At 43.9% G+C, this 72,089-nt stretch overlaps 2 protein-coding genes across 2 annotated transcripts; both read right to left on the bottom strand.

Annotated features, from left to right (window-relative positions):
- Positions 1-38,406: 38,406 nt before the first annotated feature.
- Positions 38,407-45,674, bottom strand: LOC142204270 (olfactory receptor 5A2-like). The gene is made up of 2 exons (XM_075275578.1): positions 45,621-45,674; positions 38,407-39,312 (listed from the first exon to the last, which is right to left on the bottom strand). The coding sequence occupies exons 1-2, from the start codon at positions 45,672-45,674 to the stop codon at positions 38,407-38,409; spliced, it is 960 nt and encodes a 319-aa protein (XP_075131679.1).
- A 5-nt stretch (positions 45,675-45,679) lies between these two features.
- Positions 45,680-47,428, bottom strand: LOC142204271 (olfactory receptor 11L1-like). The gene is made up of 2 exons (XM_075275580.1): positions 47,291-47,428; positions 45,680-46,579 (listed from the first exon to the last, which is right to left on the bottom strand). The coding sequence occupies exons 1-2, from the start codon at positions 47,426-47,428 to the stop codon at positions 45,680-45,682; spliced, it is 1,038 nt and encodes a 345-aa protein (XP_075131681.1).
- Positions 47,429-72,089: the final 24,661 nt, after the last annotated feature.

Raw genomic sequence — 72,089 nt, forward strand, 5'->3', positions numbered from 1 at the left:
ACTTTGGCGAGGGGGTGCCATCAAGGTGTCCCAGACCTTAGACAGTGTGCCCCTCGTTTGTGTGGACCGGTGAGAACTTGGTTGCCTACTGGAGGAACTGCCCTCCCTGCCGCCAACGTCACATGCTGGAAACATCTCCATCATATTCTGCACCAATTGCCTGTGGCAAGCATTGATGCGATTGGCCCTCCCCTCTACCGGAATAAAAGACGAGATGTTGTTTTTATACCGGGGGTCAAGGATAGCAAAGATCCAGTACTGGTTGTCCTCCATGATTTTGACAATACGCTTGTCGGTTGTAAAGCACCCCAACATGAACTCAGCCATGTCTGCCACAGTGTTAGTTGGCATGACTCCTCTGGCCCCACCGGAAAGTTCAATCTCCATTTCCTCCTCATCCTCCATGTCTACCCATCCGCGCTGCAACAATGGGACGATTCGAAGTTGCCCGGAAGCCTCCTGTATCACCATCACATCATCGGACAACTCTTCTTCCTCCTCCTCCTCCTCCTCCTCCTCCTCCTCCATTAAACGCAGTGAAGCGGACAGATGTGTGGACCTACTCTCCAGCTGTGACGGATCGGATGCTATCCCTAACTCCTCTGTGTGATCTGAGTTATCCCTGATGTCAATCAGGGATTCTCTCAGAACACACAAGAGCGGGATTGTAAGGCTCACCATCGCATCCTCAGAGCTCACCCTCCTTGTGGACTCCTCAAAGACCCGTAGGATGTCACAAAGGTCTCTCATCCATGGCCACTCATGGATGTGAAACTGAGGCAGCTGACTTTGTGGCACCCTAGGGTTTTGTAGCTGGTATTCCATCAAAGGTCTCTGCTGCTCAACCACTCTATTCAACATCTGAAACGTTGAGTTCCAGCGTGTGGGGACGTCGCACAAAAGCCGGTGTTGTGGCACATGCAGGCGTTGCTGGAGAGATTTTAAGCTAGCAGCGGCTACTGTCGACTTGCGAAAGTGGGCGCACATGCGCCGCACTTTCACCAGTAGCTCTGGAACATTGGGGTAGCTCTTTAGGAAACGTTGCACCACTAGGTTGAAGACGTGGGCCAGGCATGGAACATGTTGGAGTCCGGCAAGCTCCAGAGCTGCTACCAGGTTCCGGCCGTTATCACAAACGACCATGCCTGGGCCCAGGTGCAGCGGCTCAAACCATATTGCCGTCTCATCGAGGAGGGCATCCCTCACCTCGGAGGCAGTGTGCTGTCTGTCCCCCAAGCTGATCAGCTTCAGCACAGCCTGCTGACGTCTACCAACGCCAGTGCTGCAACGTTTCCAACTCGTAGCTGGGGTCAATCTAACAGCGGAGGAGGAGGCGGTGGCGGAGGAGGAGGCGGTGGCGGAGGAGGAGGCGGTAGAGGAGGAGGAGGAGGGGGGTGTTCTTCTCGTGTCCCTGCCAGGAATGTTAGGCGGGGAGACGAGGTACACCGGGCCAGTTTGGGAAGCAGTCCCAGCCTCAACTACATTCACCCAGTGTGCCGTCAGTGAAATGTAGCGTCCCTGTCCGCATGCACTTGTCCACGCGTCGGTGGTCAAGTGGACCTTTGTGCAAAGCGCGGAACTAAGGGCCCGCCTGATGTTGAGTGACACGTGCTGGTGCAAGGCGGGGACGGCACACCGGGAGAAGTAGTGACGGCTAGGGACGGCATAGCGAGGTGCCGCAGTTGCCATCAGGTCCAGGAAGGCGGGAGTTTCAACAAGCCGGAACGCCAACATCTCCTGGGCCAGCAGTTTAGCGATGTTGGCGTTCAAGGCTTGCGCGTGTGGGTGGTTAGCAGTGTATTTCTGCCGCCGCTCCAATGTCTGAGAGATGGTGGGTTGTTGTAAAGAAACGCCTGATGGTGCCTTTGATGGTGCAGGAGAAGGAGATAAGACAGGACCAGGGGAGGATGAGGTAGAAGTCAACAAAGTGGCGGAGGCAGATGAAGTGGTGTCCTGGCTCGTCCTCTGGAGTGCATCGCCAGCACAGTCAGCAGTGGCAGTGGCAGAGGCAGTGGCAGAGGCAGTGGCAGTGGCGTGAACGGCAGGCGGCCTTTGTCCTGCCGTTGCTGCCTGCCACTGATTCCAGTGCTTGGATTCCAAATGACGGCGCATTGAAGTGGTGGACAGGTTGCTCTTCTCAGAGCCCCTAATCAATTTCGAGAGGCAAATTGTGCAGACAACACTATATCTGTCCTCGGCGCATTCCTTGAAAAAACTCCACACCTTCGAGAAACGTGCCCTCGAGGTGGGAGTTTTTCGGGGCTGGGTACGAACTGGAACATCTTGGGAGATTCCGGGTGTGGCCTGGCTTCGCCTAAGCTGCTGACCTCTGCCTCTGCCTCTAGCTACCCTTTTTGGTGCTGCACCTGCCTCAACATCCACACTACTTTCCCCGCTTGACATCCCCCCTGTCCAGGTCGGGTCAGTGTCCTCATCATCCACCACTTCCTCTTCCAACTCCTGTCTCATCTCCTCCTCCCGCACAATGCGCCGGTCAACTGGATGCCCTGACGGCAACTGCGTCACATCATCGTCGATGAGGGTGGGTTGCTGGTCATCCACCACCAAATCGAACGGAGATGGAGGAGACTCTAGTGTTTGAGCATCTGGACACAGATGCTCCTCTGTTAGGTTCGTGGAATCGTGACGTGGAGAGGCAGGTTGAGGGACAATGAAAGGAGCGGAGAACAGCTCTGGGGAGCAGGGACAGTTTGGGTTATTGTTCTGTAAAGCTTCGGAATTTTGGGAGGAAGGAAGACAAGACTGTTGGGTAATAGGAGGAGAGGAGGCAGAGTCTGACTGGCTGCTGGACAATGTGCTGTAAGCGTTCTCTGACAGCCATTGCAAGACCTGTTCCTGGTTCTCGGGCCTACTAAGGTTTGTACCCTGCAGTTTAGTTAATGTGGCAAGCAACCCTGGCACTGTGGAGTGGCGCAATGCTTGCTGCCCCACAGGAGTAGGCACGGGACGCCCTGTGGCTTCACTGCTACCTTGCTCCCCAGAACCATTCCCCCGACCTCGCCCACGGCCTCGTCCACGTCCCTTTCCGGGAGCCTTGCGCATTTTGAATTCCTAGTTAGAAATTGGCACTGTATACCAGTAGTAAAAATTGTGGGTGCACGTAACCCCAATATATTCTTTGAATTCCCAGTCAGACACTGGCACTATATGGCAGTAGCAAGAAATGAGGGTATTTGTATTCCCAATATACTCTTTGAATTCCCAGTCAGACAATGGCACTGTATACCAGTAGTAAAAATTGTGGGTGCACGTAACCCCAATATATTCTTTGAATTCCCAGTCAGAAACTGGCACTATATGGCAGTAGCAAGAAATGAGGGTATTTGTATTCCCAATATACTCTTTGAATTCCCAGTCAGACAATGGCACTGTATACCAGTAGTAAAAATTGTGGGTGCACGTAACCCCAATATATTCTTTGAATTCCCAGTCAGAAACTGGCACTATATGGCAGTAGCAAGAAATGAGGGTATTTGTATTCCCAATATACTCTTTGAATTCCCAGTCAGACAATGGCACTGTATACCAGTAGTAAAAATTGTGGGTGCACGTAACCCCAATATATTCTTTGAATTACCAGTCAGAAACTGGCACTATATGGCAGTAGCAAGAAATGAGGGTATTTATAACCCCAATATATTCTTTGAATTCCCAGTCAGACAATGGCACTGTATACCAGTAGTAAAAATTGTGGGTGCACGTAACCCCAATATATTCTTTGAATTACCAGTCAGACACTGGCACTATATGGCAGTAGCAAGAAATGAGGGTATTTGTATTCCCAATATACTCTTTGAATTCCCAGTCAGACAATGGCACTGTATACCAGTAGTAAAAATTGTGGGTGCACGTAACCCCAATATATTCTTTGAATTCCCAGTCAGAAACTGGCACTATATGGCAGTAGCAAGAAATGAGGGTATTTGTATTCCCAATATACTCTTTGAATTCCCAGTCAGACAATGGCACTGTATACCAGTAGTAAAAATTGTGGGTGCACGTAACCCCAATATATTCTTTGAATTCTCAGTCAGAAACTGGCACTATATGGCAGTAGCAAGAAATGAGGGTATTTGTATTCCCAATATACTCTTTGAATTCCCAGTCAGACAATGGCACTGTATACCAGTAGTAAAAATTGTGGGTGCACGTAACCCCAATATATTCTTTGAATTACCAGTCAGAAACTGGCACTATATGGCAGTAGCAAGAAATGAGGGTATTTATAACCCCAATATATTCTTTGAATTCCCAGTCAGACAATGGCACTGTATACCAGTAGTAAAAATTGTGGGTGCACGTAACCCCAATATATTCTTTGAATTACCAGTCAGAAACTGGCACTATATGGCAGTAGCAAGAAATGAGGGTATTTATAACCCCAATATATTCTTTGAATTCCCAGTCAGACAATGGCACTGTATACCAGTAGTAAAAATTGTGGGTGCACGTAACCCCAATATATTCTTTGAATTCCCAGTCAGACACTGGCACTATATGGCAGTAGCAAGAAATGAGGGTATTTGTATTCCCAATATATTCTTTGAATTCCCAGTCAGACAATGGCACTGTATACCAGTAGTAAAAATTGTGGGTGTATATAGCCCCAATTCTATTGCTAGGGGACTTGCAGGGTATTTCTGGGGTGAAGTGGGGGGGGGGCACACCGTTGGAACGGGTATCGGGGTATATATCGGGTATACGGGAATACACTGACAGTGTATTCCATTCAGGATCCTGGGAAAGCTGGGTTGCGGCGATTGAGCCCGTCAGTGCCACGTTACACTGACAAGCTTCTCCCTGGAATTTAGCTCTTATAAGAGCTGTTGGTTGTCTTCTCCTTCCTATCCTAGCCTGTCCCTGCCTACCCAGAATCTAAGCCCTAGCTAGCTGGACGGAAACCTCCGTCCTCGGTGAATTGCAAGCTCAGAATGACGCGAAGCTGGGCGTCGCTGTTCTTTTAAATTAGAGGTCACATGTTTTCGGCAGCCAATGGGTTTTGCCTACTTTTCTCAACGTCACCGGTGTCGTAGTTCCTGTCCCACCTACCCTGCGCTGTTATTGGAGCAAAAAAGGCGCCAGGGAAGGTGGGAGGGGAATCGAGTAATGGCGCACTTTACCACGCGGTGTTCGATTCGATTCGAACATGCCGAACAGCCTAATATCCGATCGAACATGAGTTCGATAGAACACTGTTCGCTCATCTCTAATTATTATTATTACCTCATTGCCCCTGCCTCCCAGGATAGAAGAGTGTGGGCGGGTACTGGGAGGGGAGACGTCAAGTCTCCCCTCCCAGTACCCACCCACACTCTCCTAAGCCACATGCCCCGCCTTTTTCCTAGCTCTTTAACACTAACCTGGGAGGTGGAGGCAGTGAGGTGAAGAAGAACGAGAACACCGGCACCGGACCAGCCATCTCTGCAGGTAAGTAGTTACTAGAGATGTTAGATAGTCTCCCATTAGAATGAATGGATGCAGCCGGCGGCAGGGGGTTAAGGCTGTGTGCCGGCTGCTTCCATTCATTCCTATAGAACCACAGCGGAACCTTCACACTGAGTATACACTCCATACTCAGTGTGAAGGCTAACACTGTTAGCTTTTCCCACAATGCTTGGCCAGTAGCAAAGCATTGTGGGAAATAATCACCAATCTCTATCCCACCTAACAAGATCGTGTTCGGAATTCCGATCGCGATCGTGAAATTTTCTCGATCGCCGATCGGAATCTGATCTTTTCCGAACATGATCGCTCAACCCTACTGTTGAACAAAACATTGCCGGGCCCATCACACTCCTCGTAACTTTGTGTCTCCATCTATGGAGCTTTATTAGGAATATTTTCTTGCAGTGTAAGATGTAGACTTTCTTTACATAATTTTGGGACATGTCTGACGATGTGATCATTTTTTTTCAAATTTTAAAGAGACACAAAACAGAATTTTTTTTTCGCTTTGGCAGTTTTTTTTTTTATATTTTGTGGCCATTTTTAGGTGCAGGGAAATATAAATGTTTATTTTGTATATTTTATATGAGTTCTAGGGAAAAGTGGAGATTTAAAATTCTATTCATTAAAAAAAGTTAAAAAATATGACTTTTTTTTCAGGGAGGACTCTGATTGTGGAGGCTACGGCTGAATATACATGATGGGAAATAGTGGAGGGAAATCTCCAAGAAGAAAAAACTAAATAGAGCGCACGTCCCAGTCTTATACATTGATCTCGTGCTTATCAGCAATCTACAATACTGAACGTGAGGTTCTTAGTAACAGATTGATCTAGGTCTATAAGCCCACCAGCCACGTCACGGCCACCTCTATATAGTGGGCTCCTACTCTACTGGGTGAACCTCATGTTCAATCTTGTAGATGTTGCTGAGGAGCACAAGAGCAATGTATAAGATTGGGACGTGCGGCCATGTTTTTCTTTCTTCTTACAGATTTTATAACATAGAGGAGACCTGACTGTTATGATGCTTAGAAGGTGAGCGGGCGACATTTTTATAGACCGATCGTCTATTGTACTATTATGGAAGAAATATTAGGAAATATTCAGCGTTTTGGACTGTCTTGAGGTGACAGAGAAGGGTGGAACCTAAATGTGCAGAGAGTTCAGACCATTTACTGTGAGAACATAGATGCACAATGGAGGAGACCCAGAAAGAGGGACTGAGAAGAGAGAGATGGAGTTATTTATATGAAGCCTAGCTACCAAAATAATTCTCAGTTATGTGCAGCGCCGCACCTCCCATGAGGCGACCTGAAGCGAGCGCTTCAGGCGGCGCTATGCCAGGGCCTCAGGGAGGGCGGCATTTTTGCTAACCTAAGCCAGTCCAGGACAAGCTGTCCTGGACTGGCTTAGCACGGAGCAGTGGTTTGGGGAGGCCACTGGAGCAGCGCTGCTCCAGCAGCCTCCCCGCACGCTCAGGCAGAGCGCAGGCAGTCTCCGGGCCTGCTCTCTGCCGGCGAACGGCGCTAAGCCACGCCCCCTCCGCTAAGCCACACCCCAGCTCCGCCCCCTCCCCCGGTGGGGGGGCGGCTTTCTGCACTTCGCCTCGGGCGGCGAAAGAGGCAGGTTCACCCCTGGTTATGTGTTAGACTAAGGTGACTGAAGAAACCATTTCCTTAATTCTCAGAGCCAGACATAACATTAGGATCATCCTGCACCCCTCGACCATGGCCAGTATTGAAGACAATGCCTCTCCTGGGTATCTAATCCTGCTGCATTAAATATCAATCATTATGGGAAGTTATACATTGTGTCTTATCTGTGCGCGGACGGTTATAGAGCAGGTAGAGATGAGCAGATTGTACAGGGTGGGCCATTTATACGGATACACCTAAATAAAATAGGAATGGTTAGTGATATCAACTGCCATTTTTAAAACCTTTAAAAAAAAAAAAAAAAAAAACTTTATTAGTAGAGATGAGTGAACGCCGTTCGAATATCATGGCGTTCAATGTATTTGTTCACAATCAAATACCAGGCCGCATACGCAGTAAAAATTTGTGTCCCCTCCCACCTTCCCTGGCGCGTTTTTTGTACCAATAACTGTGCAGAGGAGGTGGGACGGGAACTACGACAACGGAGGCAGTGAAAAAAATTGAAAAAACCCATTGGCTGTCGAAAACATGTGACCTCCCATTCATAAGAACGGCCGCTGCCCTATTCACAATTTTTGCGGTCAGAGATAGGGAGAGAAACATATCTGCTGAGGGCTAGATAGGGATTAGCTTCAGATAGGCAGGGAAGAACTAAAGTAGAAAACCAACAGCTCTTCTCAGAGCTATACACTGTAGGGACATCAGTCCAGCTTTCCCCGGACGGTGAAAAACAGGGATACACAACAGATACAACTTCATATATAGCATAGAAACAGCTTTCATTGTTGGCTGTCCGAATAGCCAGAATCCACAGCAATTACAAGTTCATATAGCTGGAAAAGGCCTTGAATTTTTTTTTTTTTTTTTTTGAGGGGGGGGGCTGAAACATAGCAGCAATCCACAGCAGTGACGAGTTCATATATAGCTTGAAAAAACTTTGAATATTGGGGGAGCCTGAAACATAGCATCAATCCACAGCAGTTACAAGTGCATATAGCTGGAAAAAAAACTTGAATTTTGTTATTTTGTGAAAAATTGCAGCAATCCACTGCAGTTACTTCTTGCTATATACATACAAAGCAGCTTTTCAGGCTGTGTAACCCCAAAACACGGATCAATTAGGTGAGGCTATGTACGCTCAATCCAGATATCCAGGGTGTGTACCCCCAAAACCTAGGTGGGAGACACCGAAATTGAGTCCAGTTATGTCCGCTCAATACAGTTGTTCACAGTGTGTAACCCCAAAACCTAGGTGGGAGAGACAGAATTTCAGTCAGGCTATTTCCGGTCAATCCAGATATCTAGGGTGTGTAACCCAAAAACCTAGACAGCACGCTGACTCCGAGGTAAGGGATGCCATCCTTGCTGAGATGGCAATGTGTTTTTCCCTGCTACACCTGGGGCCAGAAATTTTTTTCTTGAATGATAATGGCAGGAACCTGGTTGATGGAACCCTAAGTTGATGAGCTTCAGCATGCCCTGCTGACATCTCCCCATGTCAGTGTTACAGTGTTTACCGCTTGTAGCTAGGGTGAAGGTTGCAGCGAAGTAGGCTTTCAGTTAACTTCTGCCATGAATTTTGGCCTGGGAGAGGAGATAGGCCACCCCAGTTTGCACCCCGGGCCCAGACTCCACCACATTCACCCTGCCTGTCATTAAAGATAAGCAGCATCCCTGACCACAGGCGCTTGTCCATGTGTCGGTGGTCAAGTGGACCTTGCAGCAAAGCGCAGAGCTCTGGGCCCGACTGATGTTATGGGACACATGCAGGTGCAAGGCAGGGACAGCACACCAAGAGAAGTAGTAACAGCTAGGCCCAGCATAGGGAGGTGCCCCAGCTGCCATCTGGTGACGGAAGGCCTGGGTGTCCAGAAGCATAAACGCCAACATCTCCAGGACCAGCAGTTTTAAGATGAGGCCATTAAACGATTGGGCATGTGGGTGGCTTGTGCTGTACTTCTGCCTGCAATGAAACGGCTGGGAGATGGGGAGTGGCTGGGATGAGGCGCATGATGGTGCAGGCCATGCTGGAAGCTATGGTAGCTGCCTACATTTGGTTGCTCCAGGGTTCTCTTACAGCAAATTGCCAGGGGAACTCAGATGAACAGCACTGAGGCCACCTCCTCTGAGATCCCAAGGGAACTTGACAGGAGTAGTGTATTGCAGAAAAAAATGAGTAAGTGTAGGGCAAAGAGGGATCAGAGAGGACAGAGCTGGGGTCGGCCAGGTACTCCCACGACATGCACCTATACTTGTCCCTCCTGGTGACAAGGCCCCTCAGTGGTGGTAATTTGGCAAGGGGGGCCATTAACATGTCCCAGACCTAGGAATAAGTCTTGCAACAGGGTAGAGTTTTGAATACCCTTGCCTCTACACACCATTTCTGTTGATTTAGCTTCCCTACACATCTACACTGCTTTCACCCCTAGACATCACCCCAGTTTATGCTTCTGTTTCTAGACACCTTTTTTGTTGATTAGTTTGCCTGCACATCTACACTGTTTTCGCCCCTAGACATCACCCCTGTTCATGTCGGGTCGGTGGCCTCATCGTCCACCAACTCCTCTTCCAATTGTTCACTGTCCCCTTACTGAAAACCGCACATAACCACAGCTCGGGCCTGGTCTGCGTTGTACCCTGCACCCTGCTTAATGCAGCTGCCATATCCGGAGTTGTGATGAGCGCATGCTAATTCTTTGTGTCCAGTGGAAAGGACGGGATAGGATTTCACATAAGTCTGCCACCCATGGAAACTCATGGTGCAGGATCTGCGGGAGCTGACTCTGAAGAACCCTTGGGTTTTGGACATGGTACTCCATCAAAGGTCTCTGCTGCTCACACACTCTACTCAACATGTGGTACGTTGAGTTCCAGCATGTGGGGACATCGCACAACAGCCAGTGTTCTGGCAGATGGAGGTGTTGCTGGAGTGTTTTGAGGCTAGCAGCGGCTCCTGTACACTAGCAAAAGTGGGCACACAAGCACCGCACTTTCACCAGTAGCTTGTGCACATTGGGGTATGTTTTTAAAAAACGTTGCACCACTAAGTTAGAAGTGGGCCAGGCATGGAACGTGTTGGAGACTGGCCCCAGGTGTAGCAGGGAAAAACACATTTCCATCTTAACTAGGATGGCATCCCTGAACTCGGAGGCAGTGTGCTGTCTGTCCCCCAAGCTGATGAGCTTCAGTGCGGCCTGCTTCAGTGCGGCCTGCTGACATCTCCCCACGCCAGTAGCTGGGGTCGATTCAACGGCGGAGGAGGAGGAGGAGGAGGAGGGTGGTGTTTCAGCACTCCTGCCAGGAATATTGGGTGGGGGAGACAAAGCAGGCCACCAGTTAGCAACCCGGTCCCAGCCTCAACTACATTCATCCAGGCACACGTTAAGGGCCATAAAAGTGAATTTTGGAAGGTCTTACCACATCACACACACACACTTCCACAATGACAGCTCAGGGTGGGGACTGAAGGATTTCCCATTGCCTATTCCATCTGTGGTTGTCATGGGCAACGTGATTTAAAGGGGTGCTTGTTAATGTTTGTTGAGCTTAAATTGTGGTTTGTGTCCATCCATTTGGGGAGTAAAGAAAGATTATGAATGATAATCTGTTTTCCCTTAGCCCAAACAGCAGCACAACTGGGGTATTCCTGCCCCTATGAGCAGGTGGAATTATTAATTACCTAACAGCTTTGGCCCCTATAAGAGGCCGGAAGACCTGCTCCTCCCTTGTGTTAGTAGTAAGTATAGCATACAGAAAGCAGTTTATAAATGATAATACACACAGTATAGATAGTACAAACAGTACGTCATAGAGAGGGAGCCTTGTGCTGCTGTTTGGGCTAAGGGAAAACAGATTAGCATTCATAATCTTTCTTTCCCCCTACGCCCAACAGCAGCACAACTGGAGATTTAGCAAGTATCGCTTCCCCTAGGGTGGGCCATCCTGGCAGGCTGATGCCAAGACGGAGCGCCCGAATTCTGTAGAATCTGCCGTACGTCAGTCTAGTCTGTAATGATTGGCAAAGGTCAGCTGCAAAGTCCAAGAGGCTGCTGCGCATATCTGCTCCAAAGAAAGAAACCATGTCTCCGCCCATGATGTCGCCACTGCTCGGGTGGCATGGGCCCGAATAAACTCTGGAACAGGAAGCTGTTGAGCCCATAGGGAACAGCTAATGGCTTTTCTGATCCATCTTGACAGGGTTGCCTTTGATGCTTTAGAGCCTCTATTGTGGCCAAACACTAGAAGATTCTCTGACCTTCGAAATGGTGCTGTACGATCCAGGTAAATACGTAGTGCTCTTACCAGATCCAGTGTGTGTAGCCTCTCCTCCTGCTCCAAAGCGGGAGAGGGAAAGAAGGCCGGCAAGGCAATTACCTGATTGTTATTCTGAAGGGTAGGTACCTTTGGCAAGAATCCTGGGACAAACCTCAGCTGCACTCTGTCTGGAAAGAAGGTTGTGAAAGGTTTGGAGGCCGCTACGGCCTGTAACTAGCCAACACTCTTGGCAGAGGTTATTGCCAGCAGGAAGGTCACTTTAAATGACAGGTACTTCCAGTCCACTTCAGATAAGGGTTTGAAGGGGGGGCGTACAGAGCTCATGTAGAACCTCGCCACCCCCCTAAGGAACTGCTTGACTAGAGGATCCAGGAAAGCAGATAGAGCTGACACTTGGACCTTGAGGGTGGCAGGTGCTAGTACTCTTTCCAGGCCGTTCTGTAAGAACTCTAGGGCTGCATCTCTGTCTGGATCACGCTGGTTGCCTGTACACCAATCTCGGAATATCCGGGCGATCCTCTGGTAGCTCTGATTAGTTGACTCTGCTCTTGAATGAGCTAAAGTACTTAGCACTCCCTGGGACAATCCTCTGTCTGCGCGTATGGCGTGGTTAACCTCCAGGCAGTGAGGTTGAATTTGTCTAGGCCCTGGCAAGGCCGACTGTTCAGTGACACCAGGTTTTGAACTGGCGGAAGCCTCCAGTAGTTCCCCCGGCTCATAAGGATGAGGTCGGTGAACCATGCCCTTTTTGGCCAGAACGGCATGATCACTATTGCCGAAGTCTGGTCCTGCCTGAGTTTCGCCAATACCTTCGGAATCATCGGAATGGGAGGGAAAACGTCTGCCAGTTTGAATCTCCATGGTATTGACAGGGCATCCACCGCCAAAGGGTTGTCTTCCCGGTACAGGGAGCAAAACCTTTCTACTTTGACGTTGTATTGGGTGGCCATCAGATCCACCTCGGGGATACCCCACATCACAGTAAGGTGGTGGAAGATGTCTTGATGTAAAGACCATTCGCCTGCAGTTGTGTGGCCTCTGCTGAGCTGATCCGCTAGGATGTTCAGTTGGCCCTGGATGTATACCACGGCCAGCTGGGAGAGGTTTTGTTCTACCCAGGAGAAGATTTGGTTGGTGCCTTGTAGGAGCGAGGGAGACCTGGTTCCTCCTTGCTTGTTGATGTAGCGGACTGCCGTCAGATTGTCCGACCTTACCTTGACCGCTTTCCTCTGCAGAACTGGAAGAGAGCCCGATGAACTGCCGTAAGCTTGCGCCAGTTGGATGAGCGCGTCCTCTCCCGCTGATTCCACGTACTTTGTACCGGGGTCTCCCACAGATGTGCTCCCCAGCCTGTGAGGGAGGCATCTGTTGTCAACAAGGTCCAGGCGTACTAGACCAGGGACTTCCCATCTCGCAGATGGGTCCACCAGGGCAGGGCTAGCCGAGTGCTGATGGTTAACTGGATAGGCTTCTGTAATCCTGTAAGACTGCAGTTCCAGACTCTCAAGATCTCGTTCTGCAGTGGGCGTATGTGCCATACGGACCAGGGAACTGCCTCTATGGTGGCGGACATCAATCCTAGGACCTTCATGGCCGTTCTGATGGTAACCCTCCGGGTTATGGATAAGTGATGAACCGCTCGAGCAATCTTCCCTTTGCGAGAGGAGGGTAGAGAGATCATCATATTGAGAGAGTCTAGAATGAATCCCAGGAACTGAACTTGAGTTGATGGCACCATCACTGACTTATGCCAGTTTAACAGCCACCCCAGCTTGCTTAATAGAGCTACAACGGCCTGCACCTGCGTGGTAAGAACCTCCCTTGAGTGGGCCTTGAGAAGCCAGTCGTCCAGATACAAGACTATAAATATGCCTTGAAGGCGTAGGGCAGTGCTGATCGGTTTATTACCTTTGTAAAGGTGTGTGTGGGGGGGGGGGGCGGAGGATATGCCGAATGGGAGGGCAGTGAACTGGAAGTGCGCCCCTTTCCCTTCTATGCATACGGCAATCCTTAGGAACTTTCGGTGTGCCGGAAAGATGGGTACGTGGAGATAGGCGTCCTTCAGGTCTAGGGTGACGAAGTGACGAAGTGAAGTAAGAATGGCAGCACTGACCTGATGGTTTCCATGTGAAAGCGCACCTTGCAAATGAAACGGTTCAGGTATCTGAGATCGATGATCATCCGCCACTCGCCTGATGTCTTGGGAACCAAGAAGACTGGAGAATAGACGCCTGTGCCTTGATCTGCGCGAGGTACCACCTCCAGCGCAGCTTTGTCCACGTACTCCTGAATCGACTTCTCTAGATGAAGTTGTTTGGTGCCCTGAAGAGGGCGGGTTCTTACCATCTTCTCTGGCGGCTGGGAAATAAAATTTATTTTATAACCCTGCTGGATCGTCTGTGTGACCCAGGGGTCCCGAATATGTTGGCACCAGGCGGCCACATAGACATAGTGGGAAAGATGGCCGCCCACCACGGGGGGGGGGGGGATGAAAGGGAAGGGAGGGGGGGGGGAGGAAAGGGAAGGGAGAGGTGGGGAAATTAGAAAGAGACCCGCTAATGGTCACGAGAGGAGCCCCGATCTCTTCCTCTGCTGGAACGGCTCTGACCTTTGGACCCTCTTCTCGAGGTACCCCGCCCCTGAAAGGAGGATCTTCGTCCTTCAAAGGGCTGTGGGAGGTTCTTCCCCTTTGAGTCGGCCAACCCCTCCATAATGCGGTCGAGCTCCCTACCGAACAGCCGACCAGGTTCAAAGGAGAGACTGCATAGACTGCTCTTGGAGGTGATGTCGGCCCTCCAGGGCTTCAGCCACAAGGGTCGTCGAGCAACCATAGAGAGTGCCATTGTTTTAGCGGCCAATCTTGTTTGGGTGGCTTCGGTCAAATGATCCACTAGCAGGGTAATGTCGACATCGCTGTCAGGAGGTCGACCCGGTGCACACCGGAGTCAATGTCCTTTGATAGAGACGCTAACTCTGCCCGCAGGCCCATTACTACCTCATTGGCAGAAATGCCTAGGGAGGCCTGGGCAGAGGAGGCTGAGTAAATACGCCTCAAGGATCTCTCAACGCGCCGATCCATCGGGTCTCTCAGGCTCGATCTGTCCTCCGTAGGGAGCATCGTGCGCCAGACAACTTGGCCACCGCTACATCCACTTTAGGCGGGGGCTCCCACGACTTCAGCTGGGCCTCAGCGACGGGAAATAGCTGAAACGTCTGGAAGGAGCGAAGGGTTTATGTGGCCGCCTCCATTCCCCTTCCATCAAGCGGACCATGTCCAAGCTAGGTTTGAAGGCTTTGGTCTTACGACTTGAGCCTTCCCCGCCGTCATGGTCATAATTCTGAGTGTTCTTAACACTCTAGAGATCTTCTCTAGGGGGAAGATCTCCTTTTCAATCTCCTCAGAATCATCCTTTGACGATTCCACATCCTTGAAGCGTAGGTTCTCTAAAGGTGGAAGCAACAACTCACATGGCTCCAGGTGCGGTCTTTTGGCCAAGTGGGATACCGAATCCTCCATCCTTTTCATGGAGTCTTGGACGAATTCCTTCACTCAGGAAACCATCTCGTGCATGGGGGTCGCTTCAGAAGAGGGTGCTCTACATCCCTGGCAGAAGCGGAACTCCGAATCATCAGGGAGCGGGATTCTGCACTTGGCACACGCCAAGTGCCTTCTCTTGGATGCCGCCTTCCTCCGTGGAGGTATCACAGAGGAGGATGATGATGACATTCTGAAGGAGACAATAAGCAAATAAAGACTGCTCCCATAGTTAGAGACTCCCCTCCTGACCCTCTCCACCAAACCTTAATAATGGATGATAAAAGATCTCTTTCACCAGGAACACACAAAGGCAGGAGCTTCTCCGTGCTTGCTTATAACCGGAGCAACAAGCAATGAGTGATAGACGGAGGGGGAATATATAGGCCAGGGGGAGGGGCCTCCAGAGGCTCCGCCTACCTAGCTTCTACTTGGCGTTTGAGCTGGGGGAAACCCGGGGGCACCCCAATACGGAAGGGGAGAAATATGTCCCTAAAATAGGCCTCCAACTCACAAGGAGCGCGGCGCACAGCGCATGCGCGGGGGCGCCACGCACAGCTGGACCCAGGAACCAGAAAAAAGTTTCCTAGGTCAGAAAGGTTCCTTCTCTCTCCAGACCTAACCCGCCACTCCCAGGGGGAGGACAGCAGTGGCAGAGGGAGGGAGCGAGGAAGGAGGGAACACTCCTAGCCACCCGATGAAGCGGAGAGAGGCCGGAGCGCTTCCTCCTCCAGCCCGGAGAGAGCCAGCCTGGAATAGAAAAAGACATGATCTTCAGCTGAAAGGTACCAGAGGGGGGAGAAGAGCAGACCCCTATAGGAAGTCAGAAGCCCTGCTCCCCCCTACCACCTGTCCTGTCCCACAGGACAGAAAAAAACACAAGGGAGGAGCAGGTCTTCTAGCCTCCTATAGGGGCCAAAGCTGTTAGGTAATTAAAAATTCCACCTGTCCTAACAGCTCATAGGGGCAGGAATACCCCAGTTGTGCTGCTGTTGGGCGTAGGGGGTGTTGGTGGAATCATAATACCCCAGAGATATGCTGTCTGTAAAGGAAAATTAATTAACAGGCCAAGATCGGCTACAGACGATCTTTGACCTGGAGAATCACACAGACACGTGGTGGTGGTGTATCAAAATGGATTCTGAGTTATTGTTACAGAGAGTCAATATTTATACAGACAAAAGCAGGTTGGACTTATGACATACCATAACATACCAGGATTGGATGTGGAATGGTAGCCTCTATCCATTGGCTAAAGCATTACATTCCACCAGGAAGCTAACCCCCACCCCAGTCATTGTATATGTGTATCTCAAGGCTCCAGAGATAATTAGAGATCAAAGGCCTGGTGTCACTTCTTGGATCTAACTTTCAGGGTTCTATAGACATCCTGTGTTACACACTCTTGACACAAAGGTGCAACTCTGAAGTCAATCAGCTAGATAAGGATTCATTAGCATTCCATTTCCTGGTAGCCCATAGCATCTCCATGTTAATTAGTCTAACCAATTCCTTTTTGAGACAACCCACTTATCTTTGCTAGAGAAAGAGTTATGAAAAAAATACAAGATAGAAGATATGATTCTAACAGGGGAAAGAAGGTTTCCATGTATTTTCCCACTTTGATAGAGGTTTTTTTGAATGTGGAAAGTGTGTAGTTGTTAGGCTGTGATAGTGGGGTAATAGAGGGACTTTGGTGTGTTAGATGCCTCCAGACATGCTTCCCCTGCTGTCCCAGTTGCATTTTAGAGGTGTTGGCATCATTTTCTGGGGTGTGATAGTGAACTTGGTGACCCTCCTGAGTGGAATGGTGGGATCCCCTGAAACAAAGCATTTTCTCCCATAGACTATAATGGGGTTTGATATTCGTTCGAAAAGGCGAATATTGGGATGCTATTCATAACGAATAACAAACATCGAATATCTTACTGTTCGCTCATCACTAGAAAACATTTTTGATTCATACTAACAAATAGAGATGAGCGAACACTAAAATGTCCGAGGTTCAAAATCCGATTCGAACAGCCGCACACTGTATGACTGTTCGAACGGATTTCAAACCCCATTATAGTCTATGGGGGGGAATGCTCGTTTCAGGGCTATGCAAAATTCGATAAAATCATACTTACCAAGTCCACGAGTGACGGTCGGGCTGGATTCTGTTTGAAGTCTTCTCACGGCGCAGGGTCCCCACGTCTTCTTCCGGGTGGAATTCACTCTGCCTAGGCATCCGGCCTAGGCAGAGCCGACTGTGCATGCGCGGGCATGCACGTGCATACATGCGCATGCGCAGTTGGCGCTGCTCAGGTGTCAGGCCTGAGCAGAGCCGACTGCGCATGCGCATGTATGCACGTGCATGCCCACGCATGCGCAGTCGGCTTTGCCTAGGCCGGATGCCTAGGCAGAGTGAATTCCACCCGGAAGAAGATGCGGGGATGCAGCGTGGAGAAGACTTCAGAAAGGTAAGAGAAGAACCAGCATTGATGGGCAGAATGTATAGCATGTATGCCCATCAACACTGGTTCTGCATCGAACCTTAAACTTCGAACAGCTAGTAGTGTTTGATCGAGTATGAGTATTTCGAATACCGTATTATTCGATCGAACACCTACTCGGTCGAGTACTACTCGCTCATCTCTACTAATAAACACAGAATATTTTGTCAACTGGAATTTGTCAGTTTTGATATGTTCTGTAGATAAGAACAAGCTCTCAGACATGTCTGTTATGTTCTATATTTACGGATTATTTCATATGAAGCTTTATTAATGTCTTTATTTCTAAAACTATATATTATGGGGTTAACCATAGGGGTAAATACAGTATACAGCAGAGATACAAGTTTACTAATGGTCCAGGTTTCCTCTCTACTTGGGACACAATACACACTGAATATGGTCCAGTAGAATATGGAGACCACAATGAGGTGGGAGCTACAGGTGGAGAAGGCTTTCTGTCTACCAGTACTGGATGGAATCCTTAAGATAACAGCAGTGATATTGACATAAGAATAAATTATTATTACAATTGGTGTAAAAACAAATGGTATGCTTAGTAGGAAGACCGCTACTTGGAAAAAGAAGACGTCTGAACAAGAAATATTGAGCAAAGGCAAAAAATCACAAAAAAAATGGTCAATGATATTTGGTCCACAGAATGATAACAGTGATATTATTATTGCTGCAATCAAAGCAATGGAAAAGGCTAAGAGCCACGAGGCAATGGCCAACTTCATACAATGGACAGTGGTCATGATGGTGGAGTAACGGAGGGGATTACAGATGGCCACATACCTATCATAAGACATCACTGAGAGGAGAAGACACTCAAAAACATCTGAGGAAGAGAAAACAACATATTGAGTGATACAGGCAAGAAAGGTAATGGTCCCCCCGTTATTCAGAAGTATAGGGAAGGTGTTGGGGACAATATCTGTGGATAACAAGATGTCACTGACGGAGAGTTGTGAGATGAAGAAGTACATTGGAGTCTGGAGGATCTTACTGGTGGACACCAGGGTGAGGATCAGGAGGTTCCCACATATTGTCCCAAAGTAAACCACCAGGAGAAGACAGAACAGGAAGATTCTTAAACTTTTTCTAACTTGGAATCCTAAAAGGAAAAACTGAATGAAAGAAAACAATTTGTTCTCCTTTATTTAAAACACAAAAAAAATAATGGAAAAGTAAAAATTAGAGCAAAACATGTTTAGATGTGCGCTGAGACAAAAAACAAGTAAGAGTAATACAATATACAAAATGGTCTATCCTTAGAATTAATGGAGTTCAACTGGACCCTGTGCCAATTGGCACATGGAAGGCAGGACATGCCCCACATTGTTTGCACAGACATGACAACTCATCCTTGGGCTTCTTGTACATTCAATTTATGTCCCCATCATTTCCATACCATAAATAAAAAAAATAAAAATACATAACATTTCATAGTTTTTTTGCATTGTATTTCCATTTTTCTGTGTTGGCGTGCATATATAATTTTGCTGTCTTTTTTGCCCGGTAATTTTTTCCTATTACGATCACTACAGCACCCATTGGACAAACCATCGCCAGATTTGGCTTCAGGTACCATCTTTATGCTGATGATGGTGATCCCCTCACCAACCGCACTTCAGCCTGTCCATTCTCATCTTGTGAACCTGTTACAGAAGAGGAAGTCTCCCAACTACTTTCTTCATCTCGCCCTACAACCTGCAGCAGTGACCCCTTCCCCTCACACCTTCTCCAATCTCTGTCGCCTCCTGTCACTACGTACCTTACTAAAATATTTAACCTCTCTCTCTCTTCTGGAATCTTCCCATCCTCCTTCAAGCATGCTGTTATAACTCCGCTATTGAAAAAACCCTCCCTGGACCCATCCTGTGCCGCTAACTATCGACCCGTCACTAACCTCCCCTTCATCTCTAAATTCTTGGAATGCCTGGTCTATTCTCGTTTAATCCGCTATCTCTCTGCTAACTCTCTTCTTGACCCCTTACAATCTGGTTTCCGCGCTCTGCACTCTACTGAAACGGCTCTCACAAAAGTCTCCAATGATCTCCTAATGGCTAAATCCAATGGTGACTTCTCTCTTCTTATTCTTCTGGACCCCTCTGTAGCTTTTGACACTGTTGACCATCATCTCCTCCTCACTATGCTCCGCGCAGTCGGCCTCAATGACACTGTGCTCTCCTGGTTCTCCTCTTATCTCTCAGACCGCACTTCCAGTGTATCATTCGCGGGCTCTGTTTCCTCCCCTCTTTCCCTTGCTGTTGGGGTTCCTCAGGGCTCGGTCCTAGGTCCCCTGCTCTTTTCTCTCTACACAGCCCCCATTGGACAAACCATCGCCAGATTTGGCTTCAGGTACCATCTTTATGCTGATGACCCCAATTATACACATCTTCCCGTGACATCACCCCTGCACTCATACAGAACACCAGTGACTGTCTCTCTGCTGTCTCTAATATCATGTCCTCACTCTATCTGAAACTAAATCTCTCTAAGACTGAACTACTACTGTTTCCACCATCTAATAGATCTGTCCCTGATATATCCATTGCAGTCTCAGGCCTTACTATAACTCCTAGGCAGCAGGCCCGCTGCCTCGGGGTCATGTTTGACGCAGACCTTTCCTTCACCCCTCATGTTGAATCACTCACACGTTCATGTCACCTCCACCTCAAAAACATCTTCAGAATACACCCTTTCCTCATCAGAGATACACTAAAGACACTTATTGTCTCTCTGATTCATTCTCGCCTTGACTACTGTAACTCCTTACTAATCCGTCTTCCCCTCACTAAACTCTCCCCTCTACAATCTATTCTGAATGCAGCGGCCAGGCTCATCTATCAGGCTAGACGCTACAGCGAGGCCTCCGGTCTGTGCCGGTCACTACAGCGAGGCCTCCGGTCTGTGCCAGTCCCTACATTGGCCCTACATTTCCTCCCTCATCTCCGTCTACCGCCCAACCTGTGTTCTTTGTTCAATCAATGACCTAACACTTCCATCCTCTATTATCAGAACCTCCCACGCTCTTATACAAGACTTTTCCCGAGCTGCACCACTTCTCTGGAATGCTCTACCCTGGACAATCAGATTAACTCCCAATTTCTACAGTTTCAAACGCAAACTAAGGGTGCATGCACACTACGTAACGCCGGGCGTGTATGAGAGCCGTACACGCCGGCGTTACAGCAGGGCTGCCGAACACTTCCCATTCACTTCAATGGGATCGCTCGTAAACGCCGCTGTTACGAGCGCTCCCATTGAGCTCTCATACACACCCGGCGTTACTCAGTGTGCATGCACCCTAAAGACGCATCTTATCAGACAGGCCTATCACAATGTCTAACGTAAACCCTTAACCCTTCTCTGTCCCCGCCCCCACATTACCCCACATGATATGAGGCCATTTCAGGGTAACTTTATAGGTCCAAGCTCCATCCACATGTTAAAGGACACGACTGGTGACGGCTCCTACAGTTTTATGTTTGTGTAATGACAGTCACCTCTATTACAGAATTGTCTGACCTCTGTATAAGCAATTCAGCCCCTGCTACCTCTTGTGTCACCCCCTCTACCTCATAGATTGTAAGCTCTTGTGAGCAGGGCCCTCAGTCCCATTGTGTGAAATGACTTTCTTTGTAATGTATCTTTCTGTCTGTATCTGAACCCTACAAATTGTACAGCGCTGCCGAATATGTTGGCGCTACAGAAATAAAATGTATTATTATTATTATTATTATTATTATTATTATTATTATTAGACAGTGCCTGAAAAAGTGCCAGAGCCAGAGTACTATGGGCTTTGGAGAAAAACAAAAAGCCAAAGAATCAGAGAATGGCAAAAATAAATAAAGCCAAGAGGGAAAAATAAAAAAGCTATAAAAACAGTACATTGTAATGTGCTGTGTGTACGGACAGGAACCATAAGAATATTGGCCGGACGTCCCCCGCCCGCTGTACTTACATCTGAGAAATTTGCACTTTGGCAGAGAACTCTTAACTCCAATGAAAATGAATTTTCCTCAGAATTTTTGCTGCAATTTATATTAGTCTTGGTCTCAGAAAAATTTCCGAAGGTGTCCAATGTCCATGACAGAGGCATATTTCACATGTGTTCAGACTGTGCAGACAGTATTTGTGGATATATACTATAAGCCATGAGATGACTACCGGTATATATACACAGCAGACAGGCCGGGGACTTCTGGGGACCATCACTATGGGATCTCATTAACATTCTTACCTTAAACGTCTCCAGTGTTTTAGCCTATTCTCAAAAATACAAAAATAAAAATGTGAGTAAATCAGGTTTCTATGATGAGCCTTATAGCTCTGATTATAGTTTAATGCAGCAAATCTGTGAAGAAAACTTTTAATGGGCCTCACAAAAGTCCATACCTACAAAATTCTGATCTTCTGGCCAGGCCCAGCAACCTAGTCCAAACCTTAATCCCCTTCCCTAGTTAGTTTTTGTGAAATTAATCAGGAGAAAAAAGAGAGGAAATTACAAGCCCTAATACTTCCATACTTGACCCCAAGGAGAAACTTTATGGCCTTGTGTTTAAGTTTTTCCTACATTTTGTGGATGACTCTATGCCAAATGTTCTGATATTGATGGGCGTTGTGGAACTACAGTCAAGCCCCATTAAGCTCAGGAATGTTGACCAGGATGTGTCCCCAGGGATAGACTACCACTACCATCAGGTGGACCACAGACCCCCTCACCTCTGCCCCAGCCTAGGAGAATATCTGGAGGAAGTTGGTCAATTTGTTACCACAAACTAACATCTACATGAACTCCAAGACCCAAAGTCTGTTGAACAAAATATTGCCGGGCCCATCACACTCCTCATAACTTTGTGTTTCCATCTCCGGAGGTTTATTAGGAATATTTTCTTGCAGTATAAGATGTAGACTTTCTTTACATAATATAGAGCAGGAGGAGCAGATTATATATAGTGTCTAGAGATGAGCGAACACTAAAATGTTCGGGGTTCGAAATTCGATTCGAACAGCCGCACACTGTTCGAGTGTTCGAACGGGTTTCGAACCCCATTATAGTATGGGGAACATATACTCGTTAAGGGGGAAACCCAAATCTGTGTCTGGAGGGTCACCAAGTCCACTATGACACCCCAGGAAATGATACCAACACCCTGGAATGACACTGGGACAGCAGGGGAAGCATGTCTGGGGGCATAAAAGTCACTTTATTTCATGGAAATCCCTGTCAGCTTGCGATTTTCGCAAGCTAACTTTTCCCCATAGAAATGCATTGGCCAGCGCTGATTGGCCAGAGTACGGAACTCGACCAATCAGTGCTGGCTCTGCTGGAGGAGGCGGAGTCTAAGATCGCTCCACACCAGTCTCCATTCAGGTCCGACCATAGACTCCGCCTCCTCCGGCAGAGCCAGCGCTGATTGGTCGAATTCCGTACTATGGCCAATCAGCGCTGGCCAATGCATTCCTATGGATTCCTATATTCACACTCGGCTCTGCTACATCACACACTCGGCTCTGCTACATCACATGGGCTGACCGGCACATCAGATGTAGCAGAGCCGAGTGTGCACACTCGGCTCTGCTACATCACACACTCGGCTCTGCTATATCAGAAGGGCTGACCGACACATCAGATGTAGCAGAACCGAGTGTGCACACTCGGCTCTGCTACATCTGATGTGCCGGTCAGCCCATCTGATGTAGCAGAGCCGAGTGTGTGATGTAGCAGAGCCGAGTGTGAATATAGGAATCCATAGGAATGCATTGGCCAGCGCTGATTGGCCAGAGTACGGAATTGTGTGCACACTCGGCTCTGCTACATCACACACTCGGCTCTGCTATATCAGATGGGCTGATTGCATGGAAATCCCTGTCATCCCTGTCATTGCATTGGCCAGCGCTGATTGGCCAGAGTACGGAATTCGACCAATCAGCGCTGGCTCTGCTGGAGGAGGCGGAGTCTAAGATCGCTCCACACCAGTCTCCATTCAGGTCCGACCTTAGACTCCACCTCCTCTGGCAGAGCCAGCGCTGATTGGCCGAAGGCTGGCCAATGCATTCCTATGCGAATGCAGAGACTTAGCAGTGCTGAGCCAGTTCTGCTGAACTACACCGTGTGCCGGTCAGCCCATCTGATATAGCAGAGCCGAGTGTGCACACTCGGCTCTGCTACATCAGATGGGCTGACCGGCACACGGTGTAGTTCAGCAGAACTGGCTCAGCACTGCTACCAATAGGAATGCATTGGCCAGCCCATTTCATATAGCAGAGCTGAGTGTGTGATGTAGCAGAGCCGAATGTGCATACTCGGCTCTGCTACATCTGATGTGCCGGTCAGCCCATCTGATATAGCAGAGCCGAGTGTGTGATGTAGCAGAGCCGAGTGTGAATATAGGAATCCATAGGAATGCATTGGCCAGCGCTGATTGGCCAGAGTACGGAATTCGACCAATCAGCGCTGGCTCTGCCGGAGGAGGCGGAGTCTAAGGTCGGACCTGAATGGAGACTGGTGTGGAGCGATCTTAGACTCCACCTCCTCCAGCAGAGCCAGCGCTGATTGGTCGAGTTCCGTACTCTGGCCAATCAGCGCTGGCCAATGCATTCCTATTGGAAAAAGTTTATGTCACAAAAATCACAATTACACACCCGATAGAGCCCCAAAAAGTTATTTTTAATAACATTCCTACCTAAATAAAGGTTCTCCCTAGCTATCCCTGCCTGTACAGCTATCCCTGTCTCTTAGTCACAAAGTTCACATTCTCATATGACCCGGATTTGAAATCCACTATTCGTCTAAAATGGAGGTCACCTGATTTCGGCAGCCAATGACTTTTTCCGATTTTTTTCGATGCCTCCGGTGTCGTAGTTCCTGTCCCACCTCCCCTGCGCTGTTATTGGTGCAAAAAAAGCGCCAGGGAAGGTGGGAGGGGAATCAAATTTTTTGGGAATTTGCCACGTGATGTTCGATTCGAATCGAACACATCGAACAGCCTGATATCCGATTGAACATGTGTTCCATAGAACACTGTTCGCTCATCTCTAATAGTGTCCTATCTGTAGGAGGCAGGTTATAGAGCAGGAAGAGCAGATTATATATACAGCAGTAGGAGAAGCAGAGTAATAACTGCCGTCTTCAGTCTTTCTCCCAGCAAGGTCAAGCCAGTAAATCTGGCTACCTACAAGATACTGTCATTTGTTTGATTCTGGATTTTCTGCTGACTCCCTTGTTCTTGCTCTGTGTGATGCTGCCTTCTGACCTGAAAAAATATCATTTGCTAAAGGGTTTCTTTATTGGTTTCCCTATAAACATGCAAACTGCTGTCATTGTAATGGCAAAAAAACAAAAACCCTAAGATGACTGATGCAATTATATTCTAATAGTCACTGACCAGGTCGCCCTTTAGGAGCTTTGCTGTTTTTCTTGAATTAGATTTTTTGTAAAAAAAAATAAATAAAAATAAATAAAAAGCTAAGACTTACTAGGGTTGAGCCGATCTTGAGATTTCAGAATCCATTTTAAAATCCAATTTCTGATCATTTTCCAACTGATCCTGACCCCGATCGTGAAATTTGCTCGATCACCGATTGGGATCCGATCTTTTCCCGATGCCGATTGCTCAACCCTAAGACTTACACATTTACATTCAGTTCTGGGCAATCACTATTATAATTAAGCAGTCTGCAGTAATATGACTTGAAAAAAAAAAACAAAAAAAACAGGGTGAAAGGCAAAATGAAATAGGATACGAGACCAAAGGAGAAGGACAAAAAACCTGGGATTGGAAGCTCATTTGAATACTTCTGGTGCATGCTGGGAAGAGGAGAAGAGTCGCCTTAATCTCATCGATTGCTGGGAATTTCTACACTTAGTAGACGGTGTCAGACGAGGAAAAAAAAAAAGAAAAAAAACATATACAAGATGATTCATCCAAATTTAATGAGCAACATGGAAGAGGAGAAAACCCACATGGTGAGCTGCAACACTTGCTATACGTTTACAGATCTGCCGGACCATAAAGCCAACTTTCACCTGTATGAAATGTAAACTAGTGGCCCTTTTAGAAGAAAAAGTGCAGAGGTTGGAAGAAAGAATAGTGACGTTGAGAAGCATCAAAGAAAGTGAGGTCTTCATTGATGAAGCTGAAGCAAGCCTCCAGAACACAGTAGGGGATGAAAGTGCTAGAGAGCCTACAGTTGCAGAGACTGATGCAAGTCCCCCGAATACAGTAAGGGAAGAATACTTGAGAGAACCTACAGAGGCAGAAAACTGGACACATGTGACCAAGAGATGCAAATGGATCACAAGGCCATCACCACTCACACAGCTAAGTAACCGATGAAACTCTCATGCAGGCGGATGAAAATGACAAAAATAACCTATCAGCAAAAAAAGAAACAAAAGTCACCCAGAGACAATCAGGAGCAACAAGAAATGGTGTTGCAAGGAAGAAAAGAAGAGTAGTGGTTATGGGTGACTCACTGCTAAGAGGCGCAGAGGCAGCTGTCTGCAGGCCAGACTTAACCGCACGAGAAGTATGCTGCCTCCCAGGAGCAAAAATCAAGGATGTGGCCGATAGGATACCAAGCCTCCTCAGCTCCAAGGACGACTACCCATTCCTACTGATACATGTGGGTACAAACGACACGGCAAAAAATGATTTACCAACTATCTATAAAGACTTTGAAAATTTGGGGAAGACAGTGAAGGAACTGGATGCGCAGGTAGTATTCTCATCAATCCTCCCAGTTGATGGTCATGGCATCAGGAGATGGAATAGAATACTAGAGGTAAACACCTGGCTTCGACGGTGGTGCCGAGAGCAAGGATTTGGATTTTTGGACCATGGCGTGAATTACCTCTACGATGGACTCCTTGCTAGAGACGGGATACATCTCACAAAACCTGGGAAAAACATATTTGCCAGAAGACTTGCCACACTCATCAGAAGGGCTTTAAACTAGAAGAAGAGGGGATGGGAAGAAAAAAGAAAGACAAGAACATGCAGCTAAAAGACATACTAAACAAGGTTACTAGATGTGGTAAAGAGGACCCAAGACAGGACACTCAGAAGGAAAAGGATACAACAGAGCACAATCTGAAATGTTTTTACACAAACACACAAAGCATGGGAAACAAACAAGGAGAACTAGAGCTGATGATACACAAGGAAAACTATGACGTCATCGGCATCACAGAAACCTGGTGGAACGACATGCATGATTGGAACATACAGATGGAAGGATACAACTTATTCCAAAAGAATAGAACTAATAAAAGAGGGGGTGGAGTTGCATTGTATGTTAAAAAAGAACACATCTCCACAGAAATTACAGTTTTACAGAATGATAATCTACTGGAAATTATTTGAGTAGTAATTCAAGGGAAAAACAATGATAAGGACATCATACTAGGCGTTTATTACAGACCACCAGGACAGACAGAAGACATGGATGAGATTTTTTCACAGCAAATGACCACGCTCTCAAAGAAACATGAAATAGTGATCATGGGAGACTTCAATTACCCTGACATTCATTGGGAAACCCATACAGCCAAGAGTAAAGGCTCCATCACATTTTTATCCTCTCTAGCAGACAACTTCATTGCCCAGCTAGTAGAAGAAAACACGAGAGGAACATCCATTTTGGACCTAGTCCTAACCAACAAAGAGCACATGGTTAAGGGACTACGGGTAGCAGGGACACTGGGATTCAGCGATCATGCTATACTTGAGTTTGGGGTTGCAAGAAGAAGAAGAAGACCTGAGAAGACACAGACTTCAAGGCTCGACTTTAGCAGGGCAGACTTCAAGAGCCTGAAGGCAAGGGTTAGCAGAATTCCATGGTGCAAAATTCTTAAGCACAAAAATGCACATGAAGGGTGGGAAATCTTCCGTAGGGAAATCATTAAAGCACAGGAACTAACAATACCTAGAAGGAAGAAAAATGGGAAGCACCTAAAAATATCAGGATGGATGACCAAAAAATTACATAACTTGCTAAAAAGGAAAAAGGAAACATACAAAAAGTGGAAGATGGGAACTATACCTAAGGAAGAGTACACAGCAGTCTGCAGACTCTGCAAGACAAGCATCAAAGGAGCTAAGGCTGAACACGAATTGAAGCTTGCAAAAGAGGCAAAGAGTAAGGTAAAAGGATTTTGGGGATATGTTAAAAGCAAAAGAAAAGTGAAGGAGACCATTGGAGTCCTGAAGAATGACAAAGGAGAAACAGTTAACATGGTGGAACAGCAGGTGGAGCTACTAAATTCATATTTTGTATCCGTCTTCTCCCAAGAAACTAATGGAAATATCGACATTAATGGTGATGGAGATGAGGGGAAGGAGAACTCCAAGCTGACTATAAGCAAAGGTCTGGTAAGAGAGCACTTAGCCAAGTTACAGGAAACCAAGTCCCCAGGACCAGATGATTTACACCCTAGAGTCCTGAAAGAGATAGCAGAGGAAATAACAGAACCCCTTGCTATAATCTTCGGTAAGTCATGGGAAACAGGAGTGGTCCCTTTAGATTGGAAAAGGGCAAATGTTGTCCCCATCTACAAAAAGGGGAAAAGGGCCGATCCAGGAAATTACAGGCCGGTAAGTCTGACCTCGATAGCAGGAAAAATCTTTGAGCAAATTGTCAAGGAACATTTACTTCAGTACCTGGATGGGAAGGCATTAATTAACCAGAGCCAGCACGGCTTTATGACCAATAAATCTTGTCAGACTAACCTGATTTCCTTCTACAAAAAAATCACTGAATGGTTGGACCAAGGGAATGCCGTGGACATAGTATATCTTGACTTCAGTAAGGCATTTGATAAAGTATCACATAACCTTCTTATTGAAAAAATGATTAAGTATGGCTTTGACAAAAAATCAGTTAGGTGGATTCACAACTGGCTTAATGATCGGGCACAACGAGTAATACTAAATGGCTACACATCCAACTGGAAGAAAGTCAAAAGCGGGGTGCCGCAGGGCTCTGTTCTGGGCCCAGTACTTTTTAATATCTTTATAAATGATCTGGATGATGGAATTATTGGGGAACTCATAAAATTTGCAGATGATACGAAGATAGGAGGAATAGCCAACACTAGAGAGGAGAGAGAGTGTATTCAAAAGGACTTAGACACACTGGAACAATGGGCTGAGGCCAACAAAATGGGATTTAACAGGGACAAATGCAAAGTTCTACATCTGGGTAACAGAAATGTAAAAAACATATATAGTATGGGAGGAATAGAACTAAGTGATAGCATAGGGGAAAAGGACTTGGGCATAATAGTAGATCACAAATTCAACATGAGCCAACAGTGCGGTGCTGCTGCAAAAAAGGCTAATAAAATTCTGGGATGTATTAAGACAAGCATTGAATCTAGATGAAGAGAGGTCATTATTCCGCTGTCCTCTTCCCTGGTCAGACCACACCTGGAATACTGTGTACAGTTCTGGGCGCCTCAATTCAAGAAAGACATCGATATATTGGAGCAAGTCCAGAGAAGAGCAACCAAAATGGTGGAAGGTCTGCAAACCATGTCCTATGAGGAGCGGCTAAAAGAACTGGGATTGTTTAGTTTGCAGAAGAGAAGGCTGAGGGGAGATTTAATAGCAGTCTACAAATATCTGAAAGGTAGTCACAGTGCAGAGGGATCTCCCGTATTCTCATTAGCACAAGGACGTACAAGAAGCAATGGGATGAAACTAAAGGGAAAGAGATACAGATTAGACATTAGGAAAAACTTTCTGACAGTGAGGGGAGTGAGAGAGTGGAATAGGCTGCCACGGGAGGTGGTGGGCGCTCCATCAATGGAAATCTTCAAGCGGAATCTGGATAAACATATAGCTGGGATGATTTAGGAAAACCTGCACTCGCAGGGGGTTGGACCCGATGGCCCTTGAGGTCCCTTCCAACTCTACCATAAGAAGAATAAGGACATGCAAGTACTACTAACAATAAGAGTGTGGGTAGGAGAAGCAACACTACTAGTGGTTTTGGTTGCTCTGCTATTAGTTGCAGGATTTTAGAGAATGACAATGAAGTTTTTGGTTATTTAGCTGGCTCATCTCAGTAGCAGGAGGAAATTGCATCTAAGAGTGATGTGATCTTAAGTCAGGCTTCTGTAGGTTCTTACTATTACTTTTCTAATGTTCCAACAGTCTTCTTACTCTTTTTGATGAGTTGGATTCGATTAGTCAACATTGTTTATGAGTAGAGGAAGAAGACATAACTGTTGGTGATGTAGTGCCAGGGAGTGTAATACTACTACTAAGATTAGGAATTAGAGGGGATTAAGGGAAAATGTGGAGGTTGAAAATATGAGGATATGCAGGAATCCCATGGCCACGATGAGACAGGAAAAAGTAGGGAAATGATAACATTGCAGTTGCTTATTCTTTTGCATATAGGACCTGGTAACCAGGTAAGAATAACATCAGATAATTAGGGTGGTGACAGTGGTGATAGTAACAATTCCAGCCAATGCACAACATCATCCAAAAAGCCTTACTGGGCCAGACCTAGGGGAAGTAGACTTTGCAGTGACACTGGCTGGGGAAGTGAGCAAGACCTTTTCCCCATGATGTAGGAAATAGGCAAGCCACATCTACACCTAGTACATGGCCATCACTATCATCATCATCATCATCATCATCATCATCAACAAATGGTTCTCCTCCTCTTCCATGCCAATGTAAAGGAATGTGTGTCCTGGAAACACCAATATTTGCCCAGTCATCTGTCAGGTTTGCAACTTAACTCACATGTGATCCAGCTGCGTTTCACCAACAGATGCCATGAGCTGAAGAAGGAAGAAACCTAGTCCCATTATTTCTCTAGGAAAGCTATACCTGATTTATATTGTCAGGTTTTGGAGAATGTGGACCTTTACCGGGATATGCCAGTCTTGGGAAATGTGCACACCATTGTCAACACAAGGAGCAGCAAGAACAATACATGGCTCTCATGGGCCACTGGGTCAGTGTCCTCAGTGGCATCAGCCACAATCCAGAAACTCAGCAAGGTCAGATGCTAGCTCTGTTTGGCCCAGTTCCAGCAAAATGAAGAGACCATCCACTTCCTCTAGATCCTTCTATTTGAACTGTTTTCTGCCACCAACTTCACCAGGGCAAGGCCTTGCTTCCAATCCTCCTCCCTCATTTCATGGGTGTACAGTAAGTTGAAGCACTATCATGTGTATTAACTAGAGATGAGCGAACACTAAAATGTTCGAGGTTCGAAATTCGATTCGAACAGCCGCTCACTGTTCGAGTGTTCGAACGGGTTTCGAACCCCATTATAGTCTATTGGGAACAGATACTCCTTAAGGAGGAAACCCAAATCCGTGTCTGGAGGGTCACCAAGTCCACTATGACACCCCAGGAAATGATGCCAACACCTCTGGAATGACACTGGGACAGCAGGGGAAGCATGTCTGGGGGCATAAAAGTCACTTTATTTCATGGAAATCCATGTCAGTTTGCGATTTTCGCAAGCTAACTTTTCCCCATAGAAATGCATTGGCCAGTGCTGATTGGACAGAGTACGGAATTCGACCAATCAGCGCTGACTCTGCTGGAGGAGGCAGAGTCTAAGATCGCTCCACACCAGTCTCCATTCAGGTCCGACCTTAGACTCCGCCTCCTCCGGCAGAGCCAGCGCTGATTGGCCGAAGGCTGGCCAATGCATTCCTATGCGAATGCAGAGACTTAGCAGTGCTGAGCCAGTTCTGCTCAACTACACATCTGATGCACACTCGGCACTGCTACATCTGATGTAGCAATCTGATGTAGCAGAGCCGAGGGTGCACTAGAACCCCTGCGCAAACTCAGTTCACGCTAATAGAATGCATTGGCCAGCGCTGATTGGCCAATGCATTCTATTAGCCCGATGAAGTAGAGCTGAATGTGTGCGCTAAGCACACACATTCAGCTCTACTTCATTGGGCTAATAGAATGCATTGGCCAGCGCTGATTGGCCAGAGTACGGAACTCGACCAATCAGCGCTGGCTCTGCTGGAGGAGGCGGAGTCTAAGATCGCTCCACACCAGTCTCCATTCAGGTCCGACCTTAGACTCCGCCTCCTCCGGCAGAGCCAGTGCTGATTGGCCGAAGGCTGGCCAATGCATTCCTATGTGAATGCAGACTTAGCAGTGCTGAGCCAGTTCTGCTCAACTACACATCTGATGCACACTCGGCACTGCTACATCTGATGTAGCAGTGCCGAGTGTGCATCAGATGTGTAGTTGAGCAGAACTGGCTCAGCACTGCTAAGTCTCTGCATTCGCATAGGAATGCATTGGCCAGCCTTCGGTCAATCAGCGCTGGCTCTGCCGGAGGAGGCGTAGTCTAAGGTCGGACCTGAATGGAGACTGGTGTGGAGCGATCTTAGACTCCGCCTCCTCCAGCAGAGCCAGCACTGATTGGTCGAGTTCCGTACTCTGGCCAATCAGCGCTGGCCAATGCATTCCTATTGGAAAAAGTTTATGTCACAAAAATCACAATTACACACCCGATAGAGCCCCAAAAAGTTATTTTTAATAACATTCCCCCCTAAATAAAGGTTATCCCTAGCTATCCCTGCCTGTACAGCTATCCCTGTCTCTTAGTCACAAAGTTCACATTCTCATATGACCCGGATTTGAAATCCACTATTCGTCTAAAATGGAGGTCACCTGATTTCGGCAGCCAATGACTTTTTCCGATTTTTTTCGATGCCTCCGGTGTCGTAGTTCCTGTCCCACCTCCCCTGCGCTGTTATTGGTGCAAAAAAAGCGCCAGGGAAGGTGGGAGGGGAATCAAATTTTTTTGGAGTTTGCCACGTGATGTTCGATTCGAATCGAACACATCGAACAGCCTGATATCCGATCGAACATGTGTTCCATAGAACACTGTTCGCTCATCTCTAGTATTAATGTCTAATGAGCCTGGATTAGAGGAGCCACGTAGTGGAGTAGCTGCTTTGTTGTATCCTAGAACTAGAAGTGATGATGTTGGAAGACAATTATGACATGGTGGGGGTAAGTGAGACATGGCTGGACTCTAGCTATGACTGGGCTGTAAATATACAAGGGTACAGCATGTTTAGAAAGGAGCGTACAAATAAGAAAGGGGGAGGGGTTTGCTTATACGTAAAAACCGGCCTTAAGCCAGTCCTGCGTGAGGACATCTGGGAGGAAAATGATTATGTGCAGTCCTTATGGGTGGAGATTACAGGAGGAACAAAAAATAAGATACTGATAGGGGTTTGTTATAAATCACCAAATATAACGGAAGAAGCTGAAAATATACTAATAAAACAAATAGATGAGGCCGCAAAGCAGAATAAAGTCATTATTATGGGGGATTTCAACTACCCTGATATCAACTGGGAGGCAGAAACCTGCAGATCCAACAAAGGGAACAGGTTCTTGTCAGTAATAAAAGACAATTACCTATCGCAACTAGTGCAGGACCCAACAAGAGGCGAGGCCCTTTTAGATCTAATTTTAACAAATGAACTTGACACACTATCAAAAGTGGAGGTTGGGGGACATCTGGGTAATAGTGACCATAACATAATAAGTTTTCTTGTACACATTAAGAAAATGTTCATTAGAGGGGAACAAAAACACTAAACTTCAGGAAGGCAAATTTTAACCAGCTGAGAGAGGAGTTTAGCAGCATAAACTGGGACAATGTCCTCAACGTGACGGGAACACAAACTAAATGGGACATCTTCAAAAATATACTAAATAAGAGCACTAGAAAACACATACCCTATGGGAATAAGCGGGCCAGAAATCATAGAAAACCAATATGGCTAACTAAAACAGTACAGAATGCAATGAGGGATAAAAAGGAAGCATTTAAAGTACTAAAACAAGAAAGTAGCGACACAGCATTAAAAAACTATAAGGAGAAAAATAAATTGTGCAAAAGACAAATAAAGGAGGCGAAGATTGAAGCTGAGAGAAAAATTGCCAAGGAAAGTAAAAGTAATCCAAAATTATTCTTCAATTACATAAATAATAAGAGAATAAAAACTGACAATGTGGGCAAACTCAAAAATAATCTGGGTGTAATGGTGGAGGAGGAGGAGGAAAAAGCACAAGTATTAAATGCCTTCTTCTCTACAGTGTTTACACAAGAAAATCCAATGGCAGTGACATGATTAGGGGTAATGTTAACTCTCAATTAAATGTCACCTGTTTAACCCAGGAAGAAATGCAGCGCCGCCTGCAAAACACTAAAATAGAGAAATCGCCCGTTCCAGATGGAATACACCCCCGAGTTCTGAGGGAATTAAGCATGGTCATAGATAGACCCTTGCTTCTAATATTTAAGGATTCAGTAATGACTGGGTCTGTTCCACAGGATTGGCGAATAGCAAATGTGGTGCCAATTTTCAAAAAAGGTGGTAAAAAGGAACCTGGAAACTATAGGCCAGTAAGTTTAACTTCTGTGGTGGGAAAGATATTTGAGGGCTTTCTAAGAGATGCCATACTGGAGTATCTCAATGTAAATAATCTTATAACACCAAATCAGCATGGGTTTATGAGGAATCGGTCCTGTCAGACTAATCTGATCAGCTTCTATGAGGAGGTCAGTTCAAGACTGGACATGGGTAATGCAGTAGACGTGGTGTATCTGGACATGGGTAATGCGGTGGAGGTGGTGTATCTGGACATGGGTAATGCAGTAGACGTGGTGTATCTGGACATGGGTGATGCAGTAGACGTGGTGTATCTGGACTTTTCAAAGGCTTTTGATACTGTTCCACATAAACGGTTGGTATGCAAAATGAGATTGCTGGGACTGGGGGAAAACATATGCATTTGGGTTAGCAACTGGCTCACTGATAGGAAACAGAGGGTACTTGTTAATGGTAAATATTCAGACTGGGCCACAGTCACCAGTGGGGTGCCGCAGGGGTCAGTATTAGGTCCTCTCTTGTTTAATATCTTTATTAATGACCTGGTAGAGGGTTTACAGAGCAGGGTATTTATATTTGCAGATGATACTAAACTTTGTAGGGTAATTAATAATGAGGAGGATAGTAGAATATTACAAGGGGATCTAAGGAAACTGGAAGCATGGGCGGAGACTTGGCAAATGAAGTTTAATGTTGACAAATGTAAAGTAATGCACTTTGGGCGACGTAATAAAATGTCTGATTATGTACTTAATAGTAAATTACTGGGTAAGACTGCCAATGAAAAAGACTTAGGGATTTTGGTGGACAGCAAGCTTACCTTTAGTGACCAGTGTCAGGCAGCTGCTGCCAAGGCAAATAAAATTATGGGATGCATCAAAAGAGGTCTAGATTCTCATGACAAGGACATAGTTATGCCTCTATACAAATCACTGGTACAGCCACACTTAAAATATTGTGCACAATTTTGGGCCCCGATATACAAGAAAGACATAAGTGAACTTGAAAAAGTGCAAAGACGGGCAACCAAAATGATTAGGGGAATGGGTGGACTGGAGTACAACGAGAGATTAACAAACTTGGGGTTATTCAGTTTAGAGAAAAGACGTCTACGGGGAGATCTAATAACAATGTACAAATACATGAAGGGACAATACAAAGAACTTTCTAAGGATATTTTTACTCCTAGGCCAGTGACAGTGACAAGGGGACGTCCTCTACACCTAGACCAGTGACAGTGACAAGGGGACGTCCTCTACACCTAGACCAGTGACAGTGACAAGGGGACGTCCTCTACACCTAGACTAGTGACAGTGACAAGGGGACGTCCTCTACACCTAGACTGGTGACAGTGACAAGGGGACGTCCTCTACACCTAGACCAGTGACAGTGACAAGGGGACGTCCTCTACACCTAGACCAGTGACAGTGACAAGGGGACGTCCTCTACACCTAGACAAGTGACAGTGACAAGAGGACGTCCTCTACACCTAGGCCAGTGACAGTGACAAGGGGACGTCCTCTACACCTAGACCAGTGACAGTGACAAGGGGACGTCCTCTACACCTAGGCCAGTGACAGTGACAAGAGGACATCCTCTACACCTAGGCCAGTGACAGTGACAAGAGGACGTCCTCTACGTCTGGAGGAGAGAAGGTTTCACCAGAAACATAGAAGGGGACTCTTCACAGTAAGAACAGTGAGGCTCTGGAACTCTCTGCCCCGGGAAGTGGTGATGGCGGATTCACTGAACAAGTTCAAAGTGGGCCTGGATGCCTTTCTTGAAGAGAAAAATATAATGGGTTATGGTCTCTAGATTTTAAGGACACGTTGATCCAGGGTTTTATACTGACTGCCAGATTTGGAGTCGGGAAGGAATTTTTTCCCCTGAAATGGGGCAATTGGCATGAGCCTCATGGGGTTTTTTGCCTTCCCCTGGATCAACACTGTAGGGATTGTAGGGTTATAGGTTGGACTTGATGGACTCATGTCTTTATCCAACCTCATCTACTATGTATATGTATACTGGTGTAATTCTCAGTATCTGCTCTTATTCTGTATATAGACACTGCGCAGTACCACATCTCTTGTCTTGTATGTTGGGTGTAATTCTGTGTCTGCTCTTATTCTATGTATAAGTGTCCCACTCGATGGCTCCTCACCTATTACAACCAGGCAGCATTGCCAGTAACAAGGGCACCAATATTGTTGCTTATCTGCAGTTGGGTCATATAGCACATTGTCCCTGTATGTCTAATATGCAGAGTCTAGTGATTCACTACATTAGTTACATGTATTGTGAACTTAAAGAGGTTCTCCTCATGTACAGAAATGTGTCTGCATATTTCAGCCATTCTTATGTAGGCTGCTTACGTGGAAACAAGCGTATTATTAATATCAAGCAGGGGGATGAGTATGGGATCTTAGACCCTCACTATAAAGACAAAATGGGTGAACTGTTCCCATATGCTAATTACAATATTATTAGGATAGGCTGTATACCCAGCTTGCTGCTGCACCTGTACCAAGGTGGTCTCTGCCCAACCTCAGTCCTCCTCCTCTGCCAGTGCCACTGCTACAAGTATCTGCTGCCTGTGACATTGTAACACCTAGAAGAACCAAACTGTTCACCATTAGTGTGGAAAAAATGACTTTTGTTAAAACAAATTAAGTATGGATCCGAGAGTTACATTTACGGTCATTCTTATGCTGCTCCTAAACAGCCAGATCGGTCTCCCTGGCCCATCACATTATTTCATGGCGTACTACCACTCATATTGCCACAGTTACCATCACTCATGTAGACTTGTCCAGTGGCCTAATTCATCACATTCCACTATAAGGAAGGAAGGAAGGAAGGAAGGAAGGAAGGAAGGAAGGAAGGAAGGAAGGAAGGAAGGAAGGAAGGAAGGAAGGAAGGAAGGAAGGAAGGAAGGAAGGAAGGAAGGAAGGAAGGAAGGAAGGAAGGAAGGAAGGAATATGTTTTAAACAATTTTTTTATATATCTCATTTTATTGAATTTTTACAAACTTACAGCAATAAAGTAACAATACGATACAGGAATCCATATTTAAACAAATGTATGCTGTTACCTCCAAACTTGATCAACCCGAATCAAATCTTGAGAGGTTCACCCTTCTCAATTACCCAACAAGAATGAGAGGGACCAAAAGCTAAGTAACTGCAAGGAGTCATCTTGATATTATGGAACGAGAAGAAGACAATTCCACTTGATAGAAGCCGCCAAGTCTCTGATCCCACTCTATTGGAGACAACCCTCCACATTATCAGTGTCTGATTGGATGAATAAATTAGACCAACTATCAAGGTTTGAGGAGCTTTTGAGTTGGCCAAGATTTTCCCATGACAAGTATCTCAAGCTGTGGTCCCCTTGGCTGGAGTTCCTGAAGTCCCAACTGCACGCAGCTTAATCTTCTGAGAACATGCTCTGTCTCTCTGGTCCTTAGCCACTCCTGCCATTCTCCTGAGACAGGTGGATCTTGTCTTTTCTGATTTATTCTGACCTTGCGCTCCACTTCCCTTTCCTGCACCCGCTTCTTTTTTCATTCTTCCCCCTCCCTACACCTTTTTTTATTTAATCATGCCTACTCCAGGTAGCTATTGGCAGCACCTTACAATGATCGCATGTTTTATATGCATGTTATAGGAAGGTTTTTTTGCTGTCGATTTGTTCAGCGCTGCCTATTGCTGTAAAAAATGGTAAAAACTCAATAAAAACTTAATTTACAAAAATTGTGAGGTCTACAAAAGAGAATCTGAAGTCCAGTATGGTAAGTCATAAGAGGGAATCTTTCATCTTGACTCAGGGAACACCACAAAGTCACAAAAGGTCTCAGAATCTCCAAAATGTATCTAGGTGAAGGCTTAGCCCCCATCTATAGGAATTCAGAAGCACAATGGTAAATATCAAAGCCCCACCGGTACAAATGTGAGGTAAAGTGGAGGACATAATGTAAACTTAGGAACATTGGAGGAACAAAGTTGAATTATTTTCTGAATTTCGGGAAATGGGCACCTGGGGGAGTCCTTTGTACTATTTGAATGCCTGTCACACCATGGCATATACATGTATACTTGCACAGAAGTCATAACCTACTTAGAGTAGAGCGATCAGGATCATGAAAGATCAGATCCCGACTGGCGATCGAGCAAATTTCATGATCGCGATCAGGATCAGCTGGAGAATGATCAAAAATCTGATTTTGAAATTGCAAGATCATCAAGATAATATACAATTAGGGTTGAGGAATCGGGAAAGATCGGATCCTGATCGGCGATCGAGCAAATTTCACGATCGCGATCGGCTGGAAAATGATCGGAAATCGGATTTTAAAATCGATACTGAAATTTCAAGATTGGCTTAACCCTAAACCTACTGCATGCACCAAATAGAAATGACCACAAAGAAATAACATCACGATTTTTGTTTTTTTTTTGTTTTTGTTTTTCTCTCCAGCTTATTCTACTAGGCCTATTGAGTTGTCTTTCTCCATTTTGACCACTTCTTTCCCTAGTAACAGGCACTCACATAGGCTAACGGTGAATGATATGTCTATGGATTATTTCCGATACAGAATTCTTAATGTCTTTATTTCTAAAACTGTATATTATGGGGTTAATCATAGGGGTAAATACAGTGTAGAGCAAGGATACCAGTTTACTAATAGTCATGGTCTGCACTCTATGTGGGGCGACATACACACTGAAGAGAGTCCCGTAGAATATGGAGACCACAATGAGGTGGGAGCTACAGGTGGAGAAGGCTTTCTGTCTACCAGTGCTGGATGGGATCCCGATAATAGCAAAGGCTATTTTGATGTAAGAAAAAATTATTATTATGATTGGTATGAAAACAGATGGTATACTTAGTAGGAAGATCTCAATTTGGACAGTGAAGGTGTCTGAACATGAAATATCCAGCAAAGGAACAAGATCACAGAAGAAATGGTCAATGATATTTGGTCCACAAAAAGTTAACATTGGAATTGTTACAGCTTCAGTCAGAGCAATGGAAAAACCAAATAGCCAAGTGGCGATGGCCAACTTCACACAATGGTCACATGTCATGATAGAAGTGTAACGGAGAGGATTACAGATGGCCACATATCTGTCATAGGACATCACTGAGAGGAGAAGACACTCAAATATTTCTGAGGAACAGAAAACATAAAACTGAGTCATACAGCCAACAAAAGCAATGTCCGCCCCATTATTCAGTAGGATGTAGAGCAGGTTGGGGACAATATCTGTGACCAACAAGATGTCAGTGATGGAGAGTTGTGAGATGAAGAAGTACATTGGGGTGTGGAGGATCTTACTGGTGGACACCAGGGTGAGGATCAGGAGGTTCCCACATATTGTCCCCCAGAAAACCACCAAGAGAAGACAGAACAGGAACATTCTTACACTTATTCTAACTTGGAATCCTAAAAGGAAAAACTGATCGAATGAAAACAATTTGTTCTTCTTAATTTACTGCACAAAATATGAAGTAAAATTAAACATGAATATAAAACATGGACAAAGGCGTGCTAAGAAATAATACAATATACAAAATATTTTAAAATCAGCAATTCTATATTTTGGTCATTAAATCAGGTCAAACCTTTATACAAAGGTCCAACTTTTTAATTTTTCAATCTCAAGTGGATTTAAAGGGAAGGTGTCGTGATAAAATAACTCATTTTTTTTTTTTTTTTTTTTTTAAATTAACATTTACATTTATACTTTTTAAGAATTTTTGGTGAGTTTTTAAATTTTTTCCATGTTATCTATCTTTTTATAGGTTTCATTGCAACAGTCACCTCACTTACAGCCCATTGATGATCCCAGCTATGGTGTGTATGTAGATAGGACTTAGAATCCACCAGTCACTATAGGTGATGTTATGGGTTAGATTCTCCCCTCTCGGCCCAAGTCTCAGAGCGCGCCTAGAAATCTCTCCTGTAGAAGTCAAGAGGGTCTCCTCCAGATCATTGTGTCTATGGCCCAGGGTTCCTCTCCAGGATCGAAGTAACAGATTATTTTTTATGCCAATAGCATGAAGAATTAAAAACACCACCAAAGTTCTTCTAGACATGTTTCACATAAAAACTTCATGACACATTCCCTTTAATAACCCTAAATGATACAAATTGTTGCCTTAAATACCTGATTGTTTTGTACATAAATAGCTTTGCTGAAATTTAAAGTTAGGTTTGCAGAGTCGCACTATTAGGCATGGTAAGCGCAGTGTCCCCGCCTTTACTGCGTCAGACTTACATCAGGGAATGTTGTGTTTTTGCATAAAACTGTTGATACAAATGACAACAATTGTTCTTGTAAATTTTCACTGCAATTCATTTCTGATCTGTTCTCGGAAATATTTCGGGGGTTTCTGATTCCCAGCACAGATGTAGAGTTACATATACTCAGGTTGTGCAGGCAGTGTCTGTGGATATAGCGTATAATGTCAGGTACCTGTATATATACACAGCAGACAGGTCGGGGACTACAGACTATTACTAAGGGATTTCATCTGCGCTGTTACCGAAAAAATCTCCTGTGATTTAGTCTATTGTGAAATATAAAAATAAGAAGGTTATTAAGTAATTATTGTAAGATCTCTCCATCTGTCTATAAATACATGGGCAGCGCTCCAATAGATAGGTATAGAGTTCATTCGAATAGTATTCGAAACATAGTTTCGAATACCTCGCTCTCATAGGAATGAATGGGAGCAGGCGAACAGCAAGGGGTTAAGGCGCCGGCAGCTCCCATTTATTCCTATGGAGCGAGATATTCAAAACTGCAGTTTCGAATACTATTCGCTCATCTCTAGATGGTTACTATATACCAGGCACCAGGTATTGAGAAAAGCTCCAGAAATTTCACATTGAGCTAAAATGTTGTGCAAATAAGTTAGTCAGGACTAAGCCTCCCAGGCCGAGGGCAAAGAACAATTGTTCAAGTAGGGATTAACAGTAACAATAGAAGGAGGCTGATCTTGAGGCGGATTCAGCGTCAAAATCAGCTACAAAAATCTCTGTGTGAACGGACCCTAACAAAGCAGGCAGGGCAGAAGCTCCCCAGATATGCGTCCTACTTCATGGAAGTCCTGGCCACGCCCCAGTGCCAGTTACTCACCAAGGAGGAACCACCAAGACTTTGTACATTTTTTACAGACTTTAACCCTTATGGTTTTTTAACACTTAAACTACAATTTTATGACCCTGAAGATGGGAATGCTCTTTTAACCCCTTCACGATATTTTTTTGTTTTTGACTTCCGGCCTTTTAAACCACATAACATTTTAATGTTTCATTCGCAGAGCCATAAGAGGGCTTATTGTACATTTAATGTTACCACATAATATCCTGAACAACGTATTAGGACGCTGGAAAACAAATCAGAATGGGGTGGAATTGGAGAAAAACCATGTTTGTACAAATTTCTTATACAGCCATTTTATTATGTAGCCAAAATGGCCTATCGGCTGTATTCTCATGGTCAGTATCATTCGGGCGATACCCAGTTTATGTTTTTTTTTTTTTTTACGTTTTAACCCTTTACAAAACTGAAAAAAAATATATATATATTTGTGTCATCCTATTCCGACACCCATAATTTTGTAACATTTCCATGATACATAAGACATTTTGTTTCAGGGCCTGATGTAATTGTCAGCGATATAATTTTGGGGAGTGTCTGCGGTTTAGGTCACTTTTTATTCCAATTTATAAGCGATGTAAATAGTAAAAAAAAAACGGCAGATTGGCTTTTTGGATTTTCTTCCCTATACAGCATTCATTGTGGGAGAAATACTGTTATAATTTTGTAGAACTTGAGTTTTCGGATTCAATGATGTAGAATTTGTTTTTGTTAATTTATTTTTATTTCAAATCTAGGCAAAGGGAGGTGATAGGAATGTTTAGATTTTTTTATGTTTTTTATATTTTTAAAACTTAAAACATAACTTTTTAACAACTTTATTTGCCGTCTTTTATAGACTTGGTATCTGCCATACTATTACAGCTGATATCAGAAAGGGGCTAAACCCAATCGAAAAAATATTTTATAGCCCAAAATTCATAGAATTTGATAATAATAATAATAATAATAATAATAATAATAATAATAATAATAATAATAAAAATAGTAACAAAGTGTAAATATCATTCAAAGAAATTATATACAGCGGGCATGGAAAATATTCAGTGTTATTGTCAGCATAAAAACTAAATAAACAAAAATCCTACAAAGCCCTACTGGACTCTGAACTGCAATAACACCCTGGTGTGAACACGATCTGGCAGTTAGAGTCACTGCCAGATAACTACACTAATCGGGTGTGCTCTGTTATATCACTGAGAAAACCTGAGCAGCCGCTACAACATACAAAACTGTCTAGCCAGAACTCGTGGACTAGAAAGAGACCAACTAACCAGTCTGTGCTACCAGTTCCACACAACGCACAAAGCAGCTTGCTGCCCAGCCAACTATCAATGTGATTCTGTCTCAGGGTAAAACTAGCTAAGGCCAACTAAGATTGTTCAGGCTGGAACGCATGTGCACACACATACACACACATATATTTGCAAATGAGGTTTGGTCTTAGAGCGCCGGGCGTCCAGACCAGCCTTTTCAAATAAGGAAGGGACGGTCCCAAGTAAACAGCCCAGCGTACATTAGCTGACACCCTAGTCAGTCAGACAGATGGCCACGCCCAGCCGTTGCAAGGGAATTAACCCTATGAATGCTGGACTGCGCAGTGGAACAGGATGTGACCCTAATATCTTGGCCACAGCTGCCACACAGTCTTTTTTTTTTTTTTATGGTAGAGTTGGAAGGGACCTCAAGGGCCATCGGGTCCAACCCCCTGCGAGTGCAGGTTTTCCTAAATCATCCCAGCTATATGTTTATCCAGATTCCGCTTGAAGATTTCCATTGATGGAGCGCCCACCACCTCCCGTGGCAGCCTATTCCACTCTCTCACTCCCCTCACTGTCAGAAAGTTTTTCCTAATGTCTAATCTGTATCTCTTTCCCTTTTGTTTCATCCCATTGCTTCTTGTACTTCCTTGTGCTAATGAGAATAGGGGAGATCCCTCTGCACTGTGACTACCTTTCAGATATTTGTAGACTGCTATTAAATCTCCCCTCAGCCTTCTCTTCTGCAAACTAAACAATCCCAGTTCTTTTAGCCGCTCCTCATAGGACATGGTTTGCAGACCTTCCACCATTTTGGTTGCTCTTCTCTGGACTTGCTCCAATATATTGATGTCTTTCTTGAATTGAGGCGCCCAGAAGTGTACACAGTATTCCAGGTGTGGTCTGACCAGGGAAGAGGACAGCGGAATAATGACCTCTCTTCATCTAGATTCAATGCTTGTCTTAATACATCCCAGAATTTTATTCGCCTTTTTTGCAGCAGCACCGCACTGTTGGCTCATGTTGAATTTGTGATCTACTATTATGCCCAAGTCCTTTTCCCCTATGCTATCACTTAGTTCTATTCCTCCCATACTATATATGTTTTTTACATTTCTGTTACCCAGATGTAGAACTTTGCATTTGTCCCTGTTAAATCCCATTTTGTTGGCCTCAGCCCATTGTTCCAGTGTGTCTAAGTCCTTTTGAATAAACTCTCTCTCCTCTCTAGTGTTGGCTATTCCTCCTATCTTCGTATCATCTGCAAATTTTATGAGTTCCCCAATAATTCCATCGTCCAGATCATTTATAAAGATGTTAAAAAGTACTGGGCCCAGAACAGAGCCCTGCGGCACCCCGCTTTTGACTTTCTTCCAGTTCGATGTGTAGCCATTTAGTATTACTCGTTGTGCCCGATCATTAAGCCAGTTGTGAATCCACCTAACTGATTTTTTGTCAAAGCCATACTTAATCATTTTTTCAATAAGAAGGTTATGTGATACTTTATCAAATGCCTTACTGAAGTCAAGATATACTATGTCCACGGCATTCCCTTGGTCCAACAGTCCTAATAGTCCTAACGTTCAGACTCCTAAAATGTTTCAATCTTTATGTCATTGCAGCCATTTGCTAAAAGCAAAAAAGTTCCTTTTATTTCTCATTATTGTATACTTAGTCCCATCTTGACAGATAAAAACCAGAAATGTAGATATTTTTTTGAAAATTTATTAAAAAAGGAAAAACAAAATCTCACATAGTCATAAGTATTCAGACCCTTTGCTATGACACTGAGATGCAACTCACATTCTGGCCATTTCCTTGTGATCCTCCTTGAGATGGTTCTTCTGCTTCATTGAAGTACAGCTGTGTTTAATTAAACTGATTGGACTTGATTAGGAAAGGTGCAGACCTGTCTATATAAGCTCACAGTGCATGTCAGAGCAAAGAAGAATCAGGAGGTCAAAGGAACTGCCCAAGGAGCTCAGAGACAGAATTATGACAAGGCACCGATTTGGTAAAGGTTGCACAAGAATTTCTAAAGCACTCAAGGTTCCTAAGAGCACAGCGGCCTCCATAATCCTTAAATGGAAGAAGTTTGGGACAAACAGAACTCTTCATAGACCTGGCTGTCCAGCCAATCTGAGCAATTGTGGGAGAAGAGCCTTGGTGAGAGATGTAAAGAAGAACCCAAAGATCACTGTGGCCAAGCTCGGAGATACAGTAGGGGTTTGGGAGAAAGTTCCACAAAGTTACCTATCACTGCAGCCTCCACCAGTCGGGGCTTTATGGCAGAGGGGCCCGAAGAAATCCTCTCCTCAGTGCAAGACATAGGAAAGCCAAAAACACATGAAGGACTCCCAGACTATGAGAAATAAGATTTGTTACTCTGATGAGACAAAGATTGAACTCTTTGGTGTTAATTCTAAGCGGTATGTGTGGAGAAAACCAGGCTCTGCTCATCACCTGCCTAATACAATCCCAACCATGAAACATGGTGGTGGCAGCATTAGACTATGGGACAGGGACAGGACGACTGGTTGTTAGGGAAGGAAAGATGAACGTGACCAAGTACAGAGATATCCTGGAAGAAAACCTCTCCCAAAGTGTTCTGGACCTCAGACTGGGCCGAAGCTTCACCTTCCAACAAGTCAATGACCCTAAGCACATGGCTAAAATGACAAACGAGCGGCTTCAGAACAACTCTGGGACCATTCATGACTGGCCCAGCCAGAGCTCTGACCTCAACCCAATGGAGCATCTCTGGAGATACTTGAAAATGGCTCCATCAACGTTCACCATCCAATCTGATGGAACTGGGGAGGATTTGCAAGGGAGAAAGGCATAGGATCCCCAAATCCAGATGAGAAAAACTTGTTGCATCATTTCCAAGAAGACTTCTGGCTGTACGAGCTCAAAAGGGGGAAAATACTCAATACTGATCAAGGGCTCCGAATACTTATGGCCAGGAGAGATTTCAGTTTTTATTTTTTAATAAATTTGCAAAAACATCTACAACTCTGGGTTTTCTTTGTCAAGATGGGGCCGGGGGTCCATTAATTAGAAATAGAAGGAACTTTTTTGCTTTTAGTAAATGGCTGCAATGAAACAAAGAGTGAAAGATTTAAAGGGTTGTGAATACTTCCCGTACCCACTGTACCTGTTTATGGACTGTGTGGATTTTGACTTTGAGCCATCAGAAAAGAGATCACTAACAACATACCCATGTTGTTAAGTTATGTTCACATGGAGTTTTTTGGAGGTTTGTTTTTAGGCAGATTCCCCATGGCCCAATAGAAAGCATTTTTGATTCATACTAATAAACACAGAATATTTTGTCACCTGGAATTTGTCAATTTTGATATTTTCTGTGTATAAGAACAAGCTCTCAGACATGTCTGTTATGTTCTATATTTATGGATTATTTCATATGAAGCTTTATTAATGTCTTTATTTCTAAAACTGTATATTATGGGGTTAACCATAGGGGTAAATACAGTATACAGCAGGGATATGAGCTTACTAATGGTCAAGGTTTCCTCTCTACTTGGAACACAATACACACTGAACATGGTCCAGTAGAATATGGAGACCACAATGAGGTGGGAGCTACAGGTGGAGAAGGCTTTCTGTCTACCAGTACTGGATGGAATCCTTAAGATAACAGCAGCGATATTGACATAAGAATAAATTATTATTACAATTGGTATAAAAACAAATGGTATGCTCAATAGGAAGACCGCTAGTTGGACGAAGAAGACATCTGAACAACAAATATCGAGCAAAGGCAAAAGATCGCAGAAAAAATGGTCAATGATATTTGGTCCACAGAATGATAACAGTGATATTATTATTGTTTCTATCAAACCAATGGAAAAACTCAAGAGCCACGAGGCAATGGCCAACTTCATACAATAGGCAGTGGTCATGATGGAGGAGTAACGGAGGGGATTACAGATGGCCACATATCTATCATAAGACATCACTGAGAGGAGAAGACACTCAAAAGCTTCTGAGGAACAGAAAACGTAATATTGAGACATACAGGCAAGAAAGGTAATGGCTCCTCCATTATTCAGAAGTATAGGGAACGTGCTGGGGGCAATATCTGTAGGTAACAAGATGTCACTGATGGAGAGTTGTGAGATGAAGAAGTACATTGGGGTGTGGAGGATCTTACTGGTGGACACCAGGGTGAGGATCAGGAGGTTCCCACATATTGTCCCACAGTAAACCACCAGGAGAAGACAGAACAGGAAGATTCTTAAACATTCTCTAACTTGGAATCCTAAAAGGAAAAACTGATTCAATGAGAACAATTAGCACAAAACATGACCAACGGTGTCCTAAGAAAAACTACAAGTAAAAGTAAAACAATATAAAAATAACTAAAAATTATCTGCATAAAAAAATCTTAATTTTGATCATTAAGTTAAATTTACACAAAACATGTTTAGATGTGCGCTGAGATACAATACAAGTGAAAGTAATACAATAAGATAAGATAAGATAATCCTTTAATAGTCCCACATTGGGGAAATATACAAAATAACTAAACATTACAAAATAATCTGCATAAATACAAACTTTTATTACAGACGCCCGGTCCTTGCTTTATCTACAATAACATGAACAAGTTACTTAAGATGTAATTTTTGTACGAAATCCTTTGTTTGGGGCAAGATGGTGGCTCAGTGGTTAGCACCACAGCCTTGAGGTCGTTCGAATCCCGCCAGGAACAACATCTGCAAGGAGTTTGTATGTTCTCCCCGTGTTTGTGTGGATTTCCTCCCTTTCTACAATGACATACTGATAGGGAAAAAAAACCTGTACATTGTGATCCCTATATCATATATCCCTATATGGGGCTCACAATCTGAATTAGGAACAAGTACATAGCGCCCCTGCATTGCTGCCTTTTGTGCACTTAGTGATTGTGCCCCACAGTCCTCTAGAAATTAGACAGGAACCATAAGAATATCGCCCGGACGTCCCCCACCCGCTGTACTTACATCTGAGAAATTTGCGCTTCTGCAGAGAACTCTTAACTCCAATGAAAATGAATTTTCCTCAAATTTTTTGCTGCAATTTATTTCAGTTTTGTTCTCAGAAAAATTTCCAAAGGTGTCCAATGTCCATGACAGAGGCATATCTCACATGTGTTCAGACTGTGCAGACAGTATGTGTGGATATATACTATAAGCCATGAGATGACTACCGGTATATATACACAGCAGACAGGCCGGGGGCTCCTGGGGACCATCACTATGGGATCTCATCAACGTTCTACCTTAAACGTCTTCAGTGTATTCTCAAAAATACAAAAATAAAAAAATTAAAATGTGAGTAAATAATTTTTCTATGGAGATGACCTTTATTGCTCTTTCCACTTCACTTAGTCATGTGTGAAGAAAACTTTTAAAGGACCTAATAAAAGTTCAGGTCCTACGAACGTATGAGCTTCTGGCCAGGCCCAGCAACCTTGTCGGAACCTGAACCCCCCTAGTTCGTTTTTGTGAAATTAACCAGGTAAAGAAACAGGAAATTACAAGTCCTAATACCTGACCCCAAGGATAAACTTTATGCCTTTGCCTGGCCTTGTGCTTTCAGCTTTTCCTCCATTTTGTGGATGAATCTATGCCAAATGTTCATTCTAAGAAACGTGGAAAAAGGAGTACCTGGCGCCCGAAGTAGGGTCCTGGGGATGGACCCAATGGTAAAAATTTGCAGTTCTTACACAAGCAACGACCTGTCAGGGAGGTGGACAATGCAATGTAGAAAAAACTTGAAAAACCGGGATGGTAAAGAGTAGAGATGAGTGAGAAGTATTCGATCAAATGTTACAGTATTCGAAATATTCTTACTTGATCGAATACCACACGGTAAACGCAGTAAGAATTCCTATCCCCTCCCACCTTCCCTGGCACTTCTTGTACACCAATAACTGTGCAGGGGAGGTGGGACAGGAAGGAGGAAAACATAGATCAACATGATCTTGTTAGGGCTCCAATTACATACCACCTTTGCCCCCAATATACCTTTCCGATATGCTTTTTTTATTTTTGTTTTTTGACTCTTTTGACTTTTGATTTCTTCGAGTCGTCCTATTCCGACACCTATAATGTTGTAACATTCCCGTGATACACAAGACTTTTTGTTTCAAGGCCTGATGTAATTGTCAGAGATATCATTTTGGGGACTGTCTGCGGATTGGACACTTTTTCTTCAAATTTCTAAGCGGGGTAAATAGTAAAAAATGGCAGTTTTGGCTTTTTGGATTTTCTTCCCTCTATGGCATTCATTGTGGGAGAAATATTGTTATAAGTTTGTAGAATTGGAGTTTTCGGATTCAGGGATGTAGAATGTGTTTGTGTTTATTTGCTTTTATTTCAAATCTAGGGAAAGGGAGGTGATAGGAACGTTTAGAACGTTTAGGAACGTTTAGATTTTTTAAAGTTTTTTTATATTTTTAAAATTTAAACCATAACTTTTTAAACACTTTATTAGCCATCTTTCATAGCCTTGACTGAGTCTGGGATTTCTGCCCAGGTCCATCCACCATGTTTAACCTCTTCCTGCTGCGGCCGTTTTTTTTTTTTTTTTTTTTTTTTTTTTACTCCCCTCCTTCGTAATGAGACATTTATTTATTTATTCTTCCATTCTAATTTTTTTTTTTATTTACTTTTTTAACTTTAAAGTTTTATGGGGTTTTTAACCCTACAGGGTCTGACCACTAGAGCAATGCATTGTGCAAGCCCTATAACTTCATTATAGGCTTTATATTGCAGCTTTTAATAATAGAAATTAAATGACAAGCCCTGGAGCCTCCAATAGACTTTCAATAGAGATCATAATGGATCCCTGCTCCTGGATCTAATTTTCGGGGCTGCCAATCTACAACAGACAAAATAGCGGTGTCTATGCACCGCTGGAATAATGGTTAGATTTGACCAAGGCATCAAGATGAGGGTTAATCCCTTCAATCAGTTCAGACATTGCTGCTGTATAATATGAATAATCTTACAATTCAATAAACTTGACAGTCTTCATTTGATGATACCTTTTTTAATGGCTAACTCATAATGATGACATATTTTAACGTTTCGAAGCTCTCGGCTTCTTTTTCAGATATAACAAAAAACAATTTCTGAAGGCTGCATATTTATGCACAACAGGACACATAGGGATAGGATTTTAGGAGGGAGGGGGAAGAGGCTTATTGGTATATACACATAAACAATTCCCCATGTTCTTATCTTTATGGCTGTCTCCATTCAGTGATTTCTGTAGGATGCCATGAACCCATGTGAGATTCATTCCATTCTCGAGAGTGTTAAATAGGGTCATGCACTTGTATTCATGAATCAGTCACTGTTTCCTTGATTTAAAATTCCCTCTTAAAATTAAAATTTTCTTCTCATTGGTGATATTATGATCCTCATTGCAGAAATGTTTTGGCACGGGAAGGTCCCTTCTCTGTTCTCTAATTGTATGGTGATGTGTTTTCATTCTCATTCTGAGTTTCTGGATGGTCTCTCCAACATACAGATTTTCAGTGGAACATTTGGTGCATATGATCAAATACACTACATTAGGTGTGTTACAGGTGAACGTACCTGGGACTTTATATTCCCTGTTAGAGTTTGTTATCTCTATCCTGTCGGTGGTCAGTATGTGGGGGCAGGTTTTGCACCTTTTCTGTCCACATGGAAATGTTCCTGTGTTAGTTGGGGGTGATAGTGAGCTGCTGACCACCATATTCCTGAGGTTTGGTGTCTGTAGCACAGGAGAGGGGGGTCTGGAAATATGGATGTTAGACGGTGGTCTTTTTGCAGTAGTGGATGTAATTTGCATGTGATTCCTCTCAGCGTCTCCAGGTGGGGGTTATATGTGACAACCAGGGGCACCCGATTGTTCTCCTTTTTGGTATTATATCTTAATAAATCCCATCTTGGTATTCTGGTGGCCCTGGTGATTTGGTTATCAATTGTTCTTGGATGGTAGCCCTGCCTCAAGAATGTGTCTCTGAGGCCTCCAAGGTGTTCGTCTCTATCTGCAGGGTTTGAACATATGCGATGGTATCTGATGGTCTGGCTGTATACAATAGAGTCCTTTATGTGTTTCGGATGAAAGCTATCCCATCTTAGGTAGGTGGGGCGGTCAATTGGTTTCCGATACAACGGTGTCTCAATTTTGTTGTCCTGTATCTCGATTACTGCGTCCAGGAAGTTTATTTCAGAGAAGGAGTGATTGAGCGTCAGGTTGATGGTGGGATGGAACTTAAAATTCAAGGGATCCAAAAGATTCTTACATCTAGTTACAAATACAATAAAGATTACAAATTCATTCTTTGCAATTAAACATTTTTGGTCCCATTTAATTAAGAGTCCCCCCCCCCCTCCCCATACCAGACCTTAACCTAGCCCGACCTCTAGTTATTTTGTTTTCATTGCCTCACTATTAAATTTATGGAGGTAAAAGTTCAAAAATTCTGCAACAAATTTTAAAACAATTTTCTCTACTAAACTGGATTTATTTCTTCGTTTAAATGATAACTCCCAAAAAAATAGAGGGAAATATAAGAAATTTTGCAATATAAAATACTAAAGAAATATGTGTCCTTCACTTATCTGGCTTAGCCAATGTTGTTGTTGTCTATGGAGATGGAAGGAGGAGCTGGACGCTTTAAACGGCCACAAATAGCTGCAATTGCTACATTCTGCTACTCTATGACTGAGAAAGGTCTTCTGACACAGGCAATGAATCCATTAACAGCCTCTTCCTCCCCTCTCCATAGACTTCTGTGTCAGAGTTGGACATTTGAGCAGACTTTATGCAAACAAGTGAAATTAAAGAGGAGCAGAGCAGGAAGGAAATATATTACAATGTTTATTGTATTCACCTGTACTGTTCATTTATGTAAAGTGGTTTGATAAATGGAGGTCACTTTACTTCCATAGTGAATGACCTGCTAATATTCTGTTATATTTTTTCACATTTTTACAATGTCTCTTTGTATTTATGCATCTTTGTTGATTAAAAACACATTTTATGTAATTTCTGTTTCCTGGAGGTCCTTATGGAGTCTCTACAATCAACCTAGTCTCGACTAGTATATAAATGTGTGTCCTGATACTGATCTGTATATTATAGGAATCCATCAGTGAGAGCTGGAATAAGGAATCACTCGTCTACAGAAGGCATGTATGAGGAGAAGACCCTGACGGCAGAAGTAAGTCTCCTCTTATTTCCCTCTCTCCTGAATTTAACATTTGTCAGTCTTGAGACTTGAGCTTTTATCATTGAAGGGAGTGTCCATTCTAATGATATTGATGATGTCCCCTTAAGACAGGCCATCAATATTGGGGATACAACACCCCACACTCAGCCTCCAATACATTGTAGACTATGTAGTGGTTGTGCTGGGTTACTGCAGATAAAGTCCCCGTTTAGTAATGTTTTCTTCTATATTCTTGCAGCTGGCATTCACAGTCACTAGCGCCAGGCCAGTCCTATGTAAGATTGCATGGACCACATTTTATATAAAGATGCTGAGATCAGATCTGACTTATTTAGCTGAGGTTTTTCTTCTAATATTCCATGTGGTTATTGGCAGGTACTTCTTCCACCCTCAGCAGTCAAGAGTCCCCATAACACTGAAATACCCCAATTTATCTAGAAGGTTCTGGTGATGTTCATGGCTGACTATCCTTCACATTGGGTATGTTCTGTATGGCTATGGTAGGATGACCTGTGCTATACTGTACTGTGAGTTTCCATTATGCTGTACACATAGACTTAGTAGTAACACTCTGAATAGCCAATGGATCTGGGTTTGTTATGACTTTTCTAAAAATCTCAGATTCGGACAAACCTGAAATTTTGAGTTTTGCCTCCTACAAATCAATAATATACTCTGGGCTTTCTTCAAACCAAAGAATATGATACATAGAAGTCTGGGGAAGGTGGGAAAAAAAAACAACTACTCATCTGTTCCGGGCTCTGCAGTGGTTTATGGTCGTCATTCTTAGACATTCCAACCATCTTCCATTCTCAGAAATCATGTATATGTATGTTTGTGTGTGTGTGTGTGTGTGTGTGTGTGTGTGTGGGGGGGGGGGGGGGTGGTTTGGTCCACATGATAGCACTTTGACACCCATCAGTTATCACAATCTATACTGTCTATCTGTGTCTTTGTCACCAGTCTTATTATGGAAACTTCCATTGCCAATTTATATAGATACTTCTGAATCTTGAGCAGTTCTGAGAGGTGCTGAGGATCCCACACAATCCCTACTGGCTAATACAGTATACTAAATATTCTAGGACAAAGGGGATGAGTAGCAAGGTCAACTAAGAATGAATGAGTGCAATAACTAACTGTGATGACTACTATTAGGACTCTAGGACGAAAAGGGACAGAAATGTGGAGCAAGATCTTGCAACTGATAAATATCCATGTTCTAGACTCCACAAAATGCTTCAATCTGATGATTTACTGACACATGTTCTTTCATTTTGTTATATCTTAAGGTTAATCTTGGAGCAGAATATCTACAGTGATCCTCATGGGATTTCCTAGTGCTGAGAACTTCAGGATGATCCTTTTTGTTCTTCTCTTATTGATCTACTGTGTGACCATATGTGGGAACCTCGTGATCATCACCTTGGTGTCCACCAGTAAGAACCTCCACACCCCAATGTACTTCTTCCTGACCCAAGTCTCCATATCTGATGTCATCCTCATAACGGCCATCGTCCCCAATTCTCTCCATTTCTTACTTGTTGAGCCGAGGCTGATGCCTTTCCCATCCTGCATTGCTCAATATCTTAGTTTTTCCTTCTCTCTAACCTCAGAATGTCTTTTCCTAATAGTCATGTCCTTTGATCGATATTCAGCCATCTGTAACCCCTTACGTTATACATCCATGATGGACTTCAGGTTTTGCCTATTTCTGGCCACGTTGACCTGGTCTTTGACCTTCTTAGTAATATCTGTAAAGATCATTAATGTATCCCGCTTATGGTTTTGTGGACCGAATGTCATTCACCATTTCTTCTGTGATCTTTACCCTCTCTTGGAGCTTTCATGTTCCGACACTTCCATATTCCAGCTACAGGTTACAGTCATCATTGTAGCATTTGTCATCACACCATTAATTATTATAATTGCATCCTAAATTCTTATCATTTCCTCCATATTAAAGATTCAGTCACTGAGCCGGAGATGTAAAGTCTTCTCCACGTGCAGCTCCCACCTGATAGTGGTTTGCGTATTCTATGGAACGTTATGCGGTATTTACATCATTCCTAACAGAGGAAAGTCATTCACTATAAGCACGGCCTTCTCCCTGTTCTATACAGTAATAACTCCTTTATTAAACCCCATGGTATGTCTGCATTGAGCAATAAGCAATTGAGCAAGTCTGCATTGAGCATAACCATCAGTGATGGAAGGAAAAACATAAAAAACCTGTTTACTGGTCACTACAGAGAGTATACCGACTGACCCCATACAGGATACCAAAGCTAGAGACTCTTATAGAATTGACCCAGTGTCTTTACCAGCTGAGTACCCCTAAGATGAGGCCCATTTCATGCTACAATCTCTCAGCAGTGAGGATACATAATGTCAGACTCTATATCCAGTACTTCAGCTACATAGAAGGAAATTCTGCGGTACATAGTGTTGTAGGAAGAGGACACAAATCCAAAAGTAGCTACTCAACACATGGTATGTCTCTTACCCTCCCCAGATTGCTGCCTAGAAACAATTGCTTCTCTAAGATCATTGCTGATGTCTTTCTTTTTCCATGCCTGCCTTAATTCTCCAGACCAGCTAACTGCCAAAACTTCTGCTTTCACAGAGGTGGTAATACTTGGTGAATCAAGGGCATTCTATTAGCAGAACTTGGCTGTTACTTACCCTCTTAATTCCTGTAGAAGAGTCAGGGTGCACTTAATTTCTGACACACGGCTTCTGCATTTTGGCCTAGCTTACTATGCAATAAATAATGGCGGTGTGATTTATCGGGTGTTGTTGCTCCTCTGAGGATATTTAAGTATTTGTTTCTCTTTAAATATGCATTTCAGCTTAGAACTATAGATGTAACTTGTAAGGAATGACTTTGTAGTACATCCCATTTATCATAGTCTTCCTTTGTATAGATAATGCCTGAATAAAAGTCATGTGACTAAAGTTCTGCCAATAAATAACCTGATAATGAACCTGAGTGATCCTTGTAATATTGTCTCATTTTGGATTTGGCCAATAGTTTGATTTGATTTGTTCTGAACAGGAAGCACAATTTGCATTAAAAACTTAGGACTCCTTACTCCTCTCTAGCCAAACTTGTAGGACTCCTAACTCCTCTCTAGCCGAACTCCTGGGACTCATGACTCCTCTCTAGCCAAACTCCTAGGACTCCTGACTCCTCTTTAGCCAAACTCCTAAGACTCCTGACTCCTCTCTAGCCAAACTCCTAGGACTCCTGACTCCTCCCTAGCCAAACTCCTAGGACTCCTGACTCCTCTTTAGCTAAACTCCTAGGACTCCTGACTCCTCCCTAGCCAAACTCCTAGGACTCCTGACTCCTCTCTAGCCAAACTCCTAGGACTCCTGACTCCTCCCTAGCCAAACTCCTAGGACTCCTGACTCCTCTCTAGCCAAACTCCTAAGACTCCTGACTCCTCTCTAGCCAAACTCCTAGGACTCCTGACTCCTCCCTAGCCAAACTCCTAGGACTCCTGACTCCTCTTTAGCCAAACTCCTAGGACTCCTGACTCCTCCCTAGCCAAACTCCTAGGACTCCTGACTCCTCTCTAGCCAAACTCCTAGGACTCCTGACTCCTCTCTAGCCAAACTCCTAGGAATCCTAATCCCTCACTAGCCGAACTCCTGGGACTCGTGACTCCTCTCTAGCCAAACTCCTAGGACTCCTAACGCCTCTCTAGCCAAACTCCTAGGACTCCTAACGCCCCTCTAGCCAAACTCCTAGGACTTCTAACGCCTCTCTAGCCAAACTCCTAGGACTCCTAACGCCTCTCTAGCCAAACTCCTAGGACTCCTGACTCCTCTCTAGCCAAACTCCTAGGAATCCTAATCCCTCTCTAGCCGAACTCCTGGGACTCGTGACTCCTCTCTAGCCAAACTCTTAGGACTCCTAACGCCTCTCTAGCCAAACTCCTAGGACTCCTAACGCCTCTCTAGCCAAACTCCTAGGACTCCTAACGCCTCTCTAGCCAAAATCCTGGAACTCGTGACTCCTCTCTAGCCAAACTCCTAGGAATCCTAATCCCTCTCTAGCTGAACTCCTGTGACTCATGACTACTCTCTAGCCAAACTCCTAGGACTCCTATCACCTCTCTAGCTAAACTCCTAGGACTCCTGACTTCTTTCTAGCCAAACTCCTAGGACTCCTGACTCCTTTCTAGCCAAACTCCTAGGACTCCTGACTCCTTTCTAGCCAAACTCCTAGGACTCCTGACTCCTTTCTAGCCAAACTCCTAGGACTCCTAACGCCTCTCTAGCCAAATTCCTGGGACTCGTGACTCCTCTCTAGCCAAAATCCTAGGACTCCTAACGTCTCTCTAACCAAAGTCTTTGGACTCTTAACTCCTCTCTAGTATACCTGTCACTTTGACATTAGTAATTCTGTGTTTGCCTTTGAGGACGAGAAAGTAGTTAGGTGTCTTAAGAGTCTTCGGAGTGTACATTGATGGTAGCCAGTGGGAACATACAGTCTGTGTAAAAAAAATAAAAACAATGAATATCTAGATTGTTTTGTACACATTTTTTATTTAAAAAATAAAAATAAAAACCTTTTCTGGACAGATGCGTGTGGGTGTCTTTTACAACCACTCTTAAAATTTTCTTTTTAAGGGAGTTGTAACACATTTTAGAATATTATTTTCTTAATGAAAACGTATATTATTATTATTATTATTATTATTATTATTATTATTATTATTATTATTATTATATTTTCCACACTTTGCTGACGTCTATGACATTGGTACTGCTGATAACAATAATATTCCATTATGTAAAAGTTAGCAAACTGTATGTGAATTACATTGCAATTTATTTGCCACTTGGACAAAGCGACTGTAATGGGGAATTATTAATGATACAGAGTGAAAATTGTCTTTAAAGGGATAAAGAATATATTTTGTTTTAAATTCTGATTTTATTAAAGTTTTACAAATTTACAATAAAGTTCATTTAGAGATGTTAACATAAACATTAATTGTAACAAATATAATAAACATATTGAGTCATAGAGCAGTTGTATAGGAACGTAATCCAAAGATAAAGAACATATTTGTGAGCACTATAATGGTGCTATAGATTCACAGGTACAAAACCCTTCATGATCTGTCCAGTCTGCTCAGGTTATTAGATTGTTATTATGGATAGAATTATCTTATAATATTAATGTTTTTTATTGTTTCTTTTAGGTTTATTCTGTCATACATTTTGTACCAGATAAAGCACATGTGCGTATAGAGGCAGTAACTTTGTTTCCAGGATAGGCCCTCCAGCTATTTCTCCCATCCATTGTTGGATGCTATGAGTAAGAGCCTGTAGGGGGTCAGAAAGTCATCAGGTGTTTTTTTTTTTCAAATTTTATTTTAAATAAAGTTGGATTTTAGCGTATCCATGGAGTGCTAGCGTTCTTCCATTGCTGTTGAATATCTGAAGAAGCAACGGCCTTTACGAGTGCTCAAAATTATTACATTTTGGGGAGCAACAAAAAGGTTTGGGATTTAGAAAGTGAAGATAGAGACTGACAAGTGCTGGCCAGAGAAACTGCAGCCAGCCGATGGCTCATATACACCAGGAGTGGCACCAGGCATCCGGGAGTATTGTGTCCATCAGTCCCATCTGTAAGGAAGAGTCTGCTGGGGGCTACCAACTATTATATAGGAAGAAGTGTTGTTTTTCTATTCTACCGCAGGTGTCCGAATACTTATTGGTAGACAGTGTACTATATTAATGCAAACAGTGCAGAACAGGGCAAGAGACTGCATGGGTGCATAAATATAGTGGTAGTAGTGGCCGGACAGTAGAGGGCAGGATAGACAAGACAGGAGATGATGTTCTGATGTGTGATTTTGGTAGCAGTGTCAGGAGATGATGTCCTATTGCATCATGATGGTGGCAGCAGTAGCGGAACAGTTTGGAACAGGATTAACAAGATGATATCCTGATGTGTGGTGGTGGTAGCAGTGATGGCAGCAGTGGCACAACAGCATGAAAAAAGACAGACAAGCCAGGCAACAATATCTGGCTATGTACAGTCCTATGAAAAAGTTTGGGCACCCCTATTAATCTTAATCATTTTTAGTTCTAAATATTTTGGTATTTGCAACAGCCATTTCAGTTTGATATATCTAATAACTGATGGACACAGTAATATTTCAGGATTGAAATGAGGTTTATTGTACTAACAGAAAATGTGCAATATGCATTAAACCAAAATTTGACCGGTGCAAAAGTATGGGCACCTCAACAGAAAAGTGACATTAATATTTAGTAGATCCTCCTTTTGCAACGATAACAGTCTCTAGTCGCTTCCTGTAGCTTTTAATCAGTTCCTGGATCCTGGATGAAGGTATTTTGGACCATTTCTTTCTACAAAACAATTCAAGTTCAGTTAAGTTTGATGGTCGCCGAGCATGGACAGCCCGCTTCAAATCATCCCACAGATGTTCAATGATATTCAGGTCTGGGGACTGGGATGGCCATTCCAGAACATTGTAATTGTTCCTCTGCATGAATGCCTGAGGATTTGGAGCGGTGTTTTGGATCATTGTCTTGCTGAAATATCCATCCCCGGCGTAACTTCAACTTCGTCACTGATTCTTGAACATTATTCTCAAGAATCTGCTGATACTGAGTGGAATCCATGCGACCCTCAACTTTAACAAGATTCCCGATGCCGGCATTGGCCACACAGCCCCAAAGCATGATGGAACCTCCACCAAATTTTACAGTGGGTAGCAAGTGTTTTTCTTGGAATGCTGTTTCTTTTTGGACGCCATGCATAACGCCTTTTTTTATAACCAAACAACTCAATTTTTGTTTCCAAAATGAAGCTGCCTTGTCCAAATGTGCTTTTTCATACCTCAGGCAACTCTATTTGTGGCGTACGTGCAGAAACGGCTTCTTTCTCATCACTCTTCCATACAGCTTCTATTTGTGCAAAGTGCGCTGTATAGTTGACCGATGCACAGTGACACCATCTGCAGCAAGATGATGCTGCAGCTCTTTGGAGGTGGTCTGTGGATTGTCCTTGACTGTTCTCACCATTCTTCTTCTCTGCCTTTCTGATATTTTTCTTGGCCTGCCACTTCTGGGCTTAACAAGAACTGTCCCTGTGGTCTTTCATTTCCTTACTTTGTTCCTCACAGTGGAAACTGACAGGTTAAATCTCTGAGACAACTTTTTGTATCCTTCCGCTGAACAACTATGTTGAACAATCTTTGTTTTCAGATCATTTGAGAGCGGGCTGTCCATGCTCGGTGACCATCAAACTGAACTGAACTTGAATTGTTTTGTAAAGAGGAATGGTCCAAAATACCTTCATCCAGGATCCAGGAACTGATTAAAAGCTACAGGAAGCGACTAGAGGCTGTTATCTTTGCAAAAGGAGGATCTACTAAATTTTAATGTCACTTTTCTGTTGAGATGCCCATACTTTTGCACCGGTCATATTTTGGTTTAATGCATATTGCACATTTTATGTTAGTACAATAAACCTCATTTCAATCCTGAAATATTACTGTGTCCATCAGTTATTAGATATATCAAACTGAAATGGCTGCTGCAAACACCAAAATATTTAGAACTAAAAATGATTAAGATTAATAGGGGTGCCCAAACTTTTTCATAGGACTGTACATGTAGCATATCTGCAGTAGGCTGGATAAGATGTGCAGCCGTAGTAGATTGGGGTCAGTTCCTGTGGCTGTCCAAGAAGTCAATGAGATCAGGACTCAGGGTGTTAGCTCCCGGGCCAGAGCCTCCACTGTGATGCAAGGAGGCTGCCATCCTACTCTACTTTCTGCATTGTGTCCGGCACTTCCAGTCCATGGAGGGGGGGGACCAGAACCTCCACAGTAATCTGCAGGAGTTGTCGGCCTCCTCCTGGGACTGGAACCGGCACTTCCAGGGTCAGGGGATAGGTGGCGGGCCAGAGGCTATTTAGGCCTCATTCTGGCTCTGGCCCGCTACTAGTTATTCAGTTCTTCTGGGATCAGCTCATCTTGCGCTTTTTGGTCCCTGCCTGACCTGCTTTTTCCTGCCTCTTATTGTGTTCCTGTTGTCTGGCCTCCGTGTATGAACCTGGTTGATTCCTACACCACCTCTTCTTGACCTGCGATTCCGATGCCTCATGACCTCCAGTGTATGGCCCGGTCTGCCTGAAGACCACCTCTCTTTGACCCGCACCTTGGTACTTCATGTCCTCCAGTGTATAACCTGGCCTGTCTAATTACTTTTCTGCTCTACCCCCTGTTACCTGGTGACGTTCAGTGTATGACGTGGCTTGTTCAACTACATCCTGTCTATCCTTGGATTCTGCGTGACCTCTTGAATACCAACCAGGCCTGTACAACTACCCTGTAGTGCTTCCACCATCTCCTGGTGTTCATTGTTACTGCTCTCAACTCTGCTGACCAGTTTCATCTGTTTCTTCACCCACCTAAGTGAGTGGTTTTCAGGTTTTCTGGTTCCACTGTAACTTGAGGTGCGCTCTGCGTGTGACTCTCTCTAGGCAGCTGTGGTTCGGGGTCCCAGAACTTACCAGTCCATCGCCTTCATCAGGAGCTCTGGCGAAGACCTCTGGGGCCTGGTTGCACTCCAGTTAGGAGAGCGTTGGACACTCAGTGCTGTTTTGCCTCTGTGTGTGGGAGAGTCTGTTTTATATTGCACAAGGTTCCTAACACAGGGCATCTTCCAAGGTAAGGGCACAGTCCGTTTATTCATTTGCATGAGGCTAGCATGGTAGGTAAAAATTAAAAAAAAAAATTGCTTAATTATGTTGCATAAACTGTGACGAGCAATAACGATACACTGAGTGTGACATAGTAGCATGGTTCTGAGCAGGAAGGGGTAAAATTTTACTCCAACAATGATGTCTTGTCAATAGGGTTAAGTGATCTGGATCGGAAAAGATCGGATCCCGATCGGCGATCAAGTAAATTTCACAATCGCAATCGGGTTCTGATCCCGCCTAAAAAGATCGGAGACAGAATTCTGATCCCGATTGCTCAACCCTTACCTGCAACTTAACTCAACTTAAATGTAACTTACCTGCATAGAACTGCTGCTGCTCCCCGGAGCTCCGGGCCATTGTTCTCTGCCTTCTCCTCTCTCATTCAGATGCCGGCAGAGCGCTGTGCGCACCCCCGCCTCCCTAGGCTAGTGTTACTGATGCTGGGAGTAGGCGAGGCTTGTTGTGGCTTAGGAGAGTGTGAGCAGGGAGATGTGAGTGATTCACTAGGGAAGCGGGGCGTGATGGCGCTCTGCCGACGTTTGTATGAGAGAGGAGAGAAACGGAAAGAAAAAAATGTCCCGGAGTTTGAGAAAGTGGCGCACACATCGGGAGGGGAGGCTGCAGCGGTTCTGTGCAGGTAACTGGACGGCAGAGAGGGGGGACTAAGTAGCCGGCAGATTTTTTAATCAAAATTTTTTTTTTACAATTTTTGGACTCCACACTGTGTAGTGTATACGATCATTCTTAAAATCCGATCTTCGATCATTAAATAATCCCATTGACTTGCTTTAGGATTGGAATTGGGATCGCGATCGGGTTTGGATGGAAAATGATCGGAAATTGGTTTTTAAAAATGATCCTGAAACATCAAGATCGGCTCAACCCTACTCGTCAAACCTAAGAAGAGAATGGGGAAGGTATAAAATATCTCATGGTCTGATGAATGATACCACAGAGTCCCATGTTCTAGGAATCACCTTAAAATTACTTTGTTTGCTTCAATGTCGAAATAAAGTTCAGGAATTTCCTGGAATTTTTTCTCTTCTACCTGAATAATTTCAAGACTTTACTTCCCGAATAGGGTTGAGCCGATCTTGACTTTTCAGGATCGATTTTAAAATCCGATTTCCGATCATTTTTCATTCGAACCCGATCTCGATCCCAATTCCGATCCCAATGTAAGTCAATTGGATTTTTTTATTAATCAGACATCGGATTTTAAAAGCAATCCTACCCCCTGGTGTCCACTTACCTCCAGAGATGGCTGGTCCTGTGCCCCGTGCCTTAATTCTTCGCCTCGCTGCTGCTCCACGCTGCTCTTCTCTCTTTTCTGCCCCCTCCCTGCCAGGTTAGGAGAGTGTGGGCGGGTTAGGAGAGTGTGGGCGGGTACTGGGAGGGGAGACGTCACGTCTCCCCGCCCTGTACCCGCCCACACTAAGCCACAAACCCCGCCTACCTAGCGCTTTAAACACTAACCTGGGAGGCGGGGCAGCGAGGCAAGAAGACGGAGGGCACTGGAGCAGCCATCTCTAGAGGTAAGTAGCTGCTAGAGATTTAGTTTAGCCTTCCATTCGAATGAAAGGAGGCAGCCAGCGCGCAGGGGGTTAAGGCTGTGTGTCGGCTGCTTCCATTCATTCCTATGGAACTGCAGCGGAGCCTTCACACTGAATATACATCTTATACTCAGTGTGAAGGCTAAGCAAAGCATTGTGGGAAAAATCACCAATCTCAATCCCACATAAAAAGATCGTGTTCGGAATTCCGATGGCGATCGTGAAATTTTCTCGATCGCTGATCGGAATCCGATCTTTTCCGAACACGATCGCTCAACCCTATTCCCGAATAATCTACAAGTTAAAATTATTTGTAAATTTCTTCTTATTCTTCTGCAATTGTTATAATTTATTGATTGATACATTGTGTTTATGAAAAATACATTGTATTTAATATCTGAATCCTTTTGGGACACTGATGATGATTGTGTACAATTATATATAATGACACCCCTGGATATTACTGGAAACATCTGTAAATCCTTACGGAGTCTCCATTATCTACAGTATAAGGATATAAATGTGTGTCCTGATATTCTGTATCTGTATATCATAGGAAGTCAGTCCGTGTTCCTGTCTATGAGAGTGAATTGAAAGAAAAAGGCAACTCCGTGCACGAAGCATGCTGGAACACAAAGCCCTGCTGTCAGAAGTAAGTCGTCCTTCCTGAAATGAGAAAGTGTTACTAGACAAATCAATAAAATATATGAATGTCAAGGAAAAATGCTACAGTGGTGGCCAAAAATTAGGAGACACAGATTTTGGTTTTCACAAATTTTACTGCTTCAGTGTTTTTCGACCTCAGTCGAATGTTTCTAGGGTTACTGGAGGAGTTAGAAGAATTTCAGAAGTTTTGACACATTTATTGACAAAGTCTCTAAAATTCTCAAGAGTTACAGTGTTGAATCTTATTTTCTAATCTTCCCTTATTCTCTCTATGTGCTGGATATTAGGGTTGAGCCAATCTTGAGATTTCAAGATCAATTTTAAAATCCAATTTCCGATCATTTTCCAGCCGATCGCCGATCGGAATCCGATCTTTTCTGATCCCGATCCTCAACCCTAGTCAATGCTTTTCTATGGGAAAAGTCACTTTTGGGGTTGAGCCGATCTTGAGATAACCTCCGATCTCAATCCCACTGGAAAAGATCTGGTCGGAATTCCGATCGCGATCGTGAAATTTACTCGATCGCCGATCGGAATCCGATCTTTTCCGATCCCGATCGCTCAACCCTACTGGATATAAGAAAATCTTGACTACTGATGACCCGTGTAATTGGTTTTGTGTTTTTACTTGTTTTTTTTAGGATTGACCAGAGGTTCTCAATAGCATTAGATCTGGGAAGTTTCAGGGTCATGACTCTAACATTTTAATGGCTTTTTTTACCACTTAGTTCTCGCTTTTGCCTAATGACTTGGCGATCCGTCAAACTGGGTAAAACGTTGCTTATCTTAAAGTTGCCTCTGGATGGTTGGTGGGGTCGGTTGATCTGAGGATGGCTGGTAGAAGTTCCTCTTGGAGGGTGTTTAGGTACCATTCTTTGTTCATGGCATGATATAATGTGAGCCCACTCCCCTGGATGAGAAGTGACCCCACACATGAATTGTCTCAATGCGTTACTGTTGGCATGACACAGGACTCATGGTTTTGCTTCCTTCTTGCCCTTCTTAACACCAGGCAAGTCTTCAAAATCCTCTGCAAGAAAAACACCAAGAACAGATTGACATTCTGCAGGAACCTCTGGGATTGGCCTGCAGAGGACTGGGGTAAAGGTACTATCTCCGATAACGCCCCATTTAGACTGATAGGAGCATGTGGATCGAGGATTGTCTGGAGAAGAAAAAGTGAGTCTTGTGCCAACAGTGAAGCATCCCAAGACCATGAGATCAAGGCCAACAGACAATGAACAATAGAGAATGATATCTAAACATCCTACAAGAGAAACTCTTCAAAATATTCCAATTGGTGTTGAACAATCTTTTTACGGTGTAATGGAGCACCATGTCATTGGCACAGTGAACAAAAAAAAAGTTAATTTGGGGAAGTTTTATAATAGTGCCAATTTGCACAAATCTGGAAAGGTTTTGGAGATGATAAATGAAAAAATTACCTATTAGATCGTGATTTGGCTGAGAGTCCTTGACACGGTGCATGTATTACTATGGTAGGATGGTCTGTACTATGCATTGACCATTGTTTTCCATTATACGGTGAATGTAGGTTTGGCGGTAACACTTTAAATATTTGGTTTCCAAATAGATCACAATCTACCAATGCACTTCCAACAGGTACCTGCAGATCTTGACTTTGGGCCATTTGCCCATTGTCTTACTCTTCTCATAGGATCATATTACATTTCACCAGTCTATTTAGTGAAATACCCATTGACAATTGATTGAGGGACCACAACATCTTGACCAGTTCTAGAAGCTTCTGTGGATCTTACATAATCCCTAACAGCCAATGCGGTATCTACTGACTGATAGATCTACTTGTCCTTCTGATCTCCTGGTAGATTATTTTACTCAGGCTTTACAAAAACGTGGAAAAAATGGGAAAGTGAGAAAAACTTCTTTAAATAAACCCTCAATCTGATGATTTACTGACTCTTATAATGTTCTCCTATTTTGTCACATCTTAAGGTTAATCTTGGAGGTAACTTGAGCAGAATATCTACAGTGATCCTCATGGGATTTCCTAGTGCTGAAAGTTCCAGGATGATCCTTTTTGTTCTTCTCTTATTGATCTACTGTGTGACAATATGTGGGAACCTCGTGATCATCACCTTGGTGTCCACCAGTAAGAACCTCCACACCCCAATGTACTTCTTCCTGACCCAAGTCTCCATATCTGATGTCATCCTCATAACGGCCATCGTCCCCAATTCTCTCCATTTCTTACTCGTTGAGGCGAGGCTGATGCCTTTCCCATCCTGCATTGTCCAATATCTTAGTTTTTCCTTCTCTCTAACCTCAGAATGTCTTTTCCTAACAGTCATGTCCTTTGATCGATATTCGGCCATCTGTAACCCCTTACGTTACACATCTATCATGGACTTCAAGTTTTGCCTATTTCTGGCCACGTTGACCTGGTCTTTGACCTTCTTAGTAATATCTGTAAAGATCATTAATGTATCCCGCTTATGGTTTTGTGGACCGAATGTCATTCACCATTTCTTCTGTGATCTTTATCCTCTCTTGGAGCTTTCATGTTCCGACACTTCCATATTCCAGCTACAGGTTACAGTTATCGTTGTAACTTTGGTTATCTTTCCATTAATTATTATAATTACATCCTATAGTCTTATCATTTCCTCCATATTAAAGATTCAGTCTCTGAGCCGGAGACGTAAAGTCTTCTCCACGTGCAGCTCCCACCTGACAGTAGTTTGCATATTCTATGGAACGATTTGCGGTATTTACATCATTCCTAACAGAGGAAAAACGTTCAGTATGAGCACGGCCTTCTCCCTGTTCTATACAGTAATAACTCCATTATTAAACCCCATGGTATACAGTCTCCGAAATAAGGAGCTCAGTATAGCATTCAAGGCATCCATTAAACGATTCTCACTCTGCACTGGGTAAAGATAAAGATATGGATATGAGATGGATAGATAGATAGATAGATAGATAGATAGATAGGAGATAGATAGATAGATAGATAGATAGATAGATAGATAGATAGATAGATAGGAGATAGATAGATAGGAGATAGATAGATAGATAGATAGATAGATAGATAGATAGATAGGAGATAGATAGATAGATAGATAGATAGATAGATAGATAGATAGATAGATAGATAGGAGATAGATAGGAGATAGATAGATAGATAGATAGATAGATAGATAGGAGATAGATAGATAGATAGATAGATAGATAGATAGATAGATAGATAGGAGATAGATAGATAGATAGATAGATAGATAGATAGGAGATAGATAGATAGATAGATAGATAGATAGATAGATAGATAGGAGATAGATAGATAGATAGATAGATAGATAGATAGATAGGAGATAGATAGATGGATAGATAGATAGATAGATAGATAGATAGATAGATAGATAGATAGGAGATAGATAGATGGATAGATAGATAGATAGATAGATAGATAGATAGATAGATAGATAGATAGGAGATAGATAGATAGATAGATAGATAGATAGGAGATAGATAGATAGATAGATAGATAGATAGGAGATAGATAGATGGATAGATAGATAGATAGATAGATAGATAGGAGATAGATAGATAGATAGATAGATAGATAGATAGATAGATAGATAGATACTGTCATGAACTTGAGTCTTTAACATGCTGACTGAGACTTGTAGGTTCTGAGATATAACTCCTGAGGTCTTGGCAATTTCTCTGAACATTTCATGATGAGACCTTGGGGTGAATTTGCTGAGACAAGCAACTGTTTTGAATGCTTTGCACTTGTGAATTATAAACAATTGTAGATTTGCTTGGATACGGCGTTACCTGATGATACCTGATGAGCAGCAATACTTGCTTCTCTAAGATCATTGCTGATGTCTTTCCTCCTTGGCATTGTCGTAATACAAACCTAAATGTTTCAGACCAGCAAAGTGCTAGAAGTTCTTCTTTTATAGAGATGGTCATACTTACTGATGATTACATAATCCTGGACATTTCCTTAGCAGCAAGTTCTACTACTTAACCTCTTAATCCCTATGGAAGCAATAAGCGTGTACTGAATTTTTCACAAATGGCTTCTGCATTTTAGTAGTTTTTATTAAATAAATAATATGTTATCATATTAGACATCTACATTAAATATAATAACATTCCACCGATTCCTGCTCACTTTTATGACACAACATGCCACGTCTCTTACCTTAGAGATGTCCCAAAGCCTTGGAGAGGCGAAAACCCATCACTAGATGGAATTGATAAAACAAACAAAAAAATAGATTACAAACAATCAAGCTCATGGGCTTAAAGTAATAGAACATAATCTGTGATACTGTATATAGCTCCAGCTCTCTCTATATTCCTATAGTATGAGATGACTGTGCTTTACAACCCATTTGTGATGTTCTTGATTTCTTTGCCCAGATCAGGCTTGAAACATGTAATTTGGCAGAAATGTTGCCAATCAATGGTCCAACACTAGAGGTGAGCGAAGCTTTCACAATATATTCCATTTTTGATTTGGTTAGTTCGGCTGCCCATTGCCCAAGACTCAAAAGGCTGCGAGGTCTCTAACACCTCTCTCTTAAATAAGTCCAAGGCCAGACCCACATGACAAAAAGTCATAAGGAATTTCAGGCAGTCTCCCACCTCAGATTCCTCTTCATTTTCCGACTCTGTGTTTTTGTGGTTTTCCATTTTCCGGTGGCCGCGATTTTACTCACTGGCTACCCTCATATGTAACGGGGCTCAGCAGATTTTTCACTCCACAAGTTCTGTGATTTTATCAGCTCTGATAACCATGAGAAGATAGACCAGGACTGGTGCTGTCTCCCATTACAAACAGGGGGTGGCAGATTCTGGGTGGAAATTTGGAGCTGAGTTTGTGGTGGAATCCAATTGCCTATATGGACTATTGTTGAGGGAAATGATTCTTAAAATTAGATATGAAGTGGTTTTATTTCCTCCTGCAATCGATGATACTTAGGTGTTCTGGTTATTAAAGAGACATCACTACAAGGGTTAAGATGGAAATCTGCATACATCTAAATATGGGGTACTAAAGAGTTCTTCTATTTGAATATTCCCAAATATCTTGGAGGTTCAGAATAGTAATAAAGTCATACTCTCCTCCCCCGGCCCACTGGCATCCAATGTAGGTACTCATCCTCTAACAGCCTCTTCTGTCTCAATATATGGAGGGGACAGGTGAGGATGAGGTCAGAGATATATGGAGGGGACAGGTGAGGATGAGGTCAGAGAGATATGGAGAGGACAGGTGAGGATGAGGTCAGAGAGATATGGAGGGGACAGGTGAGGATGAGGTCAGAGAGATATGGAGAGGACAGGTGAGGATGAGGTCAGAGAGATATGGAGGGGACAGGTGAGGATGAGGTCAGAGATATATGGAGAGGACAGGTGAGGATGAGGTCAGAGATATATGGAGGGGACAGGTGAGGATGAGGTCAGAGATATATGGAGAGGACAGGTGTGAATGAGGTCAGAGATATATGGAGGGGACAGGTGAGGATGAGGTCATAGATATATGCAGGGGACAGGTGAGGATGAGGTCAGAGAGATATGGAGAGGACAGGTGAGGATGAGGTCAGAGAGATATGGAGGGGACAGGTGAGGATGAGGTCAGAGAGATATGGAGGGGACAGGTGAGGATGAGGTCAGAGATATATGGAGGGGACAGGTGAGGATGAGGTCAGAGAGATATGGAGGGGACAGGTGAGGATGAGGTCAGAGATATATGGAGGGGACAGGTTATAGATGAGGTCAGAGATATATGGAGACAACAGGTGAGGATGAGGTCAGAGATATATGGAGAGGACAGGTGTGAATGAGGTCAGAGATATATGGAGAGGACAGGTGAGGATGAGGTCATAGATATATGCAGGGGACAGGTGAGGATGAGGTCAGAGATATATGGAGGGGACAGGTGAGGATGAGGTCAGAGATATATGGAGGGGACAGGTTATAGATGAGGTCAGAGATATATGGAGACAATAGGTGAGGATGAGGTCAGAGATATATGGAGAGGACAGGTGTGAATGAGGTCAGAGATATATGGAGAGGACAGGTGAGGATGAGGTCGGAGATATATGGAGGAGACAGGTTGTGGATGAGGTCATAGATATATGCAGGGGACAGGTGAGGATGAGGTCAGAGATATATGGAGGGGACAGGTGTGGATGAGGTCAGAGATATATGGAGGGGACAGGTGAGGATGAGGATGGAGATATATGGAGGGGACAGGTGTGGTCAGAGATATATGGAGGGGACTGGTTATAGATGAGGGCCAGAGATATATGGAGGGGACAGGTGAGGATGAGGTCAGAGATATATGGAGCAGACATGTGTGGAGGAGGTCATAGATATATGGAGAGGACAGGTTATTGATGGCTTTGTACGTCAGCATTAGTAACTTAAAATCAATTCGCTGGGCAATGGGTAGCCAGTGGAGGGACAGGCAGAGGGGAGCAGCTGATGAAGAACGGGGGACGAGGTATATTAAACGAGCACAGTTTAAGGTGGACTGGAGGGAGACAAGAGTATTCACTGGGAGGCCATGGAGAAGGGTGTTATAGTAATCTAAGTGGGAGATTATGAGGGCATGAGTGAGCATCTTTGTGGTTTCAGGGGTGAGGAAGGAGCGGATTCGGTGGATGTTCTTGAGTTGGAGGCGGCAGGAGGTGCTGAGGGTCTGTATGTGTGATTTGAAGGATAGATCAGTGTCCAGGGTCATCCCAAGGCAGGGGACCCGTGGGACGGCGGTAAGTGTGGTACATTCCTTTTTGCAGCTGTACTTCATGATGCAGTTCAGGACATGTGGCTTGTGAACTTACATCACATGACCAGGGAGGCTTAATTTAGCTGATCCAGAGGGATCCCATTTGTCAGACTGCTATGGATTTTAAGTTGATGACGTATGTTAAGAATAAGCCATTATTTTTAGAGACCCAGAAATGCTTAGGTACAAAAATCTTCAATCATGGCTAAAATGTTTTTCTTGCCTCCACTTTTCACTGGTATCAGCCGGGGGGTTGTAAGAATCCTCTTAGATCATTGGCTAATTATAGCTCAAGTTTTGGATAGCCACTTTTGGTGACCTGCTTTGTTGTACGTGTCATACTGAATGAGGTATACACTAGAGGAGGGACAAGACAGTGCACCCACAGCAGCCCTGGCCAATTGCTTTCTCTGGTCCAGTGTCCTGCCCTATAAATCTATGGGTTCAGGGCTTAGGACATCTGCGGCAGTAAGGGCACAGTTCATATGTGACTAAAGCCGGTTGTGCTGCTGCCTATCTGTTTCAGTATCAGCATCTGGTTGACACTGAGAATGAAAAAGCAACTGGTCAATCAAGTTGTACAAACTGTGCAAGGACTATGTGCTCAGTATGACATAATATAGTACAGGAGGGAGGGGTTAAACTGGCCTTCAACAATGATGTCCAGCCAAGCAGAAGAAAAGACAAGTGAGGGTTTAAAATATCCTATGGCCTAATGAGTGTTACCTCAAATACTAGAGAAGGGCGAACCCCATGAGATTTTCTTCATGACTAGCGAATAATAATTCAAGGTCTGGGGGGGTAATGTAAAATACTAAGCACTGATACTCACCTTCCCTCACCTTTTCTGAGCGTCCTTCCTATATCTGACTTTCCAACACTTGTCTTCTTTGGTCATCTAATGGCCTATTTGGTGCAACTTACTGTACATAGTCACCACCTCCAGTCCCAATCACAGGCCTCAACAGTCGCTTGGCATCACCGAGAACGCCAGAAGAGATGACAACTGAGTAGGTGGGCTGGAACCTCCGCAGTAGTCTGCAGGGGATCCCGGTCTCCTCCTGGGACTAGAACGGTACATCCGGGGTCAGCAGTGGGCTGGAAGCTATTTAGGCCTCATTCTGGCTCCAGACCACCACTAGTTATTCAGTTTCCTCTGAGAATCAGCTCTCCTGCACCTCTGCTCCTGCCTGTCTTCCTTTTCCTTGCCTTCCTGTGTTGTTCCTGCTGTTCCCTGCTTACCTCCTAAACCACCTCTCCTTGACCTGTGATTCAGATACCTCATGACCTCCAGTGGATGACCCCAGCTTGCTTAAAGACCACCTTTCCTTGACCTATAATTTGGATACCCCATGACCTCCAGTGTATGACCTGGCTCTTCTGATTACTCTTGTGCTGCACACTCTGTTACCTTGTGATCTCCTGTATGACTGTTTGACTATGTCTTGACTACCCCTGTATTCTGCGTGACCTCCTGTGTACCGATCCTTGTATGACTTTTCTATGGTGCTTCCACATCCCCTGGTGATAATCCGTACTGCACTCAACTCTGCTGACCAGCTTCTCCTGTTTCTTCACCCATTGAGGTGAGTGGTTTTCGAGTTTTTCTGGGTCCTCTTTACTTGGGTGTGCTGGGTGTGTGATGCTCTTTGGACGACTGTGGTTCTGAGTCCCAGAATTCACCAAGTCCAACTCCACCATCAGAAGCTCTGGCGAACACCTCTCTGCTCCATTTTAGAGAGCGTTGCACACTCAGTGCTGTTTTGCCTCAATGTGTAAGGGATTCCGTTTGCCCGGGACTAACTCTCCATTGTTATTGCACCAGGTTCCTAACACCCTTTCCCCTATATCAGCCCTTAGCCTATCTGGACCATCAGTTACTTTATTTTCATCATTGTTAAAATTCAAGTAGCTCCAATAAATTTCAACAATTCTCTACAAAACTGACCTGAATTATTTCTCGGTTTCATCTCCTTATTAAACAATAAAATTGAAATATTGATAATAATTTGAAAAATTCATCTTCTATTCCTTTGTATTTTTTTACATGTTATTCTATAATTGATCTTGGTGTTTATTAAACATTGCTGGTTGATACATTTAATAAACATTGTTGATATAATTTCTGGTCCTTTTGGGACACTTGTGATGATTGGGTACAATTCTATATAATGGCACCGCTGGATATTAGTGTAAGTCCTCACGGAGTCTCCATTATCTACTGTAATGGGATATAAATGTGAGTCCCGATAGCGTGATGTATTTTACAGGAATCCATTGTATGTTCGTGTCGGTGAGAGCTGTATAGGAATAAAGAATCACTCGTCTCCAGAAGGCATGTATGAAGAGAAAACCCTGAGCCCAGAAGTAAGACTCTTTTTTTTCCATTTCTAGAACCTCTGTATTTCCAAATTTTAGTAACATTTTCATCAAATATGTTTCAAAGGATAACTGGCGTGGAAAGAAAATAAATTGAATTAAAACACGTTAAACTTGACGCCATTTTATCCATTTACTGTTTCATGATTTAAAATTTTGACTAAATAAATAAATTACAAAATTGAGATTTTTTTTCTATGTTCACAGTTAGAATTGTGTGGAGTGTGTCACGAGTATATGTGTTCTTAGAATTCATGTAACTAAACCTATGCACAAACTAGATGTTATATACCGTCTGAATAACAGAAATAACACAAGTATCAGTTATTTGCCCTGGATCTAGACTAGATTTCCCCATTAAAGGGGTTTTTGATGATATTCATAACCTATACTTAGGGTAGACCATCACTATCAGATT

This window comes from Leptodactylus fuscus, chromosome 5 (genome assembly GCF_031893055.1).
Source record: "Leptodactylus fuscus isolate aLepFus1 chromosome 5, aLepFus1.hap2, whole genome shotgun sequence".
In the NCBI taxonomy this organism is placed as follows: domain Eukaryota; kingdom Metazoa; phylum Chordata; class Amphibia; order Anura; family Leptodactylidae; genus Leptodactylus; species Leptodactylus fuscus.

Coding starts and splice junctions, on each gene's coding strand:
- LOC142204270 (XM_075275578.1), bottom strand. CDS start 45,674: ATGTCTGAGAGCTTGTTCTTATACACAGAAAATATCAAAATTGACAAA. Junction 39,313..45,620: donor TCAAAATTGACAAATTCCAG/GTGACAAAATAT, acceptor TCATTCGATCAG/TTTTTCCTTTTAGGATTCCA.
- LOC142204271 (XM_075275580.1), bottom strand. CDS start 47,428: ATGCCTCTGTCATGGACATTGGACACCTTTGGAAATTTTTCTGAGAAC. Junction 46,580..47,290: donor GAAGCGCAAATTTCTCAGAT/GTAAGTACAGCG, acceptor TCATTGAATCAG/TTTTTCCTTTTAGGATTCCA.